The following is a 72089-nucleotide window of genomic DNA, read 5'->3' on the forward strand; positions in this document are numbered from 1 at the left end:
ACGTTACTCACTCGATCAAACCACCTCACACCACACATTGTCCTCAAACATCTCATTTCCAGCACATCCACCCTCCTGCGCACAACTCTATCCATAGCCCATGCCTCGCAACCATACAACATTGTTGGAACCACTATTCCTTCAAACATACCCATTTTTGCTTTCCGAGATAATGTTCTCGACTTCCACACATTCTTCAAGGCTCCCAGAATTTTCGCCCCCTCCCCCACCCTATGATTCACTTCCGCTTCCATGGTTCCATCTGCTGCCAGATCCACTCCCAGATATCTAAAACACTTTACTTCCTCCAGTTTTTCTCCATTCAAACTTACCTCCCAATTGACTTGACCCTCAACCCTACTGTACCTAATAACCTTGCTCTTATTCACATTTACTCTTAACTTTCTTCTTTCACACACTTTACCAAACTCAGTCACCAGCTTCTGCAGTTTCTCACATGAATCAGCCACCAGCGCTGTATCATCAGCGAACAACAACTGACTCACATCCCAAGCTCTCTCATCCACAACAGACTTCATTCTTGCCCCTCTTTCCAAAACTCTTGCATTCATCTCCCTAACAACCCCATCCATAAACAAATTAAACAACCATGGAGACATCACACACCCCTGCTGCAAACCTACATTCACTGAGAACCAATCACTTTCCTCTCTTCCTACACGTACACATGCCTTACATCCTCGATAAAAACTTTTCACTGCTTCTAACAACTTGCCACTCACACCATATATTCTTAATACCTTCCACAGAGCATCTCTATCAACTCTATCATATGCCTTCTCCAGATTCATAAATGCTACATACAAATCCATTTGCTTTTCTAAGTATTTCTCACATACATTCTTCAAAGCAAACACCTGATCCACACATCCTCTACCACTTCTGAAACCACACTGCTCTTCCCCAATCTGATGCTCTGTACATGCCTTCACCCTCTCAATCAATACCCTCCCATATAATTTACCAGGAATACTCAACAAACTTATACCTTACATACATATACTTATGTATATCTCTCTTTTTAAACCAGGTATTCCCAATCACTAGTCCTTTTTCAGCACATAAATCTACAAGCTATTCACTGTTTCCATTTACAACACGGAACACCCCATGTATGCCAATTATTCCCTCAACTGCCCATTACTCACCTTTGCATTCAAGTCACCCATCACTATAACCCGGTCTCGTGCATCAAAACTACTAACACACTCACTCAGCTGCTCCCAAAACACTTGCCTCTCATGATCTTTCTTCTCATGCCCAGGTGCATATGCACCAATAATCACCCATCTCTCTCCATCCACTTTCAGTTTTACCCATATCAGATTACAGTGTACTTTCTTACACTCTATCACATACTCCCACCACTCCTGTTTCAGTAGTGCTACTCCTTCCCTCGCTCTTGTCCTCTGACTAACCCCTGACTTTACTCCCAAGACATTCCCAAACCACTCTTCCCCTTCACCCTTGAGCTTCGTTTCACTCAGAGCCAAAATATCCAGGTTCTTTTCCTCAAGCATACTACCTATCTCTCCTTTTTTCTCATCCTGGTTACATCCACACACATTTAGACATCCCAATCTGAGCCTTTGAGGAGGATGAGCACTCCCTGCATGACTCCTTCTTGTGTTTCCCATTGTAGAAAGTTAAACTACAAGGAGGGGAGGGTTTCTAGCCCCCCCACTCCTGTCCCCATTAGTCACCTTCTACGACACATGACAAGTGCGTGGGAAGTATTCTTTCTCTCCTATCAGGTGTTTGCTTTGAAGAATGTACGTGAGAAATACTTAGAAAAGTAAATGGATTTGGATAAAGCATTATGGATCTGAAGAAGGCATGCAATAGAGTTGATAGAGATGCTCTGTGGAAGGTATTAAGACGATATGTCTGGGAGGCAAGTTGTTAGCAGCAGTGAAAAGTTTTTATTGAGGATGTAAGGCATGTGTACATGTAGGAAGAGAGGAAAGTGGTTGCCTCGCAGTGAATGTTGGTTTGCGGCAGGGATGTGTGATGTTGTTTAATTTGTATATGGATGGGGTTGTTAGGGAGGTGAATGCAAGAGTTTTGGAAAGAGGGGCAAGTATGCAGTCTGTTGTAATGAGAGAGGTTGGGAAGTGAGTCAGTTGTTGTTCGCTGATGATACAATGCTGGTGGCTGATTCAGGTGAAAAACTGCAGAGAGTCAGTTGTTGTTCGCTGATGATACAGCGCTGGTGGCTGATTCGGGTGAAGAACTGCAGAAGCTGGTGACTGAGTTTTGTAAAGTGTGTGAAAGAAGAAAGCTGAGAGTAAATGTGAATAAGAGCAAGGTTATTAGGTACAGTAGGGTTGAGGGACAAGTTAATTGGGAGGTAAGTTTGAATGGAGAAAAACTGGAAGAAGTGAAGTGTTTTAGATGTCTGGGAATGGATTTAGCAGCGGAATTGGAATCATTGGAAGCGGAAGTGACTCATTAGGGTTGGGGGGGGTAGGGAAAATTCTGGGAGCGTTGAACATATGCATGGAAGATGAGAACGCCCCATTATCTTGGGACGCAAAAATGGGTCTGTTTGGAAGGAAATAGTAGTCCTACAATGTTATTATGTTGCGAGGCGTGGGACTTATAGGATCGCAGTTGTGCGGGAGAGTAAGATGTGCTAGAAATGAGGTGTTTTTTAGGGACAATATGTGGTTGTGAGGTGGTATCATCAGTTAAGTAATGAAAAGGTAGAGAGATGTGTGGTAATAAAAAGTGTGGGTCGAGAGAGCAGAAGAGGGTGTTTTGAAATGGTTTGGGCACTTGTGAGGAGAAGTGTGAGGAGAGATTGACCAAGAGGATATATGTGTCGGAGGTGGAGGGAACGAGGAGAGAGGGAGACCAAATTGGAGGTGGATTTGATGGTGTGAAAAAGATTTTGTAGTGTTCGGGGCTGAACATGCAGGAGGGTGAAGGAGGGCAAGAAATAGAGTGATTTGAGTCATGTGGTATACAGGGTTGGACGTGCTTGTCAGTGGATTGTAGCAAGGCATGTGATGCGTCTTGGGTAAAACATGGAAAGCTGTGTAGGTATTGTATATTTGCGTGTGTGGACGGGTTGTATGTTTCAAGTGTATGGGGGGGGGGGGGGGGGTGTTGGGCCTTTTCTTTCGTCTGGTTTCCTTGCGCTCATCGCAAACGCGGGATGACAGCGACCAAAGTATAAAAAAAAAAATAAAAAATAAAATATATGTATATATTATATGTAAATATATAATATATGTTTATATATATATATATGTTTATATTTATGGAAGCGGAAGTGGATCATAGGGTGGGGGAGGGGGCTAAAAATTCTGGGGGCCTTGAAGAATGTGTGGACTGTCGAGGAAACTTATCTCGGAAAAGCAATAATGGGTATGTTTGAAGGAATAGTGGTTCCAACTAATGTTGTCTTATGGTTGCGAGGGTGGGACTTATGGATAGTATGTAGTGCGCAGGAGGAGGATGTGCTGGAAATGAGCTGTTGTTTGAGGACAATGTGTGGTGTGAGGTGGTTTTGCTTCGAGTAGTGAGTATAAATAATAGGGTAAAACCACATTCAACAACACTTCAAAATTTACTCACTCCATCTCCTTCTCACATCACCACTACTTGTTATCACCTCCCCATTAGCCCATTCACTGTGTTGCCCATTTGTTTCTGATGTGTTGGCAAGAATTATTTTATGTTGTATGACTTATGGTGAGGTTGCCTGAGGATTGGTGGAATGCTTGCTAGTGCATTTGTAAAAGGCAAAAGGTGATGAAAGAGAGAGTTCAAATTCTAGAGGTATAAGGTTGTTGAGTATTCCTGGGAATTTATGGGAGGGTTTTGAATTGAGGACGGTGAGGCATGTACAAGAACATCAAATGGGGAAGAGCGTGTGGTAGGTTTCAGAGAAGTGATAGAGGATATATATATATATATATATATTATATATATATATATATATATATATATATAATATATATATATATATATATATATATATTTATTTATATATATATAATATTTTCTTTTTCTTTTAAACTATCGCCATTTCCGCGTTAGCGAGGTAGCATTAAGAACGAGGACTGGGCCTTTGAGGGAATAAACCCTCACCTGGCACAAGTTCTCTGCTTCTTTTGGAAAAAATTTAAAAAAAAAAAAACGAGAGGAGAGGATTCCAGCCCCCCGGCTCCCCTCCCCTTTTAGTGCTTCTACGAAAGCAGGGAATACGTGGGAAGTATTCTTAATCCTCTTATCCAGGGATAAATATATATATTTTTTAAAATTTATATCTATATATTATATTATATATATCTATATACATTCAAACACTAGGACACATGTATACATGTATATATATTTTTATATATATATAGGTCATACATGTATACATGTTATAATATATATATATTATCCCTTGGGGATAGGGGAATTAAGAATACTTCCCACGTATTCCCTGCGTGTCGGTAGAAGGCGATAAAAAGGGGAGGGAGCGGTGGGGCTGAAATCCTCCCCTCTCTTTTTTTTTTTTTTTTTTTTGTCAATTTTCCATAAAGAGGACACAGAGAATGGGCCAGGTGAGGGTATTCCTCCTAAAGGCCCAGTCCTTGTTCCTTAATGCTACCTCGCTAATGCGGGAAAATGGCAATTAGTTTGAAAATATATATATTTTTATTTAATATGAATATTTATATATATATATATATATATATATATATATATATATATATTTATTATCTAATTTTTGATCTATTATTTTTTTTTTTATTATACTTGTCGCTGTCTCCTCCGCCGTTTGCGAGGTTAGCGCGCAAGGAAACGGACGAAAGAAATGGCCAACCCCCCCCATACCAACATGTATATACATACCCGTCCACCACCAGCAAATTATACACACCTTTAACACAGCTTTCCCATGTTTACCCAGACGCTTCAATGCCTGATTCAAATACATGACTGCAGTTCACCCCGGTATACCACATCGCTCCAATTCACTCTATTCCTTGCCCTCTTTCATCATCTCTCTGCAAGTTCAGGCCACGATCACACAAAATCTTTTTCACTCATCTTTCCACTCACAATTTGGTCTCCCTCTTTCTCCTCGTTCCCTCCACCTCCGACACATATATCCTCTTGGTCAATCTTTCCTCAGCTCATTGTCTCCCATGTGCCCAAACCACTTCAAAAACACCCTCTTCTGCTCTCTCAACCACGCTCTTTTTATTTCCACACATCTCTCTTACCCTTACGTTACTCACTCGATCAAACCCCTCACACCACACATTGTCATCAAACATCTCATTTCAGCAAATCCACCCTCCAGCGCACAACTCTATCCATAAGCCCATGCCTCGCAACCATTACAACATTGTTTGGGAACCACTATTCCTTAAAACATACCCATTTTTGCTCTTTTCCGAGATAATGTTCTCGACTTCCACACATTCTTCAAGGCTCCAGAATTTTCGCCCCCTCCCCACCCTATGAATCACTTCCGCTTCCTTGGTCCTCTGCTTGCCAGATCCACTCCCAGATATCTAAAACACTTTACTTCCTCCAAGTTTTTCTCCATTTCCACAACGTTACCTCCCAATTACTTGACCCTCAACCCTATGTACCTATTAACCTTGCTCTTATTCACATTTACTCTTAACTTTCTTCTTTCACACACTTTACCAATCAGTCACCAGCTTCTGCGTTTCTCACATGAATTCAGCCACCAGCGCTGTAATCATCAGCGAACAAACAACTGGACTCACATCCAGGCTCTCTCATCACAAACAGACTTCATTCTTTTACCCCTATTTCCCAAAATCTTGCATTCATCTCCCTAACAACCCCCTCCATAAACAAATTAAACAACATGGAGACATCACACACCCCTGCGGCAAACCTACATTCACTGGAGACCAATCACTTTCCTCTCTTCTACACGTACACATGCTTATCATCGATAAAAACTTTTCACTGCTGTCTAACAACTTGCACTCACCACCATTTATCTTATTACCTTCCACAGAGCAATCTCTTATTCACACTCTTCATATCCTTCTCCAGATTCATAAAAATGCTACATACAAATCCATTTGCTTTTCTAAGTATTTGTTCACTCATACCATTCTTCAATAAGCAAACACCTTGATCCACACATCCTCTACACTTTCTGAAACACACTGTCTTCCCCAATCTGATTGCTCTTGTACATGCCTTCACCCTTCAATCATACCTCCCATATATTTACAGGATATATCAACATAAATACTTTATACCTTAAATACATTATAATTATGTATATCTCTCTTTTTTTAAACCTGGTATTCCCAATACTAGTCCTTTTTCTAGACATAAATAGACTAGCTATTCACTGTTTCCAATATTACAAACACGGGAAACACCCCATGTATGCCAATTATTCTCAACTGGCCCATTACTCACTTTGCATGTCAGTCACCATCACTCTAAACCCGGTCTCGTGCATAAAACTACTAAAACACTCACTCAGCTGCTCCAAAAACACTTGCCTCTTCATGATCTTTCTTCTCATGCCCCGAGGTGCATTGCACCAATAATTCACCCATCTCTCTCCTATCACTTTTCAGTTTTACCCATATCGATTACAGTGTACTTTCTTACACTCTATCACATACTCCCCCCATTCTGTTTCAGTAGTGCTACTCCTTCCCTCGCGCTCTGGTCTCTGGACTAACCCCATTGACTTTACTCCCAAGACATTTCCAAACATCTTCCCCTTAACCCTTGAGCTTCGTTTCACTCAGAGCCAAAATATCTGGTTCTTTTCCTCAAGCATACAACCTATCTCTCCTTATTTTTCTTCATCCTGGTTTACATCACACACATTTAGGACATCCAATCTGAGCATTGAGGAGGATGGAGCACTCCCTGCATGACTCTTCTTGTGTTTCCCATTGTAGAAAGTTAAACTAAAGGAGGGGAGGGTTCTAAGCCCCCCACTCCTGTCCCCATTAGTCACCTTCTACGGGGACACATGACAATGTGCGTGGGAAGTATTCTTTCTCTTCCTATCAGGTGTTTGCTTTGAAGAATGTACGTGAGAAATTACTTAGAAAAGTAAATGGATTTGGGATTAAAGCGCATTATGGTCTGAAGAAGCAATGCAATAGAGTTGATAGAGATGCTTGTGGAAGGTTATTAAGACGTTATGTCTGGGATGGACAAGTTGTTAGCCGCAGTGTAAAGTTTTTTATTGAGGATGTTAAGGCATGTGTTAATGTAGGAAGAGAGGAAAGTGGTATTTGCCTCGCAGTGGAATGTTGGTTTGCGGCAGGGACGTGTGATGTTGCTTTAATTTGTATATGGATGGGGTTGTTGAGGAGGTGAATGTTGGCAAGGTTTGGGAAAAGGAGGGGCAAGTATGCTAGCTGTTTGTAATGGGTGAGAGAGGTTGGAAGTGAAGTCAGTTGTTGTTCGCTGATGATACAATTTTGGTGGCTTAATTCAGGTGAAAATCTGCAGTGATTCAAGTTTATGTTGTTCGCTGATGATACTGCGTGGGTGGCTGATTCGGGTGAGAAAACTGCAGAAGCTGGGGACTGAGTTTGTTAAATGTGTGGAAAGAAGAAAGCTGAGATTAATGTGAATCATGAGCAAGGTTATTAGGTACAGTTGGTTGGAGGGACAAGTTAATTGGGGGGAGGTAAGTTTGAATGGAGGAAAAAACTGGAAGAAGTGAAGTGTTTTAGATGTTGGGAATGGTTTTAGCAGCGGATGGAAATCATTGGAAGCGGAAGTGATCATAGGGTTGGGGAGGGGGTGAAAGTCTGGGAGCGTTTGAATGAAATATGCATGGAAGATGAGAAATTATCTTGGTGAAGCAAAAATGGGTTGTTTGAAGGAATAGTTAGTTCAACAATGTTATATGGTTGCGAGGCGTGGACTATAGTCTGAGTTGTGCGGAGAGTAGATGTGCTTTGAAATGAGGTGTTTTTAGGACAATATGTGGTGTGAGGTTGGTTTCATCAAGTAAGTAATGAAAAGGTAAGAGAGATGTGTGGTAATAAAAAGTGTGTGGTCGTGAGAGCGAAGTGGTGTGTTTTGAAATGGTTTTGGTCACATGGAGAGAATGAGTGAGGAAAGATGACTAAGAGGGGTATATGTGTCCGAGGTGGAGGGAAAGAGGAGAAGTGGGAGACCAAAATTGGCGGTGGAAAGATGGATTGAAAAGATTTTGAGTGATCGGGGCTGATATGCAGGAGAGTGAAAGGTGTTTATGTGCATGAATGGAGTGCATTGGAACGATGTGGTATGACCGAGGTCGATTGCTTGTCAGTGGATTGAACCAGGGCATAAGTGAAGCGACTGGGGGTAAACCATGGTAAGTTCTGTGGGGCCTGGATGTGGAAGGAGCTGTGGCATTGGTGCATTTCTAACATGAAGCTGGAGACTGAGTTCGAACAATGGGGCCTTTTTGTCTTTTCTACCGCTACCTCGCGACCATTGGGGGAGGGGGCTGTCATCTTCTGTGTAGCGGGGGTGGCAACGGGATATGAATAAGGGAGACAGTATGTATTATGTACAGGTGTTATATATGCATATGTCTGGTGTGTTGTGTGTGTGGTGTGTGTGCTGTGTATATATGTATACGTTGAGATGTATAGGTATGTATAGTTGCCATGTGTGGATGTGTTAGTATATACATGTGTATGTGGGTGGGTTAGGCCATTCTTTTGTCTGTTTCCTTGCGCTACTCACTAATGTGGGAGACAACGACAAAGTATAATAATAATGATGATAATGTATGATTATGTGTATCTGTTGATATGTTCATAGCATAAGTTGTAATATGTGCTATATGAGCATTTATGTATACACATATATATATGAGTGGTGGGCCATTCTTTGCCTGTTTTCTGGCGTACCTCGCTGATGCGAGGAAAGGAAAACCGATGAAATAAAATAAATAGATAAATGTGCGTGCATAGGCATTTAGGTATAGGGGAGAAAGAATATTCCCTCGCATTCCTCTTTGGTCGTATAAGGCGACTAAGAGGATGGGGAGCTGGGGGATAGAAACCCTCCCTCTTGTATTTGAACTTTCTAAAAGGGAAACAGAAGAAGTCACGCGGGAGTTGCTCATCCTCTTCAAAGCTCAGATTGGGGTATCTAAATTGTGTGGATTAACCAAGATGAGAAAAAAGGAGAGATACGTAGTATTTTTAAGGAAAGGAACCTGGATGTTTTGGCTTGAATGAAACGAAGCTTAAGGGTAAAGGGAAAGCGTGGTTGGGAATGTTTCTTTCTTGGGAAATAAGGTCAGGGGTCAGTGAGATGCCGAGAGCAAGGGAAGGAGAGTAGCACTACTCCTTGGAACAGGAGTGGTCTTTGGGTATATGTGATAGAGTGTAAGAAGTAAACTATAGCTTGATATGGGTAAAACTGAAAGTGGATGGAGGATAGATGGGTTGATATTGGTGCATATGCCCTGGGCACCTGGTGTGAAGAGCTTGTAGATTCTATGGGCTGAAAAATGACTGGTGATTGGGAATCCCTGGTTTAGAAAGGAATTATATATTAATATATATATATATATAAGTATATGTATGCAGTAGGAGAGATGGTCAGAGAGCTTTAATTTGGATATATGTTAATTGATGGGGAAAAATGCCCCCCCCCACGAAAGAGATACTTTTGGGATTGTTAATGTGCTGAGAGGTGCAAACTGGCGGGATGCCTGTCATTAATCTTGGTGAGGAGGCAAAAGTGAAGATTAGTAGAGGTTTTCAGAAAAGAAGAGAAATGTTGGGTTGAAGAGAGTGGTGAGAGTAAGTGAGCTTGGGAAGGAGACTTGTGTGCAGGGAATAGGGTACAGGATGAGAGGACTGAGTACAGAATGAAAAGGTTGAGAACAAAGACCGTAAGGGGTGTGGGGGAGGAATGGGATGTATTTAGGGAAGCAGTGAAGGCTTGTACAAAAGGATGCTTGTTTGTGGCATGAGAAGCATGGGGAGGGTGGGCAGATTAGGGAACGGGTAGTGAATGATGGGAATGAAGAAGTAAGATTATTACTGAAAGAGGAATAGAGAGAGGCATTTGACGATTTTTGCAGGGAAATAATGCAAATGAGGTGGGAGGTGTATAAAAGAAGGAGGGCGGCAAGGAGGTCAAGAGAAAAGAAAATTTAAAAAAAAAAAAAATTAGTAAAAAAAAATAAAAAATAAAAACCACCCCCCCCCCCCCCCCCCCCCCCCCCCCCCCCCCCCCCACCCCAAAACAATTAAAAAAAAAGTGCAAGAGGTGACAATGAGGGCAAATGAGAGTTGGGGGTGAGATGAGGCATTCATTAAATTTTAGGGACAATAAAAAAGCTTTGTTCTGGAAGTAGTATAATAAAATGCGTAAGACAAGGGAACAAATGGGCAATCAGTGAAGGGGGCTATAGGAAGGTGATAACAAGTAGTGGTGATGTGAGATGAGAAGGGAGATGGAAAGTTGTTAGTTTAAGTGAGTATTTTGACAGGTTTGTTGAATGTGTTTGATGATGGAGTGGCAGATCTTAGGGTGTTTTGGTTCAAATTGGTGTGCCGACGTGGAGGGTTAGGGAAATGATTTGGTAAACAGAGAAGAGGTAGCAAAAGCTTTGCGGAAGATGAAGGCTAGCAAGGCAGCGGGTTTGGATGGTATTGAGTAGAATATATTAAAAAAGGGTGTGGACTGTATTGTTGATGGTTCGGTAAGATTAAGATTACTTAATGTATGTATGATCATGGTGGACGGTGCCTGAAGATTGGCGGATGCATGCATAATACCATTGTACAAAGGCAAAGGTGATATGACAAGAGAGAGTTCAAATTTATAGAGGTATTATAAGTTTGTTGAGTATTCCTGGGATAATTCTATGGAGAGGGTATTGATTGAGACGGGGAGAAGGCATGTACAGAAACATCAGTATGGGGAAGAGCTAGTCGTGGTTGGTTTCAGAAAGTGATAGAGGATATATATTTATATTATAGATATATTTATTTATATATAGTTACTATATATATATTATATATATATATATATATTATATATTATATATATATATTATATATTTTCTTTTTCTTTTAAACTATTCGCCAGTTCCGCGTTAGCGAGGTAGCATTAAGAACAGAGGATGGGCCTTTGAGGGAATTACCCTCACTGCCCAATTCTCTGTTCCTTCTTTGGAAAATTAAAAAAAAACGAGAGGGAGGTTTTCCAGCCCCCCGGCTCCCTCCCCTTTTAGTCGCCTTCTTACGTCTCGCTGGGAATAACGTGGGAAGTTTCTTTAATCTCTATCCCAGGATAACGTATATTTATATATATATATATTTATGTATTATATATATTATATATATATACATACAAAAACTAGGACTGATATACATGTATACTATTATTTATATATACTATAGGACATACATGATATACATGTATATATATTGATATATGCTCCCTGGGCGATTAGGGGATTAAGATATGCCCACGTATTCCCTGCGTGTCGTAGAAGGCGACTAAATGGGGAGGGAGCGGGGGGCTGGAAATCTCTCCCCTCTCTTTTTTTTTTTTTTTTTTTTTGTCAATTTCCCAAAGACGGAAGAGAATTGGGCCAGAGTGTGGGATTCCCCTCAAGGCCCATTTCTATTTTTCTTTAATGCTACTCAGCTAATGCGGGAAAGGGCGAAATAGTTTTTGAAAGAATATTTATATTATATATATAATATTATATTATATATATATATATATATATATATAGTTATATATATATATTATATATATAATATATAATATATATTATTTTTTTTTTTATCTATACTTTGTCGCTGTCTCCGCGTTTGCGAGGTAGCGCAGGAACAGACGACGAAAGAAAAGGGCCAAACTCCCCCCCCATTCACATGTATTATACATACGTCCATTCACTCGCTAATATTACACACCTACACGCTTTCCATGGTTTACCCCAGACGCTCAACATGCCTTGATTTCCAATACAATCGACCAGCACGTCAACCCCGGTATTACCACCTAGATCAATTCACTCTATTCCTTGACCTCCTTTCTCTCCCTACTGCATGTTCAGGCCCCGATCACACAAATTCTTTTCACTCCATCTTTCCACCTCAATTTGGTCCTCCTCTTCTCCTCGGTCCCTCCCACCTCCGACACATATGTCCTCTTGGTCAATCTTTCCTCACTATTTCTTCCATGTGCCCAAACACACTTCAAAAACACCCTTTATGCTCTCTTCAACCACGCTCTTTTTATTTCCTACATATCTCGTCTTACCCGTACGTTTACTCACTCGAGTCAAACCACCTCACCCACCACTCATTGTCCTCAACATGCATTTCCAGCACTTCCACCCTCCTGCGCACAACTCTTTCCATAGACCATGCCTCGCAACCATAAACATTGTTTGACACTATTCCTTCAAAACATACCCATTTTTGCTTTCGTGATATATGTTATCGACTTTCCCACATTCTTCAAGGCTCCAGAATTTTCGCCCCTCACCTTACCCTATGATTCATTCCGCTTCCTATGCGTTCCATCTGGCTGCCTGAGCCACTTCCAGATATATAAAAACACTTTACTTCCTCCAGTTTTTCTCCATTCAAAACTTAACTCAATTGACATTGACCCATCAACCCTACTGTACCTAAATTACCTTGCTCTTATTCAAATGTACTCTTAACTGTCTTCTTTCACACTCTTTACCAAAAACTCAGTCTCCTGCTTCTGCAGTTTCTCCATGAATCAGCCCAGCGCTGTATAATCAGCGAACAACAATGACTCACATCCCAAGCGCTCTCATCCACAACAGACTTCATTCAGGCACCTCTTTCAAAATCTTTGCATTCATTCTCCATAACTACCCCATCCATTAACAAATTAAACAAACCTTGGAGGACATCACAACACCCTTTCTGCAATCCTACATTCACAGAGAACCAATCACGTTCCTCTCCTTCCTACAACGTACAATGCCTTACACCTCGCTAAATAACTTTTTCAATGCTTTAATAACTTGCCCACTCACACCAAATTCTTAATACCTGCCACAGAGCTTTCCTCTTTCAAAACTTATCATATGCCGTCTCCAGGATTTTATAAATGCTCCTTAACAAATCATTTGCTTTTCTAAGTATTTCTCAAAGACATTCTTTCAAAGCAAACACCTGATCCCCACTTCCTCTACCACTTCTGAAACCACCATGCTCTTCCCCAATCAAGATGGCTCTGTACATGCCTTCACCCTCTCAATCAATACGCCCTCCCATTATTTACCAGGAATTACTCAACAAACTTATACCTTACATACATCTACTTATGTTTATCTCTCTTTTTAAACCCAGTATTCCCAATCACTTGTCCTTTTTCAGCACATAAATCTACAAGCTATTCACTGTTTCCATGACAACACGGAACACCCCATGTATGCCAAATTATGCCCTCAAATGCCATTACTCGCCTTTGCATTAAGTCACCCTATCTCGATAACCCGGATCTTAGTGCATCAAAACTACTTAAAACACTCACTCAGCTGCTCCCAAAACACTTGCCTCTCTTGATCTTTCTTCTCTATGCCCAGGTTGATATGCACCAATATTCACCATCTCTCTCCATCCACTTTCAGTTTTACCCATTATCAGATTATCAGTGTATCTTTATTACACTTATCACATACTCCCACCATCCTGTTTCTGTTGTGCTACTCCTTCCCTCCGCCTCTTGTCCTCTGACTTACCCCTGACTTTACTCCCTAAGACATTCCCAAAACACTTCTTCCCCTTCACCCTTGAGCTTCGTTTCAATCAGAGCAAAATATCCTGGTTCTTCTCTCAAGCCATACTACCTATCTCTCCTTTTTTCTCATCCTGGTTACATCCACCACACATTTAGACATCCTATACCTGAGCCTTTGAGGAGGATGAGCCACTCCTCTGCAGTAGGTTCTACCTTCTTGTGTTTCCCATTGTAGAAAGTTAAACTACAGGAGGGGAGGGTTTCTAGCCCCCCCATCCTGTCCCCATTAGTCAACCTTTTACGACACATGACAAGTGCGTGGGAACTATTCTTTCTCTCCTTCAGGTGTTTGCTTTGAAGAATGTACGTGTGAAATACTTAGAAAAGTTAAATGGATTTGGATTAAAGCATTAGGGATCTGAAAGAGGCATGCAATAGAGTTGATAGAGATGCTCTGTGGAAGGTATGTAAGGAGGATATGTTGGGAGGCAAGATTGTTAGCAGCAGTGAAAAGTTTTTTTATTGAGGATGTTAAGGCTATGTGTACATGTAGGAAGAGAGGAAAGTGGTTGCCTCGCAGGAATGTTGGTTTGCGGCAGGGATGTGTGATGTTGTTTAATTTGTTTATGGATGGGGTTGTTAGGGAGGTGAATGCAAGAGTTTTGGATAAGAGGGGCAAGTATGCAGTCTGTTGTAATGAGAGAGGTTGGAAGTGAGTGTTGTTGTTCGCTGATGATTACAATTGCTGGTGGCTGATTCAGGTGAAAAAACTGCAGAAGAGTCAGATGTTGTTCGCTGATGATACAGCGCTGGTGTGATTGGTGATAGACTGCAGAAGCTTGGTGACTGAGCTTTTGTAAAGTGTTTGTGAAAAGAAGAAAGCTGAGGTAAATGTGAATATGAGCAAGGTTATTAGGTACACAGTAGGGTTGAATGGGACAAGTTTATTGGGTGGTAAGTTTTGAATGGAGAAAAATCTGGAAGAAGTGAAGTGTTTTAGTTGGTTGGAATGGAAGATTTAGCAGCGGATGGAAAAATCATGGTAGCGGAAAGTGATCTTAGGGTTGGGAGGGAGGGGGTGAAAATTATGGAGCGTTGAATTATGCATGGGAGATGAGAAACGATATCTTGGGAAGCAAAAAAATGGGTATGTTTGAAGGAATAGTAGTTCCAACAATGTTTATTTTGTTGCGAGGCCGTGGACTATAGATCGAGTTGTGCGGAGCGTAGATGTGCTAGTGAAATGAAGGTGTTTTTTAGGACAATATGTGGTGTGAGGTGGTTTCATCAAGTAAGTAATGAAAAGGTAAGAGAGATGTGTGGTAATAAAAAGTGTGTTGGTCGAGAGAGCAGAAGAGGGGTTTGTTTTGAAATGGTTTTGGTCAATGGAGAGAATGAGTGGGGATAGATTGACAAAGAGGGTATATGTGTCAGAGGTGGACGGGAACGGGAGAAGTGGGACCAAATTGGAGGTGGAAAGAAGGAGGTGAAATGATTTTTTGAGTGATCGGGGCTGAATAGGCAGTAGGTGGAAAGTAAGGTGTGCAAGGAATGGAGTGAATTGGAACGATGTGGTATACCGAGGTTCGGACTTGCTGTCAGTGGATTGAACCAGGGCAAGTGAAGGCGACTGGGGTAAACCAGGGAAAGTTCTTGTGGGGCTGGATGTGGAAAGGGAGCCTGTGGCCATTGGTTGCATTATACATGACATGCTGGAGACTGAGTTCGAACAAATGGGGCCTTTTATTGTCTTTTCCTACCGCTCTCGCGCACATATGGGGGAGGGGGCTTGTCATCTTATGTGGTAGCCGGGGGGTGCAACGGGAGATGAATAAGGGCTGACAGTATGAATGATGTACATGTGTATATATGGCATATGCCTGTGGTGTGTGTTGTGTGTGTGTGTGTGTGTGTGTATTAGGTATACGTTGAGATGTTTAGGTATGTATAAGTGCATGTGTGGATGTGTTCATGTTATACATGTGTATGTGGTGGGGTTAGGCCATTCTTTTGTCTGTTTCCTGGCGCTACCTTCCTAATGTGGGAGACAACGACCAAAGTATAATAATAATGATGTAATGTTGTTTATGTGGTATATGTTGATCAAGTTCATGCATAAGTTTGTATATGTGCACATATGACGATTTGATGTATACACATATATATATGAGTGGATGGGCCATCTTTGCCTGTTTTCTGGCGCTACACTCGCTGATGCGGGAAAACGATTAAATAAAATAATAGATAAATGTGCGTTGCATAGGCATTTATTGTATAGGGGAGAATAAAAGAATTCTGTCCCTCGCATTCCTCTTTGGCCCGTATAAGGCGACTAAAGCAGGATGGGAGCAGGGGGATAGAAAAACCCTCCCCTCCTTGTATTTGAACTTTCTAAAAGGGAAACAGAAAGAAAGTCACGCGGGGAGTGCTCATCCTCTTAAAGGCTCAGATTGGGGTATCTAAATATGTGTGGATATAACCAAGAGAGAAAAAAAGGAGAGATACGTTGTTTTTTTAAGGAAGGAATCCTGGTGTTTTGGCTCTGAATGAAACGAAGCTTAAGGGTAAAGGGAAGCGAGTGGTTGGGGGGAATGTCTTTCTTGGGAATAATGTCAGGGGTCAGTGAGATGACGAGAGCAAGGGAAGGAGTAGCACTACTCCTGGAACAGGAGTGGTGTGGGTATTGTGATAGAGTGTAAGAAAGTAACACCTGTAGATTGCTATGGGTAAAACTGAAGTGGATGGAGAGAGTATGGGTGTTATTGGGTGCATTATGCATTGGGCTCCTGGGTGAAGAAGCTTGTAGATTTATGGCTGAAAAAATGGAATGTGATTGGGGAATCCCTGTTAAAAGGAATATTATATATATATATATTATATATATAAGTATATGTATGCAAGTAGGAGAGATGGTCAGAGAGCTTGATTGGGATTATATGTTAATTGTTGATGCACGAAAGAGATACTTTTGGTGTTAATGTGCGAGAGGTTGCAACTGGGGGATGCTGTCTGATTCATTATTATTGTGGAGGCAAAAGTGAAGTTTTTGAGAGGTTTTCAGAAAAGAAGAGGAACTGTTGCGGGTGAATGAGAGTGGTGAGTGTAAGTTTGAGTTGGGAAAGGAGACTTAGGTGAGGATGGTACAGGAGAGACTGAGTACAGAATGGAAACAAGGTTTGAGAACAAAGACCGTAAGGGGAGTGGTGGGAAGGAAGGGATTGTATTTAGGGAAGCAGTGTTGGCTTGTACAAAAGATGCTGTGGCATGAGAAGCATGGAGAGGTGGGCAGTGTAGAATGGGTAAGTGAGTATGATGGGATGAGAAGTAAGATTATTACTGTAGAGAAGAGAGAGGCATTTTGGACGATTTTTGCAGGGAAATAATGGCAAAAGAGTGGGAGGTGTATAAAAGAAGGATGGCAGGAGTCAGAGGAAGTGAAGAGGTTGACAAAGAGGGCAAATGAGAGAGTTGGGGGTGAGATGTGCATCATTAATTTTAGGGACAATATAAGATGGTTCTGGGGAAGTAGGTAAATAAAATGCGTAAGACAAGGGAACAATGGGAACATCAGTGAAGGGGGCTAATAGGAAGGTGATACAAGTAGTGGTGATGTGAGAAGGAGATGGAAGTGAGTATTTTGAAGGTATGTTGAATGTGTTTGATGATTGGAGTGGCCTAGATCTAGGGTGTTTTGGTCAAAGTGGTTGTGCGACGTGAGAGGGTTAGGGTGAATGATTTGGTAAACAGAAAGAGGTAGCAAAAGCTTTGCGGAAGATGAGGCCTAGCAAGGCAGCCGGTGGTTGGATGGTATTGCATAGAATTTATTAAAAAAGGGTGTGACTGTATTGTTGGATCTCGGATTGGTATGATTTACTTAATGTATGTTATGACTCATGGTGAGGTGCTGAGATTGGCGGAATGCTTGCATAATACCATTGTACCAAAGGCAAAGGGGAAATAGTGGTGGTCTCAAATTTCAGAGGTGTAAGTTTGTTGAGTTTATTCCTGGGAAAATTATATAGCGAGGGTATGATTGAGAGGGTGAAGGCATGTACAGAGCATCAGATTGGGGAAGAGCAGTGTGGTTGGTTTAGAATCAGTGTTAGAGGAAGTATATTTATATATATATATATAATATATATATTATATATATATATATATATATATTATAGATTATATATATATATATATATATATATATATATATATTTTCTTTTTCTTTTAAACTATTCGCCATTTCCCGCGTTAGCGAGGTAGCATTAAGAACAGAGGACTGGGCCTTTGAGGGAATACCCTCACCTGGCCCAATTCTCTGTTCCTTCTTTTGGAAAATTAAAAAAAAAACGAGAGGGGAGGATTTCCAGCCCCCCGCTCCCTCCCCTTTTAGTCGCCTTTTACGACACGCAGGGAATACGTGGGAAGTATTCTTAATCCTCTATCCCAGGGATAATATATATATATATATATATATATATATATATATATATATATATACATACAAAAACTAGGACACATGTATACATGTATATATATATATATATATATATAGGACATACATGTATACATGTATATATATATATATATTATCCCTGGGGATAGGGGATTAAGAATACTTCCCACGTATTCCCTGCGTGTCGTAGAAGGCGACTAAAAGGGGAGGGAGCGGGGGGCTGGAAATCCTCCCCTCTCTTTTTTTTTTTTTTTTTTTTTGTCAATTTTCCAAAAGAAGGAACAGAGAATTGGGCCAGGTGAGGGTATTCCCTCAAAGGCCCAGTCCTCTGTTCTTAATGCTACCTCGCTAATGCGGGAAATGGCGAATAGTTTGAAAGAATATATATATATATATATAATATATATATATATATATATATATATATATATATATATATATATATATATATATATATATATATATATATATTATTTTTTTTTTTATTATACTTTGTCGCTGTCTCCCGCGTTTGCGAGGTAGCGCAAGGAAACAGACGAAAGAAATGGCCCAACCCCCCCCCATACACATGTATATACATACGTCCACACACGCAAATATACACACCTACACAGCTTTCCATGGTTTACCCCAGACGCTTCACATGCCTGATTCAATACACTGACAGCACGTCAACCCCGGTATACCACATCGCTCCAATTCACTCTATTCCTTGCCCTCCTTTCACCCTCCTGCATGTTCAGGCCCCGATCACACAAAATCTTTTTCACTCCATCTTTCCACCTCCAATTTGGTCTCCCTCTTCTCCTCGTTCCCTCCACCTCCGACACATATATCCTCTTGGTCAATCTTTCCTCACTCATTCTCTCCATGTGCCCAAACCACTTCAAAACACCCTCTTCTGCTCTCTCAACCACGCTCTTTTTATTTCCACACATCTCTCTTACCCTTACGTTACTCACTCGATCAAACCACCTCACACCACACATTGTCCTCAAACATCTCATTTCCAGCACATCCACCCTCCTGCGCACAACTCTATCCATAGCCCATGCCTCGCAACCATACAACATTGTTGGAACCACTATTCCTTCAAACATACCCATTTTTGCTTTCCGAGATAATGTTCTCGACTTCCACACATTCTTCAAGGCTCCCAGAATTTTCGCCCCCTCCCCCACCCTATGATTCACTTCCGCTTCCATGGTTCCATCTGCTGCCAGATCCACTCCCAGATATCTAAAACACTTTACTTCCTCCAGTTTTTCTCCATTCAAACTTACCTCCCAATTGACTTGACCCTCAACCCTACTGTACCTAATAACCTTGCTCTTATTCACATTTACTCTTAACTTTCTTCTTTCACACACTTTACCAAACTCAGTCACCAGCTTCTGCAGTTTCTCACATGAATCAGCCACCAGCGCTGTATCATCAGCGAACAACAACTGACTCACATCCCAAGCTCTCTCATCCACAACAGACTTCATTCTTGCCCCTCTTTCCAAAACTCTTGCATTCATCTCCCTAACAACCCCATCCATAAACAAATTAAACAACCATGGAGACATCACACACCCCTGCCGCAAACCTACATTCACTGAGAACCAATCACTTTCCTCTCTTCCTACACGTACACATGCCTTACATCCTCGATAAAAACTTTTCACTGCTTCTAACAACTTGCCACTCACACCATATATTCTTAATACCTTCCACAGAGCATCTCTATCAACTCTATCATATGCCTTCTCCAGATTCATAAATGCTACATACAAATCCATTTGCTTTTCTAAGTATTTCTCACATACATTCTTCAAAGCAAACACCTGATCCACACATCCTCTACCACTTCTGAAACCACACTGCTCTTCCCCAATCTGATGCTCTGTACATGCCTTCACCCTCTCAATCAATACCCTCCCATATAATTTACCAGGAATACTCAACAAACTTATACCTTACATACATATACTTATGTATATCTCTCTTTTTAAACCAGGTATTCCCAATCACTAGTCCTTTTTCAGCACATAAATCTACAAGCTATTCACTGTTTCCATTTACAACACGGAACACCCCATGTATGCCAATTATTCCCTCAACTGCCCATTACTCACCTTTGCATTCAAGTCACCCATCACTATAACCCGGTCTCGTGCATCAAAACTACTAACACACTCACTCAGCTGCTCCCAAAACACTTGCCTCTCATGATCTTTCTTCTCATGCCCAGGTGCATATGCACCAATAATCACCCATCTCTCTCCATCCACTTTCAGTTTTACCCATATCAGATTACAGTGTACTTTCTTACACTCTATCACATACTCCCACCACTCCTGTTTCAGTAGTGCTACTCCTTCCCTCGCTCTTGTCCTCTGACTAACCCCTGACTTTACTCCCAAGACATTCCCAAACCACTCTTCCCCTTCACCCTTGAGCTTCGTTTCACTCAGAGCCAAAATATCCAGGTTCTTTTCCTCAAGCATACTACCTATCTCTCCTTTTTTCTCATCTTGGTTACATCCACACACATTTAGACATCCCAATCTGAGCCTTTGAGGAGGATGAGCACTCCCTGCATGACTCCTTCTTGTGTTTCCCATTGTAGAAAGTTAAACTACAAGGAGGGGAGGGTTTCTAGCCCCCCACTCCTGTCCCCATTAGTCACCTTCTACGACACATGACAAGTGCGTGGGAAGTATTCTTTCTCTCCTATCAGGTGTTTGCTTTGAAGAATGTACGTGAGAAATACTTAGAAAAGTAAATGGATTTGGATGAAGCATTATGGATCTGAAGAAGGCATGCAATAGAGTTGATAGAGATGCTCTGTGGAAGGTATTAAGACGATATGTCTGGGAGGCAAGTTGTTAGCAGCAGTGAAAAGTTTTTATTGAGGATGTAAGGCATGTGTACATGTAGGAAGAGAGGAAAGTGGTTGCCTCGCAGTGAATGTTGGTTTGCGGCAGGGATGTGTGATGTTGTTTAATTTGTATATGGATGGGGTTGTTAGGGAGGTGAATGCAAGAGTTTTGGAAAGAGGGGCAAGTATGCAGTCTGTTGTAATGAGAGAGGTTGGGAAGTGAGTCAGTTGTTGTTCGCTGATGATACAATGCTGGTGGCTGATTCAGGTGAAAAACTGCAGAGAGTCAGTTGTTGTTCGCTGATGATACAGCGCTGGTGGCTGATTCGGGTGAAGAACTGCAGAAGCTGGTGACTGAGTTTTGTAAAGTGTGTGAAAGAAGAAAGCTGAGAGTAAATGTGAATAAGAGCAAGGTTATTAGGTACAGTAGGGTTGAGGGACAAGTTAATTGGGAGGTAAGTTTGAATGGAGAAAAACTGGAAGAAGTGAAGTGTTTTAGATGTCTGGGAATGGATTTAGCAGCGGATGGAATCATGGAAGCGGAAGTGAATCATAGGGTTGGGGAGGGGGTGAAAATTCTGGGAGCGTTGAAATATGCATGGAAGATGAGAACGTTATCTTGGAAGCAAAAATGGGTATGTTTGAAGGAATAGTAGTTCCAACAATGTTATATGGTTGCGAGGCGTGGACTATAGATCGAGTTGTGCGGAGAGTAGATGTGCTAGAAATGAGGTGTTTTTAGGACAATATGTGGTGTGAGGTGGTTTCATCAAGTAAGTAATGAAAAGGTAAGAGAGATGTGTGGTAATAAAAAGTGTGTGGTCGAGAGAGCAGAAGAGGGTGTTTTGAAATGGTTTGGTCACATGGAGAGAATGAGTGAGGAAAGATTGACAAAGAGGGTATATGTGTCAGAGGTGGAGGGAACGAGGAGAAGTGGGAGACCAAATTGGAGGTGGAAAGATGGAGTGAAAAAGATTTTGAGTGATCGGGGCCTGAATATGCAGTAGAGTGAAAGGTGTGCAAGGAATGGAGTGAATTGGAACGATGTGGTATACCGAGGTCGACTTGCTGTCAGTGGATTGAACCAGGGCAAGTGAAGCGACTGGGGTAAACCATGGAAAGTTCTGTGGGGCCTGGATGTGGAAAGGGAGCTGTGGCATTGGTGCATTATACATGACAGCTGGAGACTGAGTTCGAACAAATGGGGCCTTTATTGTCTTTTCCTACCGCTACCTCGCGCACATATGGGGGAGGGGGCTGTCATCTTATGTGTAGCGGGGTGGCAACGGGAATGAATAAGGGCAGACAGTATGAATTATGTACATGTGTATATATGCATATGTCTGTGTGTGTGTGTGTGTGTGTGTGTGTGTGTGTATATATGTATACGTTGAGATGTATAGGTATGTATAAGTGCATGTGTGGATGTGTATGTATATACATGTGTATGTGGGTGGGTTAGGCCATTCTTTTGTCTGTTTCCTTGCGCTACCTCACTAATGTGGGAGACAACGACAAAGTATAATAATAATGATGATAATGTATGTTTATGTGTATATGTTGATATGTTCATGCATAAGTATGTATATGTGCACATATGAGCATTTATGTATACACATATATATATGAGTGGATGGGCCATTCTTTGCCTGTTTTCTGGCGCTACCTCGCTGATGCGGGAAACCGATTAAATAAAATAAATAGATAAATGTGCGTGCATAGGCATTTATGTATAGGGGAGAAAGAATACTTCCCTCGCATTCCTCTTTGGTCGTATAAGGCGACTAAAGAGGATGGGAGCAGGGGGATAGAAACCCTCCCCTCCTTGTATTTGAACTTTCTAAAAGGGGAAACAGAAGAAGTCACGCGGGGAGTGCTCATCCTCTTCAAAGGCTCAGATTGGGGTATCTAAATATGTGTGGATATAACCAAGATGAGAAAAAAGGAGAGATACGTAGTATTTTTAAGGAAAGGAACCTGGATGTTTTGGCTCTGAATGAAACGAAGCTTAAGGGTAAAGGGAAAGAGTGGTTGGGGAATGTCTTTCTTGGGAATAAGGTCAGGGGTCAGTGAGATGACGAGAGCAAGGGAAGGAGTAGCACTACTCCTGGAACAGGAGTGGTGTGGGTATGTGATAGAGTGTAAGAAAGTAAACTGTAGATTGATATGGGTAAAACTGAAAGTGGATGGAGAGAGATGGGTGATTATTGGTGCATATGCACCTGGGCACCTGGGTGAAGAGCTTGTAGATTTATGGGCTGAAAAATGACTGGTGATTGGGAATCCCTGGTTTAGAAAGGAATATATATATATATATATATATATATATAAGTATATGTATGCAAGTAGGAGAGATGGTCAGAGAGCTTTATTGGATTATATGTTAATTGATGGATGCACGAAAGAGATACTTTTGGATGTTAATGTGCTGAGAGGTGCAACTGGAGGGATGCCTGATCATTATCTTGTGGAGGCAAAAGTGAAGATTTGTAGAGGTTTTCAGAAAAGAAGAGAGAATGTTGGGGTGAAGAGAGTGGTGAGAGTAAGTGAGCTTGGGAAGGAGACTTGTGTGAGGAGGTACCAGGAGAGACTGAGTACAGAATGGAAAAAGGTGAGAACAAAGACCGTAAGGGGAGTGGGGGAGGAATGGGATGTATTTAGGGAAGCAGTGATGGCTTGTACAAAAGATGCTTGTGGCATGAGAAGCATGGGAGGTGGGCAGATTAGAAAGGGTAGTGAATGATGGGATGAAGAAGTAAGATTATTACTGAAAGAGAAGAGAGAGGCATTTGGACGATTTTTGCAGGGAAATAATGCAAATGAGTGGGAGGTGTATAAAAGAAGGAGGCAGGAGGTCAAGAGAAAGGTGCAAGAGGTGACAAAGAGGGCAAATGAGAGTTGGGGTGAGAGAGCATCATTAAATTTTAGGGACAATAAAAAGATGTTCTGGAAGTAGGTAAATAAAATGCGTAAGACAAGGGAACAAATGGGAACATCAGTGAAGGGGGCTAATAGGAAGGTGATAACAAGTAGTGGTGATGTGAGAAGGAGATGGAGTGAGTATTTTGAAGGTTTGTTGAATGTGTTTGATGATGGAGTGGCAGATCTAGGGTGTTTTGGTCAAAGTGGTGTGCGACGTGAGAGGGTTAGGGAGAATGATTTGGTAAACAGAGAAGAGGTAGCAAAAGCTTTGCGGAAGATGAAGGCTAGCAAGGCAGCGGGTTTGGATGGTATTGCAGTAGAATTTATTAAAAAAGGGTGTGACTGTATTGTTGACTGGTTGGTAAGATTACTTAATGTATGTATGACTCATGGTGAGGTGCCTGAGGATTGGCGGAATGCTTGCATAATACCATTGTACAAAGGCAAAGGGGATAAAAGTGAGTGCTCAAATTACAGAGGTGTAAGTTTGTTGAGTATTCCTGGGAAATTATATAGGAGGGTATTGATTGAGAGGGTGAAGGCATGTACAGAGCATCAGATTGGGGAAGAGCAGTGTGGTTTCAGAAGTGGTAGAGGATGTGTGGATCAGGTGATTTCCTTGAAGAATGTATGTGAGAAATACTTAAAAAAGCAAATGGATTTGCATGTAGCATTTATGTATCTGGAGAAGGCACATGATAGGTTTGATAGAGATGCTCTGTGGAAGGTATTAAGAATATATGGTGTGGGAGGCAAGTTGTTAGAAGCAGTGAAAAGTTTTTATTGAGGATGTAAGGCATGTGTACGTGTAGGAAGAGAGGAAAGTGATTTGTTCTCAGTGAATGTAGGTTTGCAGCAGGGATGTGTGATGTCTCCATGGTTGTTTAATTTGTTTATGGATGGGATTAAGGCGGTGAATGTAAGAGTTTTTGAAAGAGGGGCAAGTATGCAGTCTGTTGGGGATGAGAGAGGTTGGAAAGTGAGTCAGTTGTTGTTCGCTGATGATACAGTGATGGTGGCTGATTCGGGTAAGAAACTGCAGAAACTGGTGACTGAGTTTGGTACAATGTGTGAAAGAAGAAAGCTGAGAGTAAATGTGAATAAGAGCAAGGTTATTAGGTACAGTAGGGTTGAGGGACAAGTCAATTGGTAGGTAAGTTTGAATGGAGAAAAGCGTGTGGAAGTGAAGTGTTTTAGATATCTGGGAGTGGATTTGGCAGTGAATGAAACCGTGGAAGCGGAAGTGAATCATATGGTGGGGGAGGGGGCGAAAGTTCTGCGAGCGTTGAAGAATGTGTGGAAGTCGAGAACATTATCTTGGAAAGCAAAAATGGGTATTTTTGAAGAAATAGCTGGAAATGAAATGTTTGAGGACAATATGTGTTGTGAGGTTGTTTGATCGAGTAAGAAAGGAAAGGGTAAGAGAGATGTGTGGTAACAAAAAGAGTGCGATTGAGAGAGCAGGAGAGGGTGTTTTGAAATGGTTTGGTCACATGGAGAGAATGAGTGAGAAAAGATTAACAAAGAGGATATATGTGTCAGAGCTGGAGGGAACGAGGAGAAGTGGGAGACCAAATTGGAGGTGGAAAGATGGAGTGAAAAAGATTTTGAGTGATCGGGGCCTGAACATGCAGTAGGGTGAAAGGTGTGCAAGGAATTGAGTGAATTGGAACGATGTGGTATACCAGGGTCGACGTGCTGTCAATGGATTGAACCAGGGCATGTGAAGCATCTTGGAGTGTTGAAGAATGTGTGGAAGTCGAGAACGTTATCTTGGAAAGCAAAAATGGGTATGTATGAAGGAATAGTGGTTCCAACAATGTTATGTGGTTGCGAGGTGTGGGCTATAGATAGAGTCGTGCAGTGGAGGGTGGATGTGCTGGAAATGAGATGTTTGAGGACAATATGTGATGTGAGATGGTTTGATCAAGTAAGTAATGAAAGGGTAAGAGAGATGTGTCGTAATACAAAGAGTGTGGTTGAGAGAGCAGAAGAGGGTGTTTTGAAATGGTTTGGTCACATGGAGAGAATGAGTGAGGAAAGATTGACAAAGAGGTTATATGTGTCAAAGATGGAAGGAACAAGGAGAAGTGGGAGACGAAATTGGAGGTAGAAAGATGGAGTGAAAAAGATTTTGAGTGATCCAGGCCTGAACATGCAGGAGGGTGAAAGGCATGCAAGGAATAGAGTGAATTGTAACGATGTGGTATACTGGGGTTGACATGCTGTCAATGGTTTGGACCAGGGCGTGTGAGGCATCCGGGGTAAACCATGGAAAATTCTGTGGGGTCTGGATGTGGAAAGGGAGCTGTGGTTTCAGTACATTATACATGACAGCTAGAGACTGAGTGTGAGCGAATTTGGCCTTTGTTGTCTTTCCTAGTGCCACCTCGCGCACATGTGGGGGTAGGGGGTTTTCATATCATGTGTGGCAGGGTTGCGACGGGAATGAAGAAGTGCAGACAGCATGAAGTATGTACATGTGCATATATGTATATGTCTGTGTGTGTGTATATATATGTATACGTTGAGATGTATAGGTATGTATATGTGTGTGTGTGGACGTGTATATATATACACTTGTGTATATGGGTGGTTGGGCCATTCTTTCGTCTGTTTCTTTGCGCTACCTCGCTAACGCGGGAGACAGCAAAAAAGTATAATAAAATAGAATAATAAAATAAATGTATATGAGTAGATGGGCCATTCTTCACCTGTTCCCTGGTGCTTCCTCACTTTACACGGGAAACAGAAATTAAGTATAGTAAATAAGTACGTCCCATAAAGCATTTCCCTGGACTCTGTCATACACTTTCTTCCGATCCTAAAACTGCATACAACTTCTTACGTTTTGCTAAATACTTTTCCACAGTCATTTTCACCACAAAAACCTGTTTCACACATCCTCTTCCCTTTCCTAAGACCCTCCATGCTCCTTACTTATTCTTCATTCAGTCACCTCCATCACTGTCAGTCATCACTCTTGCAGACACTTTTCTGGTATATTTAACAGACTTTTTCCCCTGTAATTGCTACACACATCCATAGCACCATTTCCTTTGAATAAAGGAACAATAAAAGCTTTCATGCGATCCTTAGGCACGACCTTCTGTTTCCGTGCCACTTTACATATCAAATGCTTCCAGTCCACAGCACTTTCTCCTCCATACTTTAGCATTTCAGCCGTAATCCCATCCACTCCAGGTTCCTTTCCTATATTCAGTCTCATTATTGCCCTTTTTACTTCCATTCTTGCTATAAGCCTTTGCACTTATATCCTTTTCCTTCCATCCTCCTTACTCGTATCTAAGAACTGCTGCCTCCCCTTTTCCCACATTCATCAGTTTTTCAGAAAACTCTTCCCATCTTCCTTCCATTCCCTCCTTATGATTCAGTGACTCCCCCTCCTTACTTCTCACATTAACTCTTCCACTCTTACATCCACTTTTTTCCAGTGCAATTTCTTATTTTTCCCTGAACTTTTTACTTCATTGCTGTATAATCAGTCAAGCCCTTCACGATTAATAAACTTATTCCCCTTTAATTGTTTACTTATAGCCGTAGCACCTTCTTTGAATAAAGGAACAATAATAGCTTTCCCCCAGTCATCAGGCACAATCTCCTGCTTCCATGCTAAATTACATATCAAATACATCTACTTTGTCACACTTTCTCCTCTGTAATTTAGCATTTCATCTGTAATCTATTCTGCTCAAGGTGCCTTTCCTTCATCAACCTTATTTTTTCATACTATTCGCCATTTCCCGCATCAGCGAGGTAGCATTAAGAACAGAGGACTGGGCCTTTGAGGGAATATCCTCACATGGCCCCCTTCTCTGTTCCTTCTTTTGAAAGAAAAAAAACCCCTTATTATCACCCTTTTTACCTCCCTTTTTGCTATAGGCCCCTGTTCTTTTATCTTTGTCCTTCCATTCCCCATACCCATACATGTAACAACTGCTGTCTCACTTCCACATTCAGTTTTTCAAAATACTCTTTTCATCCTTATTTTACTTCCACCATTTTATTCAAGAACTCCCCTTCCTTACATCTCATCTTTACATACTCACTCTTTCATTCATCTCTTTCTTTTTTCACCTTCCTATACGATTCTTATTTGCCTAAACTTTTCACTTGATTTTCTTCCAAAATCTTCATCTACTCTTTCTTTGCTGTCCTCTGTCAGCTTCTCAATGTTCCACTTACACAAATAATCTTCCCTCCTTTGCTGAAATCCATTGGTAGATTAATTTCCGGCAATCTACCATATGCCTTTCTCTTCTCTTCCACAGCATTGCTAATCTCACCCGTCCACCGTACATTTCCCCTTTTATTCTTGTATCTCACAACTTTGCATCCAACTACTAATTGTAGAACCTATAACTGTCTTTCTCTAAATATTTTAAACACCTCATTCACACATGTCTGCATCCCTACATTTGTTGCACTTTCTAAACTTTGTCACCCTTCTTTCATACTCCTCCTTGCATTCTTTTTGATTTATTTGCTCACTTGCTAACACTTTTACCGTTCCATTTTTCTTTATGCCATACCTTCACTTCTCCATGATCCTCTCCTCCACAAGAACTGCAAAATGAGCAGAATCCCCAAAGAATCCTCTCACAACTTTTATACCAAGTAAAACCTTCTCAACCTTTCATCCACTGCCACACCATCAGTCAAACTCTTTTGTTCTTCTCATCCATCACTTCTCATTCACATTCATCTGCAGATCTTGTGCTGAAAAAAGGTATTTGCAAGGAATATGATTTTTCAGCACAGAGGTTCACAAGATAACTTTAAGTCTCATTTGCTCCAGGCACTCTCCATTTATGAACTATCTCACCAATATTATCTCATTCCTTCTTTGCATACACATACCCATGCATTCCGCATGTTTCCAATCTTTCCTTTCTCCCATCCTATTCATGATCCATTTTATTTTTCCTCCATGATGCCATCCCATCTGCTCAGTGATAGCAGTTGCACTTCCTTCTTTCCATCTTCCCTGATAATTTTCATTTATTCCTATCCATACTGCTCCTCCTCCCACACAATCTCACAACTTGCATTTATCATTTCCATTTTCACTCCATACACTGTGCCCAAGGATATGGGTTTCCTCCAGTCTCCAGCACATCTAAACTATCTCTTGAATTTCTCTGCAAGCTCCCTCTTTTTAATGTCCCATCATCCCATTAACATCCAGAGCTATCATCAGTCTTTCTTTCAAAATCGTCATCTACTATTTCTTTGCTTTCATATATCAGCTTCTTAACATTCTGCTTATGTAACTTATATTCTTTCCTCCTCCTTTGCTGAACTTCCACTGTTACTTTCTTTTCGAGCAATCTGTCATATGCCTTTTTCTTCTCTTCCACAGCATTTCTTATCTCAACTTTCCACCATGCTTTTTTCCCTTTTCATCTTATATCTCACAATCTTGCATACAATTGTAATTGTACATGCTTTTACTGTCTTACTTTAAACATTTTAAACTCTTCATTCACACATGACTGCATCTCCACATAACCTGCACTTTCATCTAAACCTTTTTGCCTCCCTTCCTTCATATTCCTCCCTGAATTCTTTTTGATTTATCTTCTCATTTTTCAACATTTTAACTTTCCATGTTCCTTGCCTCCACATGAACTGCAAATTAGTCAAAATCTCTGAAGAATCTCCTCACAACTCTAGCATCCAGCACATTTCTCAACCTTTCTTCCACTGCCACATAATCAATCAAACCTTTTTGTTTTTGTTTTCATCATTTCTCATCTCCATACATGTGTGGAACAACTGTGTTGAGAAAAAGTGTTCGTAAAGCCTGAAATCTTTCAGCACAGACATCTACAAGACTACTTCCTCTCTCATGTGCTTCATGCACGAGGCTTTCTCTATTCACCAACTATCTCGATAATTTCATCTCATCCCATCTTCACATCCATATCACCCATTGCAACCTCTTCTCTCTCCTTGTCAAACCCATTTATACAGTCATTCAAATTTCTCCAGAAACACTTCATTTCATCCTTACCTTGTTCAGTCTTCTTATTCACAGGCACATATACATATACCAATGCATACTTCACAATTCCAGTCTTTCCTTTCACCCGCACTATTCTTGATCCATGCTCAGTAACCCTCTCCCTTCCTCTCAGTGATGGCACAATTGTACTTCCCTTTTTCCCTCTTCTTGATAATTTTCATTCATTTCTCTCCATATCACTCTTCCTTCTGTACCCTCCCACAACTCGTATTCATCATTTCCATTTTCACTCCATGCACCCTGCCTAGGGTAATGGGTTTCTTTAATCTCTAGCTCATCAAAACTATAACTTTTGAATTTCTTCGCAAGCTCCCCCCTTTTACTTTCCCATCATCCCATTAATATTCAGAGCCATCACCTTCAATCACTCTTCCCTTGTACTACCCAGTAGAACTAGTAGACTTCAGTGCCACTCCATAGCCTTTTAGTATCTCGCCCTTGACTGGCCACTGGCAAAGGGCCACTCCAGTGCAGTGTTTCCCAAAGGCAGTGGGGTTCTCGATTGTCAAAAAAATCAAATATCAGTATGCCTTAAGTGTGTGTCTATTTCAAAGCTTATAGCCTTGATGGAGTTGGGCAATGTCTCCCACTTTAATTCCACCCCTAAGTGTGTTCTATTGAGGTCACCAAAAGAAAGTGGGGTGAGACGTGAATACTATAGAAAAGTAGAGAATCCCCTTGAGGTTTGAATTCTAACTTTTCCCAGCTGTTGATCTCTCTTCTGCAGTAGCATCACCTCCTAACATCATTGGTTATGCTCCTGCCACTTTACTATATAAATTAAGGGATCAGCTCAAGATTTGCCCTCTCCTTCCCTCACTTTTTTCTATCTTGGGCTAGATTAGAGCCCCAACTTAATCTCATCTATCCTAACCTTAGTAAAGAAAAGCGATGTAATGGGGGGGGGGGGGATTTTCTGGTGATCCAACTTAAGGTATATTCTGACTTAAAAGTCACTTCTCCTAACCTTACATTTCCCATTAGCCTTTATCATGGTTTTTTTGGAACCTAACCCTCACAGTGGCAGGTGAGTGCTGTATATATATGCATAGTTACTGATTAAGACATTCATTCATATTCATTATACTTTGTCGCTGTCTCCGGCCTTAGAGAGGTAGCGCAAGGAAACAGACGAAAGAATGGCCCAACCCACCCACATACACATGTATACACATACATGTCCACACACGCACATATACATACCTATACATCTCAACGTATACATATATATATATGTATATACACACACAGACATATGTACATAATTCATACTGTCTGCCTTTATTCATTCCCATCGCCACCCCGCCACACATGAAATAACAACCCCCTTCCCCCGTATGGGCACGAGGTAGCGCTAGGAATGGACAAAAAAGGCCACATTCGTTCACATTCAATCTCTAGCTGCCATGTATAATGCACCAAAACCAGAGCTCCCTTTCCACATCCAGGCCCCACAGAACTTTCCATGGTTAATCCTAGAGGCTTCACATGCCCTGGTTAAATCCATTGACAGCACATCGACCTCAATATACCACATCATTCCAATTCACTCTATTCCTTGCACGCCTTTCATCCCCCTGCATGTTCAGGCCCCGATCACTCAAAATCTTTTTCACTCCATCTTTCCAGCTCCAATTTGGTCTCCCACTTCTCCTCGTTCCCTCCAGCTCTGACACATATATCCTCTTTGTCAATCTTTCCTCACTCATTCTCTTCATGTGACCAAACCATTTCAAAACACCCTCTTCTGCTCTCTCAACCACACTCTTTTTATTACCACACATGTCTCTTACCCTATTATTACTTACTCGATCAAACCACCTCACACCACATATTGTCCTCAAACATCTCATTTCCAGCACATCCACCCTCTTCCACACAACTCTATCTATGGCCCATGCCTCACAACCATATAACATTGTTGGAACCACTACTCCTTCAAACATAACCATTTTTGCTTTCCAAGATAATATTCTTGACTTCCACACATTCTTCAACACTCCCAGAATTTTCGCCCCCTCCCCTACCCTATTATTCACTTCCGCTTCCATAGTTCCATCTGCTGCCAAATCCACTCCCAGATATCTAAAACAATTCACTTCCTCCAGTTTTTCTCCATTCAGACTTACCTCCCAATTGACTTGTCCCTCAACCCTACTGTACCTAATAACTTTGCTCTTATTCACATTTACTCTCAGCTTTCTTCTTTCACACACTTTACCAAACTCAGTTACCAGCTTCTGCAGTTTCTCACACGAATCAGCCACCAGTGCTGTATCATCAGCGAACAACAACTGACTCACTTCCCAAGCTCTCTCATCCTCAACAGACTTCATACTTGCCCCTCTTTGCAAAAGTCTTGCATTCACCTCCCTAACAACCCCATCCATAAACAAATTAAACAACCATGGAGACATCACACACCCCTACTGCAAATCTACATTCACTGAGAACCAATCACTTTCCTCTCTTCCTACACATACACATGCCTTACAATTGTTCCCATTGATTCCCTTGTCTTACGCACATTATTTACCTCCTTCCAAAACATCTTTTTTATTCTCCCTAAAATTTAATGATACTCTCTCACCCCAACTCTCATTTGCCCTCTTTTTCACCTTTTGCACCTTTCTCTTGACCTCCTGCCTCTTTCTTTTATACATCTCCCAGTCATTAGCATTATTTCCTTGCAAAAATCGTCCAAATGCCTCTCTCTTCTCTTTCACTAACAATCTTACTTCTTCATCCCACCACTCACTACCCTTTCTAATCTACCTACCTCCCATGCTTCTCATGCCGCAAGCATCTTTTGCGCAAGCCATCACTGCTTCCCTAAATACATCCCATTCCTCCCCCACTCCCCTTATGTCCTTTGTTCTCACCTTTTTCCATTCTGTACTCATTCTATCCTGATACTTCCTCACACAAGTCTCCTTCCCAAGCTCACTTACTCTCACCACTCTCTTCACCCCAACATTCTCTCTTCTTTTCTGAAAACCTTTACAAATCTTCACTTTCGCCTCCAAAAGATAATGATCAGACATCCCTCTAGTTGCACTTCTCAGCACATTAACATCCAAAAGTCTCTCTTTCACACGCCTATCAATTAACACGTAAACCAATAATGATCTCTGGCCATCTCTCCTACTTACATATGTATACTTATGTATATCTCTCTTTTTAAACCAGGTATTACCTATTACTAGTCCTTTTTCAGCACACAAATCTACAAGCTCTTCACCATTTCCATTTTCAACACTGAACACCCCATGTACACCAATTATTCCCTCAACTTCCACATTACTCACCTTTACATTCAAATCACCCATCACTATAACCCGGTCTCGTGCATCAAAACTACAACACACTCACTCAGCTGCTCCCAGAACACTTGCCTCTCATGATCTTTCCTCTCATGACCAGGTGCATATGCACCAATAATCACCCATCTCTCTCCATCCACTTTCAGTTTTACCCATATCAAATTACAGTTTACTTTCTTACACTCTATCACATACTCCCACCACTCCTGTTTCAGGAGTAGGCTACTCCTTCCCTTGCTCTTGTCCTCTCACTAACCCCTGACTTTCCTCCCAAGACATTCCCAAACCACTCTTCCCCTTTACCCTTGAGCTTCGTTTCACTCAGAGCCAAAACATCCAGGTTCCTTTCCTCAAACATACTACCTATCTCTCCTTTTTTCTCATCTTGGTTACATCCACACACATTTAGACACCCCAATCTGAGCCTTCGAGGAGGATAAGCACTCCCTGCATGACTCCTTCTTAAATAGATTTAAGATTTACTTTATATTCAACAAAAACACTAAAACAAGTGAAATTGTTTCTATTACTGTGAGATCATTTATAACAGTGATTCAATATTCTACATTGCTCTTTTTCAAATGATGATACACATGCACTTTCGTAGGTGATTTAGGGATGTTTGTGACAGGTGATATTTTTTCCAGCTGTGTTATTAGGTTCTTAGTGACATCCGTGGATGGAATGTCATCAGATGGGAATGAAAATGAGGGCATGAAGGTTTAGACTCTGGATGGTGGCATAGCACATCTTTCTGTGTATGGCCACAAAAGTGGCTTGGCACAATGAAAGGATTAAATCCCTCAAACCTGCTCTTGTCAAGGACAACCAGTGATACTTCTGCTTCAAGTCACCTTTTGGATGTACTTCTTCCATCCCCTATCCCTGGTGGTTCCAATGACAGTCCCATGCCTTCACCATCATCCAGTCTTGTCATCTTAATGTGTTCAGTTCTCAAGACAGATGACTCCACCAGGATCACCCCTGAACTCCCAGAAGTGATTTTTGATGATCAATAACCCACCCACTGTCTTGCTGCAGTTGTGAGAAACCTTTGACTGGACCTTCATTCATCCTCGTTTCCATCATTTCAGCATCATCAACAGAACAAGGTAAAATATTTTTTTTCTACTGTGAATGCTACATTTTGTGCAAAATTATGATGTATAGAACAATTGGAAATAGCAGTGAAAGAGGCAAATGAGAAAGTGGTAACAAGTAGTGATGATGTGAGGAGGATATGGATGAGTATTTTAAAGAATTGTTGAATGTGATTGATGATACAATGGCAGATATAATATGTTTGGGTCAGGAAGGTGTGTGAAGTGAGTGTCATGGAATGTGGTTTGGTGAAGGGAGAAGAGGAAGTAAAAGCTTTGTGTCAGGTGAAAAGTTCAAGATGGCTGAAGTGGATGGTACTGCAGTTATATTTCTTAAGAGAGGATGACTGTCTTGTTGCTTGGTTAGTTAGGATTTTCAGTATATGTTTGGATCATTGTCAGTGGCCTGGATTGGCAGAATGCCCGTATAGTAACTTTGTATGAATGCAAGGGGATAAAGGTGAGTGCTCAAACTCCAAAGGCACTGTACAAGTTAGCTGAATGTACCTGGTAAATTGTAAGGGAGATCAGATTTTGAGTGGATGAGGTTCACATATAGAGTGTCAGACTGGAGAGGAGAAATGTGGTTTCAGGAGTGATATAGGATGTGTGGATCGGGTGTTTGCTCTTCAGAATGTGCATGAGAAATACTTAGAGAAACAAGGATTTATATGTAGCATACATGGATTTGGAGAAAGCATATGAGGTGGTTGATAGAGATACCTTGTGGAAGGTCTTGAGAATATATGATGTAGGAGGAAAGCTACTTGTAGCAGTGACTTTTTATCATGTGTGTAGAGTGTGTGTATGAGTAGGAAGAGAGGAGAGTGCATGGTTCCAGGTGAAGGTTGGACTGCAGCAGGGGTGTTTGATGTCACCATAGCTGTGTATTATGCTCATGGTTCGGATGGTGAAGGAGGTAAATGCAAGGGTCTTGGAGACTGGCAGGAATGCAGTCTGTAGAAGATGAAGGGGCCTGGGAAATGAGTCAGTTTTTGTTTGATGATGACACAGCACTGATGGCAGATTTGGGTGCAAAACTGCAGATGAGTAAATGTGAATAAAAGTAAGGATATGAGGTTTTAACAGGGCAGAAGGACAGGATATTTGGGATGTGAGTTTGAATATAGAAAATTTAGAAAAAGTGTAGTATTTCAGGTACTTGGCCACAAATGGAACCATAGAAGTGGAAATGACTCATAGGTTGGATGAGAGGGTGAAAGTTCAAGGACCATTGAGGAATGTGTGGAAAAAGAGTTCATTATTTGGAAAAGTTAAAATGGGTATGTTAGAAGTTATAGTAGTCCCTACAATGTTGTATGGATGTGTGGCATTGGATGTAAATGAGGAGGGTAGAGGTGTTGCAAATGAAATGTTTGATAACAGTATGTAGTGAGGTGGTTTGATCCAGTAAGTAACAGAAGGGTAAAAGAGAGGTATGTTAATAAGAAGAGTTTGGTTTAGCAAGCTGAAGAGAGTGTGCTAAAATGGTTTAGATATATGAAGAGAATGAGTGAGGGTATATGTGTCAGATGTCGAGGAGAAAAGAAGGGAAGACCAAGCTGGAGATGGAAGAATGGCGTGAAAAATATTTCAGGTGTTTTGGGCATGAACTTGCATGAGGGTTGAAGATATGGAATAGTGTGAATTGGAACAGTATAGAATGTGGAGGGGTGGGGGGTGTACTGTCAATTGACTGAACCAAGGCATGTGATGCAGCCAGGGTAAACCATTGAAATGTCTGTAGGGCTTGGCTGTGGATTAGGAGCTGTGATTTTAGTGCTTTGCACATGACAGCTAGAGAATGGATGTGAGCAAATGTGGCATTTCATCGTCTGTTCTTGGTACTATCTTGCTAATGCAGGAAACAGCTGACTCGTGTGAAAAAAGAAAATTACTTGCTTCTAAGCTGCCAGAGATTAGGCCATGTTTATATGCTACATGTTTTGTTTGTTGGAAAGTGTGCTACCGTGTGCTTTGTGGTAGGGGAAAATGGCTTTCATTAGTCAGAGGGAAATAGCAAAGATGGTTGGTAATTAAAGGATATATGTGATAAGCCAAGCATTGTGATTATCAAAATCCTCCTCAATCCTGAGGCTGATATATGTAATCAGTATTGAGAAGTTTTACTGTACTTCAAGATATTTCAGCTTATCACTTCATACTTATATTGTTTTCTTTATTATCTTTTATTTCCTGTAGCTCCTCTTTAAACTTTGTTTGGACACTTCTTTAACACACATATTTAGGAGCTTAGATATCTGTCTCATGCCTCTGAAGTACAGAATACCCCCCTCAAAAGCCTTTAACAGCAAAATCAAGAGACAGGTTCCCACAAGTGTAGAGCTTCCTCTCCATACTGCACAATTAGGTAAAAATAGACAACTACTGTATGGTATTTGCAGCCATAGTGACTTCATGACAAAATCAGAGATGTATGAACAAATAAAACAGACAAACAAATATGAGCAAACGCGGGAGACAGCGACAAAGTATGAAAAAAAAAAAAAAAGTCTGTTAAGCGAATCACACTTCTTTATTTAATTCATATACAGCCTATCTCTAACTTTTGTACATTCCCAGTGTGTTAAAAGTGAGAAATGGACATCCACACTTAGAATTGCCTTTTGAATTTTAAGTTGATGTGAAGTTCATTTGTGAAGTGACTGCAATATTTATTTGGAAATATGTAACCCTTTGGATGTCAAGGAACTTGTGTAATTGCTAGTGGACTTTTGCAAAAGATTTGAAGTACAATAAATTGATGGAAAATGAAATGATAGAATTTTGATGAAAATGAGTGCAAACTAAGTGTTATCATTGGTACATATTGGTCATTTGAATTGAAGGTAGAGTAAATTCCATAGATACCTGAAAAAATGTGTATTGAATTGCTGATAAAAACACAATCCTCATAGATTTTGCAATGTTCAGGAATCTAAAGGTAATAGACGATAGGCATGAAGTGCCATAACAGAAGGAATGGGATTTGTTGTAATGCCATGACAGGGAGCTGCTTATTGTGATGATTAAATTCTATCTATTTATCTATCTATATCTCTGATGCCTGTTTCCTCCAGGAACTCCCATCAAGGGAATAGCCATGGCAAAATAGTTTCCAGTTATCCCTTTCTGTACATGCCTCCCTCGCATACACTATTCTACACACTTTTCAACCATTTCTCTCCACCCATTACTCTTCTCTCTGTTTCCCCTTGTCAGAGGTGGTCTTCCTCTCACACCAACCTCTTCAATTGTACTGTCATTCATTCTGCCTGTAAACTTCCTGTCTTGCATTCATTCCTAATGCCCAAACCACCTCAAAGTATTACGTTTCACCCACTGTACCACTTTACAATTCATTCCCTTTGCATTCTGTTTCATACCACATCTCTCGTACACCCCTTCATTTCTTTCTTCACTCCATCCAGTCATACCACATGCTCCTCTAAAATAGTTTATTTCCACAGCCTGGATTCTTGACCTCTGTGACTCATTCCATGACTATGTTTTGGATGCATAAGTCAGTGTTGAGAGAGTTACATTGTCCCTTGATGTCTCTTCACTTCCATACTTACACCTCTGCCTTTCAGTGTTTTGTTAAGGGTCCCAGTTACTCTTCTATTTTGTTAAGGGCCCCAATCTCTTCTACCCTATACCGCTCTCTCATTTAGCTTTCCTTCCATATCACCAAACTTACCTAAGACAGCTCCCAAATACTTAAAAATTCTCTCACCTCTTCCAGTCTTTCTACCCCCCTCCCTCCATATCTAAAGATACTTTTGTAAACTTTCTACTTTCACTCTATAGGGTTTTGCAAAATCTACACTTTCTCTCTGTTTCCTTTCAAACACCATTACTTTACTTTTACTTGCATTTATCTTCCGTCACTTATGCTCACACACGTCATAAAAGATCCTTACAACCATCTGCAACTTCTCTTTACTGTCAGCAAACAACACACTATCATCCACAAACAGGCTTCCCATTAGCTTCCATACCTCATGGCCACACCCCATCTCAGTGCCCCATTTCCCTTATTTAGCTTGCATCTCTCTTATCACTCCATCCATATATATATATATATATATATATATATATATATATATATATATATATATATATATATATATATATATATATATATATATATATATATATCTTTTCTTTTCTTTTAAACCATTCGCCATTTCCCGCGTTAGCGAGGTAGCATTAAGAACAGAGGACTGGGCCTTTGAGGGAATACCCTCACCTGGCCCAATTCTCTGTTCCTTCTTTTAGAAAAAAAAAAAAAAAAAAAAAAAAAAAACGAGAGGGGAGGATTTCCAGCCCCCCACTCCCTCCCCTTTTAGTCGCCTTCTACGACACGCAGGGAATACGTGGGAAGTATTCTTAATCCCCTATCCCCAGGGGAATATATATATATATATATATATATATATATATATATATATATATATATTTTTTTTTTTCTTTTTTTTTTGCTGTCTCCCGCGTTTGCGAGGTAGCGCAAGGAAACAGACGAAAGAAATGGCCCAACCCACCCCATACACATGTATATACATACGTCCACACACACACAAATATACATACCTACACAGCTTTCCATGGTTTACCCCAGACGCTTCACATGCCTTGATTCAATCCACTGACAGCACGTCAACCCCGGTATACCACATCGCTCCAATTCACTCTATTCCTTGCCCTCCTTTCACCCTCCTGCATGTTCAGGCCCCGATCACACAAAATCTTTTTCACTCCATCTTTCCACCTCCAATTTGGTCTCCCTCTTCTCCTCGTTCCCTCCACCTTCGACACATATATCCTCTTGGTCAATCTTTCCTCACTCATTCTCTCCATGTGACCAAACCATTTCAAAACACCCTCTTCTGCTCTCTCAACCACGCTCTTTTTATTTCCACACATCTCTCTTACCCTTACGTTACTCACTCGATCAAACCACCTCACACCACACATTGTCCTCAAAAATCTCATTTCCAGCACATCCATCCTCCTGCGCACAACTCTATCCATAGTCCACGCCTCGCAACCATACAACATTGTTGGAACCACTATTCCTTCAAACATACCCATTTTTGCTTTCCGAGATAATGTTCTCGACTTCCACACATTCTTCAAGGCCCCCAGAATTTTCGCCCCCTCCCCCACCCTATGATCCACTTCCGCTTCCATGGTTCCATCCGCTGCCAGATCCACTCCCAGATATCTTAAACACTTCACTTCCTCCAGTTTTTCTCCATTCAAACTCACCTCCCAATTGACTTGACCCTCAACCCTACTGTACCTAATAACCTTGCTCTTATTCACATTTACTCTTAACTTTCTTCTTCCACACACTTTACCAAACTCAGTCACCAGCTTCTGCAGTTTCTCACATGAAATAAAATATATGTGGTTTGATTGACTAAGTAATGAAAGGGTAGGAGATATGTGTGGTAATGGGAAGAGTGGTTGAGAGAGCAGAAGTGGCTTTGTTGAAATAATTTGGACTCGTGAGGATGAGTAAGGAGGATTGACAGGGAGGATGTACGTGTCGAGGGTGGGGGGAGCGAGGAGAAGTGGGAGACCGGGTTGGGGGGGGAAAGGTGGGGTGAGGGAGATTTTGAGTTATCGGGGCCTGAACATGCAGGAGGGTGAGGGGCGTGCGGGGGGTGGAGTGAGTTGGAGCGGTGTGGTGTACTGGGGTCGACGTGGTGTCGGTGGGTTGAGCCGGGGCATGTGAAGCGTTTGGGGTGGGCCATGGAGGGTTCTGTGGGGCCTGGATGTGGAAAGGGAGCTGTGGTTTCGGTGCATTGTTGCATGACAGCTGGAGACTGAGTGTGAACGAATGGGGCCTTTGTTGTCTTTTCCTTGCGCTACCTCACGCACATGAGGGGGAGGGGTGTTGTTGTTCCATGTGTGGCGGGGTGGCGATGGGAATGAATGGGGGCAGACAGTGTGAATTGTGTACATGGGTGTATGTGTGTGTGTGTATGTGTGTGTATGCGTTGGGATGTATAGGTATGTATATGTGGTGTGTGTGGACGTGTATGTATATGCATGTGTGTGTGGGTGGGTTGGGCCGTTCTTTCGTCTGTTTCCTTGCGCTGCCTCGCTGGCGCGGGGGACGGCGACGGGGCAAAGTGAATAAATAGATAAATATATATAGGGGAGAAAGAATACTTCCCACGTATTCCCTGCATGTCGTAGAAGGCGACTAAAAGGGAAGGGAGCGGGGGGCTGGAAATCCTCCCCTCTCATTTTTTTTTTTAAATTTTCCAAAAGAAGGAACAGAGAAGGGGGCCATATGAGGATATTCCCTCAAAGGCCCAGTCCTCTGTTCTTAACGCTACCTCGCTAATGCGGGAAATGGCGAATAGTATGAAAAAAAAATATATATATATATATATATATGAAAGCGGAAGCGGAAGTGGATCATAGGGTGAGGGAGGGGGCGAAAATTCTGGGAGCCTTGAAGAATGTGTGGAAGTTGAGAACATTATCTCGAAAAGCAAAAATGGGTATGTTTGAAGGAATAGTGGTTCCAACAATGTTGTATGGTTGCGAGGAATGGGCTATGGATAGAGTTGTGCGCAGGAGGGTGGATGTGCTGGAAATAAGATGTTTGAGGACAATGTGTGGTGTGAGGTAGTTTGATCGAGTAAGTAACGTAAGGGTAAGAGAGATGTGTGGAAATAAAAAAGAGCGTTGTTGAGAGAGCAGAAGAGGATGTTTTGAAATGGTTTGGGCACATGGAGAGAATGAGTGAGGAAAGATTGACCAAGAGGATATATGTGTCGGAGGTGGAGGGAACGAGGAGAAGTGGGAGACCAAATTGGAGGTGGAAAGATGGAGTGAAAAAGATTTTGAGTGATCGGGGCCTGAACATGCAGGAGGGTGAAAGGCGGGCAAGGAATAGAGTGAATTGGATCGATGTGGTATATCTGGGTTGACGTGCTGTCACTGGATTGAATCAGGGCATGTGAAGCGTCTGGGGTAAACCATGGAAAGTTGTGTGGGGCCTGGATGTGGAAAGGGAGCTGTAGTTTCAGGCATTATTGCATGACAGCTAGAGACTGAGTGTGAACGAATGGGGCCTTTGTTGTCTTTTCCTAGTGCTACCTCGCACACATGAGGGGGGAGGGGGATGGTATTCCATGTGTGGCGAGGTGGCGATGGGAATGAATAAAGGCAGACAGTGTGAATTGTGTGCATGGGTATATATGTATGTGTCTGTGTGTGTATATATATATGTGTACATTGAGATGTATAGGTATGTATATTTGCGTGTGTGGACGTGTATGTATATACATGTGTATGGGGGTGGTTTGGGCCATTTCTTTCGTCTGTTTCCTTGCGCTACCTCGCAAACGCGGGAGACAGCGACAAAGCAAATATATATAATATATATATATATATATATATATATATATATATATATATATATATATATATATATATATTTTTTTTTTTTTTTCATACTATTCGCCATTTCCCGCATTAGCGAGGTAGCGTTAAGAACAGAGGACTGGGCCTTTGAGGGAATATCCTCACATGGCCCCCTTCTCTGTTCCTTCTTTTGGAAAAAAAGAAAAAAAAAATGAGAGGGGAGGATTTCCAGCCCCCGCTCCCTTCCCTTTTAGTCGCCTTCTACGACACGCAGGGAATACGTGGGAAGTATTCTTTCTCCCCTATCCCCAGGGATATATATATATATATATATATATATATATATATATATATATATATATATATATATATATATATATATATATATATATATATATATATATCTTTCTACCCCAGGAGTCCTTGCAATCCTTTGAGGCTCATGCAGCACTCAAGAGGCTGGCTATGTCCATCAGTGAAGACCAAGGGTTATACAGCATATGATGTTGTTTGTGCATCTGTGAAGAAAATGCTGGACAACTGAGAGGTGCTCAGTCTTTTATATGGTAGTTTCCTAATGGGAATAAAGAGGCTTTGGATATGTTGAAACAGTGCTGTAGTGTTGCAGTGATGAATGATGTCCAGAGCATACATGGATGGGAAAGTGTGGCTCGTGTTTGTCTGGGGAATGAGGTTTCGATGGGTGGATTACTGGTGAGCTGGAGTTGAAACACAGAGTTGGGAAGTTGGTGTTACTGGACTCCGCCTACATAAGGTTGCACTATGAGTGAAAAGCAATCTTTGGCAAGACTATATCAATGGGAAAAAAGTCTCACTGAAAGACGTTTTACTCAGGAGTCTACATTTCCCTGCAACTGTAAGTAGTGCAGCCTTGATCTGAAGGAGCCCTCAGACAGGTCCTGGGTAACACTAGGACTGTCTCAGAAATAGGTTTAGGGGTAATTATAAATAAAATAAATAAACTAATTCATCTAAACACACACATGCACCCTCCACCATCAAATATGACACATAAAGATACCTGGTCACATATACATTACTCAATGATATGTCTGAATAACCAATCTCACCTATAATATCTGATGACATGTCAAGATAACGAGTCACATCCATAACCCAGTGAAAAATCTGGGTAACCTATTAAACCTACAATAGTTGCTGACATTTCAGGATAACCAAATGCACCAATCGTATCTTCTGACATATCTTCTGACATATATATATATATATATATATATATATATATATATATATATGTGTGGAAGTCGAGAACATTATCTCGGAAAGCAAAAATGGGTATGTTTGAGGGAATAGTGGTTCCAACAATGTTGTATGGTTGCGAGGCGTGGGCTATGGATAGAGATGTGCGCAGGAGGATGGATGTGCTGGAAATGAGATGTTTGAGGACAATGTGTGGTGTGAGGTGGTTTGATCGAGTAAGTAACGTAAGGGTAAGAGAGATGTGTGGAAATAAAAAGAGCGTGGTTGAGAGAGCAGAAGAGGGTGTTTTGAAATGGTTTGGGCACATGGAGAGAATGAGTGAGGAGAGATTAACCAAGAGGATATATGTGTCGGAGGTGGAGGGAACGAGGAGAAGAGGGAGACCAAATTGGAGGTGGAAAGATGGAGTGAAAAAGATTTTGTGTGATCGGGGCCTGAACATGCAGGAGGGTGAAAGGAGGGCAAGAAATAGAGTGAATTGGAGTCATGTGGTATACAGGGGTTGACGTGCTGTCAGTGGATTGAAGCAAGGCGTGTGAAGCGTCTGGGGTAAACCATGGAAAGCTGTGTAGGTATGTATATTTGCGTGTGTGGACGTGTGTATGTACATGTGTATGGGGGGGGGGGGGTTGGGCCATTTCTTTCGTCTGTTTCCTTGCGCTACCTCGCAAACGCGGGAGACAGCGACAAAGTATAAAAAAAAAAAAAAAAAATATATATATATATATATATATATATATATATTTTTTTTTTTTTTTTTTTTTTGCTTTGTTGTGTGTGTGTGTATATTATCCCTAGGGATAGGGGAGAAAGAATACTTCCCACGCATTCCTCACGTGTCGTAGAGGGCGACTAGAGAGGACGGGAGCGGGGGGCCAGAAATCCTCCCCTCCTTGTATTTTAACTTTCTAAAATGGGAAACAGAAATCATTAACAATTGACAAATATAGAAATTGTCATGTTGAAAACAGATTCAGTCAGCATGATGCAATATGACAGGCTTAGCCTAACCCAAGGGTCAGCCAGCTTGATGCAGTATGACAGACGTAGCCTTGCCCAAGAATCTGCCTTGCATTTCCTCCTTTCTCTTATGGCTGATGTGATAAGTCATACATGCTTTTCTAAAATCACTGTAAAATGCATTCTAAATGGATTCTGTAGTCTTGTTTAATGACTATACTTCATTAGAGACACTGCCCAGACCACTAAGAATGACAAAGTTCACATATGAATAATTGACTTAAAAGGTATTTGTTTAAATGTCAAACTTTGAAATTTCATACTCAAAAGATGATGTTGTAATGGTTAGTTCAGTGGTAGAATTAAATTTTCGTATTATGATGTCAGAAATTTTTCAAGGAATTTTCAAAGGAATACAATGCTATTATGCTGTAATGCTTTTTCATCAGCATTGTTTAATTGATTGTTCAGCTTTTAAATTTTTTGTCATGAGCTAATTTGGCATATTGTACTACATAGTCTTCTGCAGCTTCTTAATCAGAAATTTTTTTATCTTGCTCACTCAACATCTGTATGCCATGACATCTTAAACCTTAACTAGTTAATGTTCGTTAAAGAATATTTACAAAATTTTTCTGTTTTCAGTTCATCATGGAACATCTTGGCCTTCCCAATCAACATTATCCCAGAGATAGCCACCCCCTCACTCCAATGCTGCTGAATCCACTTTAATAGAACTAGGTCTTCATCTTTGCTTGATGCAAAGTTTTATAATAAAGTTACTCTTACACTTAGTCATATCATTGTTTCCAAATACTTATATATTTTTTTCCTGTTTCTTGAGATCATAAATTGTTGAAAAACTAACAGCATGGTTATGACTAGGCTTCTTCTTGGCAGTGTTTCTGAAGTAGCTGCAATAATTGAACTTCCATTGTAGTTTAGAGCAAATTGTATTTACATTTTGCATCATGAGAACTTTATGGGCTACTTGTTGGTCTTTTTGAAGACATTGTAATTGCATATGAGGGTCAGAACGATGAAAAAATAGTAACATTTCTCTGAATGGTTTAATACGTTTTGTAACACTGGAGTACCAAAACTTCATGTTTTGAGAAATGTTTCTAAGTTATTAGCTCAGATTTCATCAATGAAAAATAGTCATTTTTCTAGTAAAACCAAGTTTTTGATTCCCAGATTTGTAAAAGTGCACCTATGTATAAAATGTTTTGCAAATCAATTTTTTTTTTTATCTTACCCCTCAGTTTTCAGTCTCCATAACCTAATTTACTGTTGGGTAATAAAAACTGAGGGATATGATAGTCCTGTGCAGGCATTTCAGTAATCAGAATTCGCTATGATTATGAATCTTGAGTGGTAATCTCTCAAAACTATGTACAGTGAGTGACAGGTTAAAGTTGTACTTTACCTGTAACCAAACTTAAAACAATATAGTCAACCCTAACCTAACCAGATCTGATCAGAACATATTCATTTGCCTCACCACCCAAGTGTAATTCATCACATCTGGAACCCAGCCTGAGTACTTAGTGTAATTGACCCATCCCCTTAACCATGTGTTTCTCACTCAGCTAATCCACATTTCTCCTTACTAAGGGTTCCCTTGGCCTCAATGCGGCTGTCCATGACATAAGGTAGCATGTCAGAACCTGCTGCACAATCCTGGGTATTATACATCCTTTCATGGCCATCATCAAGTTGCCAACACTGATTCCAGTCAGAAATCCACAATGTCCTCACAGCCTAGAATTTTCCATGTAATCACAACAATCTATGACTCTCTATGTACCATATACAACCTAATTCCATAACTCAACCACATAGCTGCTTAGATAATGACAAAATTTCCACCATACGTAATGGACGTGTTGATGTTACAGTTGCCATTCAAGTGCCTAAGGCTACCAACCTGCCTTAGGCTCCCCTCCACCATGCCACAGGCCTACCAACCTCAACTAGCTACAGTCTGTTTGTGCGCAGGGCCCCTGAAACTTTGTCTGTGCCTCATGCACACACTCATCACAAACAACGGGCTTGGAATCCTTCCTCAACCTGATCTGCAACTCTCCTGGAGCACCTAAGAGGAATTAAATCCACATCCTCCCCATTTCTCTCTTCCTGCTTCTCTCCACACTGATCTTCCCTGTTCTGGATGGTGTCCCTACTGTCCCTGGATTCTATGGGGGTTCCTACTTTATATCTTCTCATTCTAACATATCATCACCAATCACTCCTTCATTCATCCCCGATTGACTGTTGCCACCACTCCCAAACCTCTGCAAAACCTCAGCCATATCAGGCATCTCCATTGCTACTTCTGCTTCCATCTATTCCCTATCCTGTTGCTCCTTCCTGTCTGTCTGCTCTTCTAAGTCAGATTCTTCTGTTCCCATCCATGGACACAAATTACTATGAAGCATCACTCTATCTGGTCCCCATTCCTTCTTTGGTCTCACATGATAAACTCCACTGCTGTTATCCATTACCTTTACCAATACCCATACCTTCTCACTGTGCTTACTTAGGCACAGTCTTATTTCTTCTCACCACATGATGCTTCTTTATCAGTACCCACTGTCCCACTTGCAACAGCACCACTTTGCCTTGTTCATTCTGTTTTCTGTGATTTCCCACCAGGTACCACTGTATATTTTCTTTAGCCACTCTCCAAGTAGTCTGATGTATCTTTTTTTTATCCACTGACAATGGATTTTAGTAGCCTCTTCAGAACCTATGATGAATCTGTGCCAGGGCAGATGAGGTTCCACTCCAAACACTAGATAATTATGGAACAAAAATCTTATAACCTTGTGTGGTATACTATGGCATTCAAACTTGACAAATACCCCAGGCTCCTTCTCCCTTTGCTTCTTGCCTAGTTTAGGTAGCATCCCATGCTGCAGTTGAATCATTCGCAGGTACCATTGGTGGTAGGACATAGTTCTAGTCTTGTTAGTGAGGTAGTATTTGCACATTGCCCACACCAACTGACCCTCAGAACTCCAACCTTGGTCACTATGCAACTTCTCTGGACAGCCAAACCAAGTAAAGATTTCTTCCACCAAAATCTTTGCAACTGCCGGAGCTTTCCGGTTCTTGGTTGGGAAAACCAAAGCAGTTTGCTAAACACATCAGTCACAATTTAACACATTCTCCTTCCCATCTATTGAAGGATCTAATAATGTGAGATCAATGGCTACCACCTTCCATGGCTTACTATCCTCTATTGTCCCCAGCCTCGTCTTAGGTCATACATTTCCTTTTTGGCCATAGCGCAACTCTCACACTGAGCAACATAAGTCTTGACATGCTTGTTTAATCCTGGCTATATCCTGTAGTAGAGCTATAGTCCTAACACTGCCTGATGGCCCCATTGTTCATGTGCTGCTCATAGAACTTCCTTTCGCTTGCCTACCAGCAACACTGGTTTCCAGTTGCTGTGAACACCTGGAAATCCCCTCCTATAAATCCTAAGTTGCCTCAACTCAGCTGGTTGCAGTGGGATTTTCACATCCCCGCTACTGAGCTTCCCAGTCACCTGCATCCACAGCGTGCTTAACATGGGGCATGATTTCTGGGCATCTGCTCTAAACTCACATTTTCCTGACCAGTTCAGATCACCCAACCACCTACTTTTCATTGCACCCAACTTGGCAGATTTAAGTCAATGGTTTGTTATCCATTAGCACAACAAACTGTCCTCAAGCCAAATAGTTTTTAAACTGCTCCAACACTGCCCACTTTAAAGCCAACAGTTCTAGCTTCCAGAGCTATGATTACTCATATTCTGCTCAAATAACCTCAACCCTCTACTCACACATGCTACTGCATACAATTATACCTCTTGCTCTTTAGAGAAAACAGCCTCTGGTCCTTCAAAAGTTGCATCTACTATGAAATGCTTTGTGTAATCAGCACTCTTTAGTATGGGGGTCTGAGTCATTCTCTCCTTCATATGTACAAAAGCCTGAGCCTGTGCTCTTCCCCAGTATTTGGTCATAACTGCTGTTGACTGGCCACTCATCATCATCATCATCATGAGAGTAGGCAGTAGAGATGCAAACCCTGTCATAAACCTCCTGTACAACGAGCACATACACTTGTGTGACATCTTTCATAGTACAGGTAACATACTATGCCATTCCTGAGTAGCTCAGATCTTCTCTGTGTCAGTGCAGATTCCCTCTTTTGACATTCAAGACCCAAGATATTTGACCTAATGTTTCAAAATATGACTTTTGGAGGGTTTCAACTTCAACCCATGTTTCTTCAGTAACTTCAACCAAAGCTCCACTATATCTCATGTGATCCTCAGTATTCCAACCAATGCCTAACAAATCATCGAGTGAGAAAAATGTGATCACTTAACACATACTCCCTAAATCCCTAGATTGTAGCAGTACTTGGTCATTAAAATAAGGCATTTCACAAACTGATAATGTCCAAACGGCATCACAAAGGCAGTTTCAAGATGATCCTATTCCCACACATATATTCGGTGGTACTCTGCAGCCAGATCAAAGGACTCTCATTCAGCTTCCTGTAATCCACACATATTGCTCCATCTTCCTTCTATTACTCTATATCTCTGATGCCTGTTCTTACTGGAAACTCCCATCAAGGGGTGGCCATGGCTAAAGAGTCTCCAGTTATCCCTGTCCTTATATGCCTTCTTCACATACACCAGTCCACACATTCTTCCTCTGCTTCTCTCTCTCTCTCCAGTATTCCTCCATCCTATTTGCCCATGTCACAGGTGGTCTCTCACTCACACCAACCCCTTTTATTGTACTATCATACACTCTCCTTGTAAATTCCCAGTCTTGTATTCTTTCCACATGCCCAAACTACCTTAAAGTTTTATATTTCACTCATTCTACCACTCCGCAGTTCACTCCCTTTGTATTCCTTTCCATACCACATCTCTCATACACTCTTTCATTTCTTTCTTCATTCCATCTAGTCACACCACATTCTCTTCTCAAATAGCTGATTTCCACAGCCTGGATTCCTGACCTCTGTGCCTCATTCCACATCCATGTTGTGGCTGTATAGGTCGGGGTTGGGAGGACAATGCTGTCCCTTAATCCTCTCTTCACTTCCATACTTACACTTCTACCCTTCATTATTCTATTAAGAGGCCCAATGTCTCCTCTACCTTTGACTGGTCTCTCCCTTATCTCCCTTATCTCTCTTTCATATCACCACACTTACCCAAGACAGCTCCCAGATACTTAAATTTCCTCACTTCTTCCAGTCTTTTTCCCCCAATATCCACAGCACAATTTAGTACACTTTCATCTTTCACTCTATATGGTTTTACAAAATCTTTATTTTCACTCTATTTTGTTTCAAACACCATTACTTTACTTTTATTGGCATTTACCTTCAATCTCCTCTGCTTACATCCTAAAATAAACTTACAACCTTCTGCTATTCCTCTTCACTCTCTGCAAACAATACAGTATCATCCACAAACAGGCTTGCCACTAGCCACCATATATCTCCACCACACTCCATCTTTGCACCCCATTTCTCTAGTTTTGCTTTCATCTCTCTTATCACTCCATCCTTATATATATATTTATTAAGAAGACATGGTGACATCACACAGCCCTGCCTCACACCTATATGTATCCCAAAACTTTTGCTCAGCTCTCTATGTACTCTTACACACAAACTTGCTCCTATATAGAAGGCTTTCACACCATCCAACAGTTGTCCCCCACTACCATATATCCTTAGCACATCCTAAAAAGCATATGCTTTGTCATATGCTTTCTCCAGATCCATAAAAGTTCGATACAACTTCTTACCTGAAGCTAAATACTTTTCCATGGTCATCTTTACTACAAAAATCTGATCAACACATCCCCTACCTTTCCTAAAACCCACTTATTTTGTATTCAGTCACTTCCATCGCTCTGTCAATCAATATTCTTGCATGCACTTTTCCTGTTATACTTAACAGACTTATATATATATTTTCTATTTTGTTTTATTATACTTTGTCGCTGTCTCCCACGTTAGCAAGGTAGCGCAAGGAGACAAAGAAATGGCCCAACCCCCCACATACACTTATATACACATAAACGCCCACACACGCACATATACATACCTATACATTTCAATGTATACATACATATACATACACAGCCATATACATATATACACATGTACATATTCATACTTGCCTCCATCCATTCCCCGCTACCCTGCCGCACATGAAGTGGCAACCCCTCCCCCCGCGTGCTCGTGAGGTATTGCTAGGAAAAGGCAACAAAGGCCACATTCGTTCGCACTAAGTCTCTAGCTGTCATGTGTAATGCACCAGAACCACAGCTCCCTTTCCACAGTCAGGCTCCACAAAACTTTCCATGGTTTACCCCAGATGCTTCACCTGCCCTGGTTCAATCCATTAACAGCACGTCCACCCCGGTATACCACGTCATTCCAATTCACTCTATTCCTTGCAAGCCTTTCACACTTCTGTATGTTCAGGCCCTGATCGCTCAAAATCTTTTTCACTCCATCCTTCCACCTCCAATTTTGTCTCCCACTTCTCCTCGTTCCCTCCACCTCTGACACACATATCCTCTTGGTCGATCTTTCCTCACTCGTTCTCTCCATATGACCAAACCATTTCAATACACCCTCTTCTGCTCTCTCAGCCACACTCTTTTTATTAACACACACCTCTCTTACCCTTTTATTACTTACTCAATCAAACCACCTCACAGCACATATTGTCCTCAAACATCTCATTTCCAGCACATCCACCCTCCTCCGCACAACCCTGTCTATAGCCAACGCCTCGCAACCATATAACATTGTTGGAACCACTGTTCCTTCAAACACCCATTTTTGCTCTCCGATATAACGTTCTCGCCTTCCATACATTCTTCAACATTCCCAGAAGCTTCGCTCCCTTCCCCACCCTATGACTCACTTCCACTTCCACTGTTCCATCTGCTGCTAAATCCACTCCCAGATATCTAAAACACTTCACTTCCTCCAGCTTTTCTCCATTTAAACTTACCTCCCAATTAACTTGTCCCTCAACCCTACTGAACCTAATAACCTTGCTCTTTTCACATTTACTTTCAGCTTTCTTCTTACACACACTTTACCATACTCAGTCACCAGCTTCTGCAGTTTCTCACCCGAATCAGCCACCAGCGCTGTATCATCAGCGAATAACAACTGACTTACTTCCCAAGCCCTCTCATCCACAACAGACTGCATACTTGCCCCTCTCTCCAAAACTCTTGCATTCACCTCCCTAACAACCCTATCCATAAACAAATTAAACAACCATGGAGACATCATGCACCCCTGCCGCAAACCGACATTCATTGGGAACCAATCACTTTTTCCTCTTCCTACTCGTACACATGCCTTACATCCTTGATAAAAACTTTTCACTCCTTTTAGCAACTTCCTTCCCACACCATATACTTTTAATACCTTTCTCAAAGCATCTCTATCAACTCTATCACATGCCCTCTCCAGATCCATAAATGCTACATAATAATCCATTTGTTTTTCTAAGTATTTCTCACATACATTCTTCAAAGCAAACACCTGATCCACACATCCTCTACCACTTCTGAAACCACATCTGCTCTTCCCCAATCTGATGCTCTGTACATGCCTTCACCCTCTCAATCAATACCCTCCCATATGATTTCCCAGGAATACTGAGTAAACTTATACCTCTGTTATTTGAACACTCACCTTTATCCCCTTTGCCTTTGTACAATGGCACTATGCATGCATTCCGCCAATCCTTAGGCACTTCACCATGAACCATACGTACATTGAATATCCTTACCAACCAATCAACAACACAGTCACCCCCTTTTTTTTTAATAAATTCCACTTCAGTACCATCCAAACCCGCCGCCTTGCCAGCTTTCACCTTCCGTAAAGCTTCCACCACCTCTTCTCTGTTTACCAAAGTATTCTCTCTGGCCCACCTCACTTCGCACACCACCTCAACCAAAACACCCTATATCTCCCACTCTGTCATCAAACACATTCAACAAACCTTCAAAATACTCACTCCATCTCCTCACATCACCACTACTTGTTATCACCTCCCCATTAGCCCCCTTCACCAATGTTCCCATTTGTTCTCTTGTCTTACGCACTTTATTTACCTCCTCCCTAAACATCTTTTTATTCTCTCTAAAATTTAATGATACTCTCTCACCTTAACTCTCACTTGCCCTCTTTTTTACCTCTTGCACCTTTCTCTTGACCTCCTGCCTCTTTCTTTTATACATCTCCCAATTATTCGCACTGCTTCCCTGCAAAACTTGTCCAATTGCCTCTCTCTTCTCTTTCACTAACAATCTTACTTCTTCATTTCACCACTCACTATCCTTTCTAATCTGCCCACCTACCACGCTTCTCATGCCACAAGCATCTTTTGTGCAAACCATCATTGCTTCCCTAAATACATCCCTTTCCTCCCCCACTCCCATTACATCATTTGCTCTCACTATTTTCCATTCTGCAATCAATTTCTCCTGGTACTTCCTCACACAAGTCTCCTTCCCAAGCTCACTTACTCTCAGCACTCACTTCACCCAACATTCTCTCTTCTTTTCTGAAAATCTCTACACATCTTCACCTTCGCCTTCACAAAATGATGATCAGACATCCCTCTAGTTGCCCCTCTCAGCACATTTACATCCAAAAGTCTCTCTTTCACGCGCCTATCGATTAACATGTAATACAATAACGCTCTCTGGCCATCTCCCCTACTTACATACGTTTACTTATGTATATCTCTCTTTTTAAACCAGGTATTCCCAATCACCAGTCCTTTTTCAGCACACAAATCTACAAGCTCTTCACCATTTCCATTTACAACACTGAACACCCCAGGCACACCAATTATACCCTCAACTGCCACATTACTCACCTTTGCATTTAAGTCACCCATCTTTTTAACCCTATAACCCAGTCTCGTGCATCAAAACTACTAACACACTCACTCAGCTGCTCCCAAACACTTGCCTCTCATGTTCTTTCTTCTCATGACCAGGTGCATATGCACCAATAATCACCCATCTCTCTCCATCCACTTTCAGTTTTACCCATATCAATCTAGTGTTTACTTTCTTACACTTTATCACACAATCCCTCAACTCCTACTTTAGGAGTAGTGCTACTCCTTCATTTGCTCTTGTCCTCTCACCAACCCCTGACTTTACTCCCAAGACATTCCCAAACCACTCTTCCATTTCCACTTGAGCTTTGTTTCACTCAGAGCCAAAACATCCAGGTTCCTTTCCACAAACATACTACCTATCTCTCCTTTTTCTCATCTTGGTTACATCCACACACATTTAGACACCCCAATGTGAGCCTTCGAGGAGGATGAACACTCCCCGCTTGACTCCTTCTTGTGTTTCACCTTTTAGAAAGTTAAAATACAAAGAGGAGAGGGTTTCCAGCCCCCCCGCTCCTGTCCCCTTTAGTCTCCATCTACGACACACCGGGAATGCATGGAAAATATTCTTTCTCCCCCATCCCCAGGGATAGGGAAGAAACAGAGTTATTCCCCAATAATTGTAACATACATCCTTTGCACCTTTTTCTTTGAATAAAGGAACAATATATAGGTTGAGCTTTTTTAATCCAGCACCTTTGGGACTTGGCCATTGCTGGACCACAGAAAATGCTGAAAAACAGGAATTGACCCCTTTGGGAACCCCCTATGTAAATATATGCCCAACCCCTAGTCTTGCCAGCTCATTCTTCATACATATTGCTGTGTTATCAAAGGTAGAGCAAAACTTAAAACAGGAAACAATTCAACCTTTAATGCTTCCAAATAAGGTTGTTATTGTCACTTCAGAAGTAGCCCCACATGGAGACTCCTCAATATTGATCTTGGGCAAGGGTTTTTCATGGCATATGATGCCAATATAGGGCAGATTTCTCAGCATTGTTCTGGGGCTAAGTATTCTGCTGCCACTAACTGTACAAATTCATCCTCAAACTTTGTCGCAGTTTTGTGACGAATGACCATAGGTTGGTAGTTGGCTTTAGTTGACTCTTGTTACTAGTGTTGTTTGAGTGTTATCATCAAGGCAGTCAGCCTGTCCTGCTGTGTCAGGTCCAGCCATGCAGCCAGCTGGTATACTCTCTGTCGTCCTTTACATATTGTTGTTGGTTGTTTAATAGAGAATTGGAGTTTTTATCAGTTCTTGTGATACAACCTTACACTACAAACTTCCGTGTTAGTACTATGCTTTTCACTGCTTACACCTTGTACTGAAATTCCATGTTTCCTCTTAAACTTGTATAACCCTCCTTACAAATATTCACAGTTGTAGTCTAGCTTTAGTTCTCTGTGAAAAGCTTTGGCCTGGTCGATAAGCATCTCCCCTGAAATGTTTACACCTTCATTACGTGGGAGCTTAAACAACTTTATAAGTGCATAGTCTAATTCTGTACTCCTGCCACCTTTCAAAGTTTTACAAAACTTTAAACTTTTCTGGCTCTCATTTTCATCAAAAAACTAAATTTAAGAAATTACCAGGACTGTTAATTAGCTCGGCTGCAGTGTAAAGAGATTTTGGCTCCTTAACACTGTTAATAGAGCTGCCCTGGTGGCAGATCACAGATTCAACACATGCTGGATCATGGGATTCACCTGACCACAGAGCTCTGGATTAGAGAGGTACAACGTGTAAGAGCTTTCACTCAGGCACAACCTTCTCTTTCCATGCTAAATTATTTATAAGATGGATCTCCTCTATCGCACTTTCTCCTCCATACTTCAGCATTTCAGCTGTAATCCCATCCACTGTAGGTGCCTTCCCTACCTTAGACCTCATCTTTCAGCTCCATCTTTCTTCCTCACCAATAGTTAGGTGCAGCATATAGGCTCTGCTGTACCACTCCTTCTTCCCATAATGCCTTTATGATTGCTTTCATCTCAAGCCTACTGCTGGGAGGAATATGGATCTCAAGCTCCACCCTGGCAGCATAGTCCAAATCCATCTCAGTCACTGCAGAAGACACACTCCTATACTGATGTAGTAATTGATTATATATATTATTTATATCTATATTTATTTAGGAGAGACTGTGTACAGAATGGAAAAAAGTGAGAACAATGGAAGTAAGGGGAGTGGGGGAGGAATGGGATGTATTTAGGGAATCAGTGATGGATTGCGCAAAAGATGCTTGTGGCATGAGAAGAGTGGGAGGTGGGCTGTTTAGAAAGGGTAGTGAGTGGTGGGATGAAGAAGTAAGAGTATTAGTGAAAGAGAAGAGAGAGGCATTTGGACGATTTTTGCAGGGAAAAAATGCAATTGAGTGGGAGAAGTATAAAAGAAAGAGACAGGAGGTCAAGAGAAAGGTGCAAGAGGTGAAAAAGAGGGCAAATGAGAGTTGGGGTGAGAGACTATCAGTAAATTTTAGGGAGAATAAAAAGATGTTCTGGAAGGAGGTAAATAGGGTGCGTAAGACAAGGGAGCAAATGGGAACTTCAGTGAAGGGCGTAAATGGGGAGGTGATAACAAGTAGCGGTGATGTGAGAAGGAGGTGGAATGAGTATTTTGAAGGTTTGTTGAATGTGTCTGATGACAGAGTGGCAGATATAGGGTGTTTTGGTCGAGGTGGTGTGCAAAGTGAGAGGGTTAGGGAAAATGATTTGGTAAACAGAGAAGAGGTAGTAAAAGCTTTGCGGAAGATGAAAGCCGGCAAGGCAGCAGGTTTGGATGGTATTGCAGTGGAATTTATTAAAAAAGGGGGTGACTGTATTGTTGACTGGTTGGTAAGGTTATTTAATGTATGTATGACTCATGGTGAGGTGCCTGAGGATTGGCGGAATGCGTGCATAGTGCCATTGTACAAAGGCAAAGGGGATAAGAGTGAGTGCTCAAATTACAGAGGTATAAGTTTGTTGAGTATTCCTGGTAAATTATATGGGAGGGTATTGATTGAGAGGGTGAAGGCATGTACAGAGCATCAGATTGGGGAAGAGCAGTGCGGTTTCAGAAGTGGTAGAGGATGTGTGGATCAGGTGTTTGCTTTGAAGAATGTATGTGAGAAATACTTAGAAAAGCAAATGGATTTGTATGTAGCATTTATGGATCTGGAGAAGGCATATGATAGAGTTGATAGGGATGCTCTGTGGAAGGTATTAAGAATATATGGTGTGGGAGGCAAGTTGTTAGAAGCAGTGAAAAGTTTTTATCGAGGATGTAAGGCATGTGTACGTGTAGGAAGAGAGGAAAGTGATTGGTTCTCAGTGAATGTAGGTTTGCGGCAGGGGTGTGTGATGTCTCCATGGTTGTTTAATTTGTTTATGGATGGGGTTGTAAGGGAGGTAAATGCAAGAGTCCTGGAAAGAGGGGCAAGTATGAAGTCTGTTGGTGATGAGAGAGCTTGGGAAGTGAGTCAGTTGTTGTTCGCTGATGATACAGCGCTGGTGGCTGATTCATGTGAGAAACTGCAGAAGCTGGTGACTGAGTTTGGTAAAGTGTGTGGAAGAAGAAAGTTGAGAGTAAATGTGAATAAGAGCAAGGTTATTAGGTACAGTAGGGGTGAGGGTCAAGTCAATTGGGAGGTGAGTTTGAATGGAGAAAAACTGGAGGAAGTGAAGTGTTTTAGATATCTGGGAGTGGATCTGTCAGCGGATGGAACCATGGAAGCGGAAGTGGATCATAGGGTGGGGGAGGGGGCGAAAATTTTGGGAGCCTTGAAAAATGTGTGGAAGTCGAGAACATTATCTCGGAAAGCAAAAATGGGTATGTTTGAGGGAATAGTGGTTCCAACAATGTTGTATGGTTGCGAGGCGTGGGCTATGGATAGAGATGTGCGTAGGAGGATGGATGTGCTGGAAATGAGATGTTTGAGGACAATGTGTGGTGTGAGGTGGTTTGATCGAGTAAGTAACGTAAGGGTAAGAGAGATGTGTGGAAATAAAAAGAGCGTGGTTGAGAGAGCAGAAGAGGGTGTTTTGAAATGGTTTGGGCACATGGAGAGAATGAGTGAGGAGAGATTAACCAAGAGGATATATGTGTCGGAGGTGGAGGGAACGAGGAGAAGAGGGAGACCAAATTGGAGGTGGAAAGATGGAGTGAAAAAGATTTTGTGTGATCGGGGCCTGAACATGCAGGAGGGTGAAAGGAGGGCAAGAAATAGAGTGAATTGGAGTCATGTGGTATACAGGGGTTGACGTGCTGTCAGTGGATTGAAGCAAGGCGTGTGAAGCGTCTGGGGTAAACCATGGAAAGCTGTGTAGGTATGTATATTTGCGTGTGTGGACGTGTGTATGTACATGTGTATGGGGGGGGGGTTGGGCCATTTCTTTCGTCTGTTTCCTTGCGCTACCTCACAAACGCGGGAGACAGCGACAAAGTATAAAAAAAAAAAAAAAAAAAATTTATTTATCTATTATACTTAACCGCTGTCTCCTGCGTCAGTAATTTAGCGCAAGGAAACAGATGAAGAATAGCCCAACCTACTCACATACATATGTATATACATAAATGCCCACACATGCACATATACATACATACATACACAGACATACATATATATACACATGTACATATCCATACTTCCTGCCTTCGTCCATTTCCATTGCCACCCCACCACACACGAAAATAGCATCACCCCCCCTCCCCCAGCTATGTAGCACCAGAAACAGACAACAAAGGCCACATTCATTCACACTCAGTCTCTAGCTGTCACGTATAATGCATCGAAACCACAAAACTTTCCATGGTTTACCCCAGACGCTTCACATGCCCTGGTTCAATCCATTGACAGTACATCAACCCCGTTGCACGCCTTTCACTTTCCTGTATGTTCAGGCCCCGATCTCTCAAAATCTTTTCCCCTCCATCCTTCAACCTTGAATTTGGTCTCCCATTTCTGGTTCCCTCCTCCTCTGACACTTATATCCTCTTGGTCAATCTTTCCTCACTCATTCTGTCCATGTGACCAAACCATTTCAATACACCCTTTTCTGCTTTCTCAACCACACTCTTTTTATTACCACACATCTCTCTTACCCTTTCATTACTTACTGGATCACCCGATGTTACGCCACATATTGTCCTCAAACATCTCATTTCCACCCTCCTCCAGACAACCCTATCTATAGCCCATGCCTTGCAACCATATAACATTGTTCGAACCACTATTCCTTCAAACATACCCATTTTTGCTTTCCGAGGTAACGTTCTGGCCTTCCACACATTCTTCAACGTTCCCAGAACCTTCGCTCACTCCCCCACCCTGTGACTCACTTCTACTTCCATGGTTCCATCTGCTGCTAAATCCACTCCCAGATATCTAAAACACTTCACTTCCTCCAGTTTTCCCTACTCAAACTTACCTCCCAATTAACTTTTCCCTCAACCCTACTGTACCTAATAACCTTGCTCTTATTCACATTTACTCACAACTTTCTTCTTTCACACACTTTACCAAACTGAGTCACCAGCTTCTGCAGTTTCTCACCCGAATCAGCCACCAGCACTGTATCATCAGCGAACAACAAATGGCTCACTTCCCAAGCCCTCTCATCCACAACAGACGGCTTATTTGCCCCTCTCTCCAAAACTCTTGCATTCATCTCCCTAACCACCCCATCCGTAAACAAATTAAATGACCATGGAGATATCACGCGCCCCTGCTGCAGACCAACATTCACTGAGAACCAATCACTTTCCTCTCTTCCTACTCATACACATGCCTTACATCCTTGGTAAAAACTTTTCATTCCTAGCAACTTGCCTCCCACACCATACATTCTTAATACCTTCCACAGAGCATCTCTATCAACTCTATCATATGCCTTCTCCAGATTCATAAATGCTACATACAAATCCATCTGTCTTTCTAAGTATTTCTCACATACATTCTTCAAAGCAAACACCTGATCCACACATCTTCTACCACTTCTGAAACCACTCTGCTCTTCCCCAATCTGATGCTCTGTACATGCCTTTACCCTCTCAGTCAATACCCTCCCATATAATTTCCCAGGAATACTCAACAATCTTATGCTTCTGTAATTTGAACACTCACCTTTATCCCCTTTTCCTTTTTACAATGGCACTATGCATGCATTCTGCCAATCCTCAGGCACTTCATCATGAACCATACATACACTAAATATCCTCACCAACCAGTCAACAACACAGTCATCCCTTTTTTTAATAAATTCCACAGCAATACCATCTAAACATGCCGCCTTGCTGGCTTTCATCTTCTGCAAAGCTTTCGCCACCTTTTCTCTGTTTAACAAACCATTCTTCCTGACCCTCTCACCTTGCACACCATCTCGACCAAAACACCCTATATCTGCCACTCTTATCATCAAACCTTCAAAATTCTCACTCCACCTCCTTCTCACTTCATCACTACTTGTTATTACATCCCCATTTGCTCCCTTCACCGATGTTCCCATTTGTTCTCTTGTCTTACGCACTTTATTTATCTCCTTCCAAAACATCTTTTTATTCTCCCTAAGATTTAATGATACTCTCTCACCCCAACTCTCTTTTCCCTTTTTTCATCTCTTGCACCTTTCTCTTGACCTCTAGCCACTTTTGTTTTCGCATCTCCCAGTCATTTCCACTACTTCCCTCCAAAAATTGTCCAAATGCCTCTCTCTCCTCTTTCACTTACAGCCTTTCTTCTTCATCCTACCATTCACTACCCTTTCTAATCTGCCCACCTCCCACCTTTTTCATGCCACATGCATTTTTTGTGCAATCCTTCACTGCTTCCCTAAATATATCCCATTCCTCCATCACTCCCCTTACGTCATTTACTCTCACCCTTTTCCACTCTGCAGTCAATTTCTCCTGGTACTTCCTCACCCAAGTCTTCTTCCAAGTTCACTTACTCTCTACTCTCTTTTCCCCAACATTCTCTCGTCTTTTCTGAAAACCTCTTCAAATCTTCACCTTCGCCTCCACAAGATCTGACATCCCTCCAGCTGCCCCTCTCAGCACATTAACATCCAAAAGTCTCTCTTTCACGCACCTATCAATTAACACGTAATCAAATAACGCTCTCTGGCCATCTCTCTTACTTACATACATATACTTATGTATATCTCTCTTTTTAAACCAGGTATTCCCAATCACCAGTCCTTCTCAACACACAAATCTACAAGCTCTTCACCATTTCCATTTACAACACTGAACACCCCAGGCACACTAATTATACCCTCAACTGCCACATTACTCACCATTGCATTCAAATTACCCGTCACTATAACCCAGTGTCGTGCATCAAAGCTAACACACTTGCTCAGCTGCTCCCACTTCTCCCACTACTATTCCTTCAAACATACCCACTTTTGCTTTCCGAGATAATGTTCTCGACTTCCACACATTTTTCAACGCTCCCAGAACTTTCGCCCCCTCCTCCACCCTATGATTCACTTCCGCTTCCATGGTTCCATCCGCTGCCAAATCCACTCCCAGATATCTAAAAGACTTCACTTCCTCCAGTTTTTCTCCATTCAAACTTACCTCCCAATTGACTTGTCCCTTAACCATGCTGTACCTAATAACCTTGCTCTTATTCACATGTACTCTCAGCTTTCTTCTTTCACACACTTTACCAAACTCAGTCACCAGCTTCTGCAGTTTCTCACATGAATCATCCACCAGCAATGTATCATCAGCGAACAACAACTGACTCACTTCCCAAGCTCTCTCATCCACAACAGACTGCATACTTGCCCCCCTTTCCAAAACTCTTGCATTCACCTCCCTAACAAACACATCCATAAACAAATTAAACAACCATGGAGACATCGCACACCCCTGCCGCAAACCTACATTCACTGAGAACCAATCACTTTCATCTCTTCCTGCACGTACACATGCCTTACATCCTCGATAAAAACTTTTCACTGCTTCTAACAACTTGCCTCCCACACCACATATTCTTAATACCTTCCACAGAGCATCTCTATCAACTCTATCACATGCCTTCTCCAGATCCATAAATGCTACATACAAATCCATTTGCTTTTCCAATTATTTCTGACATACATTCTTCAAAGCAAATACCTGATCCACACATCCTCTACCACTTCTGAAACCACACTGCTCTTACCCAATCTGATGTTCTGTACATGCTTTCACCCTCTCAATCAATACCCTCCCATATAATTTACCAGGAAAGTAAACAAACTTATGCCTCCGTAATTTGAGCACTCACTTTTACCCCCTTTGCCTTTGTACAATGGCACTGTGGAAGCATTCTACCAATCCTCAGGCACCTCACCATGAGTCATACATAAATTAAATAACCTTACCAACCAGTCAACAATACAGTCACCCCCTTTCTTAATATATTCCATTGCAATACCATCCAAACCCGCTGCCTTGCCAGCTTTCATCTTCCGTAAAGCTTTTACTACCTCTTCTCTGTTTACCAAATCATTCTCCCTAACCCTCTCACTTTGCACACCACCTCGACCAAAACACCCTATATCTGCCACTCTATCTCACTCCATCTCCTTTTCACACCACCACTACTTGTTATCACCTCCCCATTAGCCCCCTTCACTGAAGTTCCCATTTGTTCCCTTGTCTTACGCACTTTATTTACCTCCCTCCAAAACATTCTTTTATTCTCCCTAATATTTAATGATACTCTCTCACTCCCACTCTCATTTGCCCTCTTTTTCACCTCTTGCACCATTCTCTTGACCTCCTGTCTCTTTCTTTTATACATCTCCCACTCATTTGCATTATTTCCCAGCAAAAATCGTCCAAATCCCTCCCTCTTCTCTTTCGCTAATAATTTTACTTTTTCATCCCACCACTCACTACCCTTTCTAATCTGCCCACCTCCCACGCTTCTCATGCCACAAGCATCTTTTGCCCAAGCCATCACTGCTTCCCTAAATACATCACATTCCTCCCCCACTCCCCTTATGTCCTTTGTTCTCAACTTTTTCCATTTTGTACTCAGTCTCTCCTGGTACTTCCTCACACAAGTCTCCTTCCCAAGCTCACTTACTCTCAGCACTCTTTTCACCTCAACCTTCTCACTTCTTTTCTGAAAACCTTTACAAATCTTCACCTTCGCCTCCACAAGATAATGATCAGACATCCCTCCAGTTACACCTCTCAGCACATTAACATCCAAAAGTCTCTCTTTCGTGTGCATATCAATTAACACGTAATCAAATAACGCTCTCTGGCCATCTATCCTACTTACATATGTATACTTATGTATATCTCTCTTTTTAAACCAGGTATTCTTAATCACCAGTCCTTTTTCAGCACATAAATCTACAAGCTCTTCACCATTTCCATTTACAACACTGAACACCCCATGTACACCAATTATTCCCTCAACCGCCACATTACTCACCTTTGCATTCAAATCACCCATCACTATAACCCGGTCTTGTGCATCAAAACTACTAACACACTCACTCAGCTGCTCCCAAAACAGTTGCCTCTCATGATCTTTCTTCTCATGCCCAGGTGCATATGCACCAATAATCACCCATCTCTCTCCATCCACTTTCAGTTTTACCCATATCAATCTAGAATTTACTTTCTTACACTCTATCACATGCTCCCACCACTCCTGTTTCAGTAGTGCTACTTCTTCCCTTGCTCTTGTCCTCTCACTAACCCCTGACTTTACTTCCAAGACATTCCCAAACCACTCTTCCCCTTTACCTTTGAGCTTTGTTTCACTCAGAGCCAAACATCCACGTTCCTTTCCTCAAACATACTACATATCTCTACTTTTTTCTCATCCTGGTTACATCCACACACATTTAGACACCCCAATGTGAGCCTTCGAGGAGGATGAGCACTCCTCACATAACTTTTTCTGTTTCCCCTTTTAGAAAGTTCATATAAAAGGAGGGGAGGATTTCCAGCCCCCTGTTCCAGGCTCCCATAGTTGCCTTCTACGTCACGAGAGGACGGCATGGGAACTATTCTTTCTCTCCTGTCCTTAGGGATATATATATATATATATATATATTATTATTTTTTTATTATACTTTGTCGCCGTCTCCCGCGTCTGCGAGGTAGCGCAAGGAAACAGACGAAAGAAATGGCCCAACCCCCCCCCATACACATGCATATACACACGTCCACACACGCAAATAATACATACCTACACAGCTTTCCATGGTTTACCCCAGACGCTTCACATGCCTTGATTCAATCCACTGACAGCACGTCAACCCCGGTATACCACATCGCTCCAATTCACTCTATTCCTTGCCCTCCTTTCACCCTCCTGCATGTTCAGGCCCCGATCACACAAAATCTTTTTCACTCCATCTTTCCACCTCCAATTTGGTCTCCCTCTTCTCCTCGTTCCCTCCACCTCCGACACATATATCCTCTTGGTCAATCTTTCCTCACTCATTCTCTCCATGTGCCCAAACCACTTCAAAACACCCTCTTCTGCTCTCTCAACCACGCTCTTTCTATTTCCACACATCTCTCTTACCCTTACGTTACTCACTCGATCAAACCACCTCACACCACACATTGTCCTCAAACATCTCATTTCCAGCACATCCATCCTCCTGCGCACAACTCTATCCATAGCCCACGCCTCGCAACCATACAACATTGTTGGAACCACTATTCCTTCAAACATACCCATTTTTGCTTTCCGAGATAATGTTCTTGACTTCCACACATTCTTCAAGGCCCCCAGAATTTTCGCCCCCTCCCCCACCCTATGATCCACATCCGCTTCCATGGTTCCATCCGCTGCCAGATCCACTCCCAGATATCTAAAACACTTCACTTCCTCCAGTTTTTCTCCATTCAAACTCACCTCCCAATTGACTTGACCCTCAACCCTACTGTACCTAATAACCTTGCTCTTATTCACATTTACTCTTAACTTTCTTCTTCCACACACTTTACCAAACTCAGTCACCAGCTTCTGCAGTTTCTCACATGAATCAGCCACCAGCACTGTATCATCAGCGAACAACAACTGACTCACTTCCCAAGCTCTCTCATCCCCAACAGACTTCATACTTGCCCCTCTTTCCAAAACTCTTGCATTTACCTCCCTAACAACCCCATCCATAAACAAATTAAACAACCATGGAGACATCACACACCCCTGCCGCAAACCTACATTCACTGAGAACCAATCACTTTCCTTCTTATATATATATATATATATATATATATATATATATATATATATATATATATATTTTTTTTTTTTTCTTCCTTTGTCGCTGTCTCCCACGTTTGCGAGGTAGCGCAAGGAAACAGACGAAAGAAATGGCCCAACCCACCCCCATACACATGTATATACATACGTCCACACACGCAAATATACATACCTACACAGCTTTCCATGGTTTAACCCAGACGCTTCACATGCCCTGATTCAATCCACTGGCAGCACGTCAACCCCGATATACCACATCGATCCAATTCACTTTATTCCTTGCCCGCCTTTCACCCTCCTGCATGTTCAGGCCCCGATCACTCAAAATCTTTTTCACTCCATCTTTCCACCTCCAATTTGGTCTCCCACTTTTCCTCGTTCCCTCCACCTCCGACACATATATCCTCTTGGTCAATCTTTCCTCACTCATTCTCTCCATGTGCCCAAACCATTTCAAAACACCCTCTTCTGCTCTCTCAACCACGCTGTTTTTATTTCCACACATCTCTCTCACCCTTACATTACTTACTCGATTAAACCACCTCACACCACACATTGTCCTCAAACATCTCATTTCCAGCACATCCATCCTCCTGCGCACAACTCTATCCATAGCCCACGCCTCGCAACCATACAACATTGTTGGAACCACTATTCCTTCAAACATACCCATTTTTGCTTTCCGAGATAATGTTCTTGACTTCCACACATTCTTCAAGGCCCCCAGAATTTTCGCCCCCTCCCCCACCCTATGATCCACATCCGCTTCCATGGTTCCATCCGCTGCCAGATCCACTCCCAGATATCTAAAACACTTCACTTCCTCCAGTTTTTCTCCATTCAAACTCACCTCCCAATTGACTTGACCCTCAACCCTACTGTACCTAATAACCTTGCTCTTATTCACATTTACTCTTAACTTTCTTCTTCCACACACTTTACCAAACTCAGTCACCAGCTTCTGCAGTTTCTCACATGAATAAGCCACCAGCGCTGTATCATCAGCGAACAACAACTGACTCACTTCCCAAGCTCTCTCATCCCCAACAGACTTCATACTTGCCCCTCTTTCCAAAACTCTTGCATTTACCTCCCTAACAACCCCATCCATAAACAAATTAAACAACCATGGAGACATCACACACCCCTGCCGCAAACCTACATTCACTGAGAACCAATCACTTTCCTCTCTTATATATATATATATATATATATATATATATATATATATATATATATATATATATATATATATATATATATTTTTTTTTTCTTCCTTTGTCGCTGTCTCCCACGTTTGCGAGGTAGTGCAAGGAAACAGACGAAAGAAATGGCCCAACCCACCCCCATACACATGTATATACATACGTCCACACACGCAAATATACATACCTACACAGCTTTCCATGGTTTAACCCAGACGCTTCACATGCCCTGATTCAATCCACTGGCAGCACGTCAACCCCGATATACCACATCGATCCAATTCACTCTATTCCTTGCCCTCCTTTCACCCTCCTGCATGTTCAGGCCCCGATCACTCAAAATCTTTTTCACTCCATCTTTCCACCTCCAATTTGGTCTCCCACTTTTCCTCGTTCCCTCCACCTCCGACACATATATCCTCTTGGTCAATCTTTCCTCACTCATTCTCTCCATGTGCCCAAACCATTTCAAAACACCCTCTTCTGCTCTCTCAACCACGCTCTTTTTATTTCCACACATCTCTCTCACCCTTACATTACTTACTCGATCAAACCACCTCACACCACACATTGTCCTCAAACATCTCATTTCCAACACATCCACCCTCCTGTGCACAACTCTATCCATAGCCCACGCCTCGCAACCATACAGCATTGTTGGAACCACTATTCCTTCAAACATACCCATTTTTGCTTTCCGAGATAATGTTCTTGACTTCCACACATTCTTCAGGACTCCCAGGATTTTCGCCCCCTCCCCCACCCTATGATTCACTTCCGCTTCCATGGTTCCATCCACTGCCAGATCCACTCCCAGATATCTAAAACACTGTACTTCCTCCAGTTTTTCTCCATTCAAACTTACCTCCAAATTGACTTGACCCTCAACCCTACTGTACCTAATAACCTTGCTCTTATTCACATTTACTCTTAACTTTCTTCTTTCACACACTTTACCAAACTCAGTCACCAGCTTCTGCAGCTTCTCACATGAATCAGCCACCAGCGCTGTATCATCAGCGAACAACAACTGACTCACTTCCCAAGCTCTCTCATTCACAACAGACTTCATACTTGCCCCTCTTTCCAAAACTCTTGCATTCACCTCCCTAACAACCCCATCCATAAACAAATTAAACAACCATGGAGACATCACACACCCCTGCCGCAAACCTACATTCACTGAGAACCAATTCCTTTCCTTTCTTCCTACACGTACACATGCCTTACATCCTCGATAAAAACTTTTCATTGCTTCTAACAACTTGCCTCCCACACCATATAGTCTTAATACCTTCCACAGAGCATCTCTATCAACTCTATCATATGCCTTCTCCAGATCCATAAATGCTACATACAAATCCATTTGCTTTTCTAAGTATTTTTCACATACATTCTTCAAAGCAAACACCTGATCCACACATCCTCTACCACTTCCCAAACCACACTGCTCTTCCCCAATCTGATGCTCTGTACATGCCTTCACCCTCTCAGTCAATACCCTATATTTTTTTTTTTTTTGCCGCAGTCTCCCGCGTTTGCGAGGTAGCGCAAGGAAACAGACGAAAGAAATGGCCCAACCCACCCCCATACACATGTATATACATACGTCCACACATGCAAATGTACATACCTACACAGCTTTCCATGGTTTACCCCAGACGCTTCATATGCCCTGATTCAATCCACTGACAGCACGTCAACCCCGGTATACCACATCGATCCAATTCACTCTATTCCTTGCCCTCCTTTCACCCTCCCGCATGTTCAGGCCCCAATCACACAAAATGTTTTTCACTCGATCTTTCCACCTCCAATTTGGTCTCCCACTTCTCCTCGTTCCCTCCACCTCCGAGACATATATCCTCTTGGTCAATCTTTCCTCACTCATTCTCTCCATGTGCCCAAACCATTTCAAAACACCCTCTTCTGCTCTCTCAACCACGCTCTTTTTATTTCCACACATCTCTCTTACCCTTACGTTACTTACTCGATCAAACCACCTCACACCACACATTGTCCTCAAACATCTCATTTCCAGACATCCATCCTCCTGCGCACAACTCTATCCATAGCCCACGCCTCGCAACCATACAACATTGTTGGAACCACTATTCCTTCAAACATTCTCATTTTTGCTTTCCGAGATAATGTTCTCGACTTCCACACATTCTTCAAGGCTCCCAGAATTTTCGCCCCCTCCCCCACCCTATGATCCACTTCCGCTTCCATGGTTCCATCCACTGCCAGATCCACTCCCAGATATCTAAAACACTTTACTTCCTCCAGTTTTTCTCCATTCAAACTTACCTCCCAATTGACTTGACCCTCAACCCTACTGTACCTAATTACCTTGCTCTTATTCACATTTACTCTTAACTTTCTTCTTTCACACATTTTACCAAACTTAGTCACCAGCTTCTGCAGCTTCTCACATGAATCAGCCACCAGCGCTGTATCATCAGCGAACAACAACTGACTCACTTCCCAAGCTCTCTCATTCACAACAGACTTCATACTTGCCCCTCTTTCCAAAACTCTTGCATTCACCTCCCTAACAACCCCATCCATAAACAAATCAAACAACCATGGAGACATCACACACCCCTGCCGCAAACCTACATTCACTGAGAACCAATCACTTTCCTCTCTTCCTACACGTACACATGCCTTACATCCTCGATAAAAACTTTTCACTGCTTCTAACAACTTGCCTCCCACACCATATAGTCTTAATACCTTCCACAGAGCATCTCTATCAACTCTATCATATGCCTTCTCCAGATCCATAAATGCTACATACAAATCCATTTGCTTTTCTAAGTATTTTTCACATACATTCTTCAAAGCAAACACCTGATCCACACATCCTCTACCACTTCTGAAACCACACTGCTCTTCCCCAATCTGATGCTCTGTACATGCCTTCACCCTCTCAATCAATACCCTATATTTTTTTTTTTTTTTTGCTGCTGTCTCCCGCGTTTGCGAGGTAGCGCAAGGAAACAGACGAAAGAAATGGCCCAACCCACCCCCATACACATGTATATACATGCGTCCACACACGCAAATGTACATACCTACACAGCTTTCCATGGTTTACCCCAGACGCTTCATATGCCCTGATTCAATCCACTGACAGCACGTCAACCCCGGTATACCACATCGATCCAATTCACTCTATTCCTTGCCCTCCTTTCACCCTCCTGCATGTTCAGGCCCCGATCACTCAAAATCTTTTTCACTCGATCTTTCCACCTCCAATTTGGTCTCCCACTTTTCCTCGTTCCCTCCACCTCCGACACATATATCCTCTTGGTCAATCTTTCCTCACTCATTCTCTCCATGTGCCCAAACCATTTCAAAACACCCTCTTCTGCTCTCTCAACCACGCTCTTTTTATTTCCACACATGTCTCTCACCCTTACATTACTTACTCGATCAAACCACCTCACACCACACATTGTCCTCAAACATCTCATTTCCAACACATCCACCCTCCTCTGCACAACTCTATCCATAGCCCATGCCTCACAACCATACAGCATTGTTGGAACCACTATTCCTTCAAACATACCCATTTTTGCTTTCCGAGATAATGTTCTCGACTTCCACACATTCTTCAAGGCTCCCAGAATTTTCGCCCCCTCCCCCACCCTATGATCCACTTCCGCTTCCATGGTTCCATCCGCTGCCAGATCCACTCCCAGATATCTAAAACACTTTACTTCCTCCAGTTTTTCTCCATTCAAACTTACCTCCCAATTGACTTGACCCTCAACCCTACTGTACCTAATTACCTTGCTCTTATTCACATTTACTCTTAACTTTCTTCTTTCACACACTTTACCAAACTCAGTCACCAGCTTCTGCAGTTTCTCATATGAATCAGCCACCAGCGCTGTATCATCAGCGAACAACAACTGACTCACTTCCCAAGCTCTCTCATCCCCAACAGACTTCATACTTGCCCCTCTTTCCAAAACTCTTGCATTCACCTCCCTAACAACCCCATCCATAAACAAATCAAACAACCATGGAGACATCACACACCCCTGCCGCAAACCTACATTCACTGAGAACCAATCACTTTCCTCTCTTCCTACACATACACATGCCTTACATCCTCGATAAAAACTTTTCACTGCTTCTAACAACTTGCCTCCCACACCATATAGTCTTAATACCTTCCACAGAGCATCTCTATCAACTCTATCATATGCCTTCTCCAGATCCATAAATGCTACATACAATTCCATTTGCTTTTCTAAGTATTTCTCACATACATTCTTCAAAGCAAACACCTGATCCACACATCCTCTACCACTTCTGAAACCACACTGCTCTTCCCCAATCTGATGCTCTGTACATGCCTTCACCCTCTCAATCAATACCCTATATTTTTTTTTTTTTTTTTTGCTGCTGTCTCCCGCGTTTGTGAGGTAGCGCAAGGAAACAGACGAAAGAAATGGCCCAACCCACCCCCATACACATGTATATACATACGTCCACACACGCAAATGTACATACCTACACAGCTTTCCATGTTTTACCCCAGACGCTTCATATGCCCTGATTCAATCCACTGACAGCACGTCAACCCCGGTATACCACATCGATCCAATTCACTCTATTCCTTGCCCTCCTTTCACCCTCCTGCATTTTCAGGCCCCGATCACTCAAAATCTTTTTCACTCCATCTTTCCACCTCCAATTTGGTCTCCCACTTTTCCTCTTTCCCTCCACCTCCGACACATATATCCTCTTGGTCAATCTTTCCTCACTCATTCTCTCCATGTGCCCAAACCATTTCAAAACACCCTCTTCTGCTCTCTCAACCACGCTCTTTTTATTTCCACACATCTCTCTCACCCTTACGTTACTTACTCGATCAAACCACCTCACACCACACATTGTCCTCAAACATCTCATTTCCAGCACATCCACCCTCCTGCGCACAACTCTATCCATAGCCCACGCCTCGCAACCATACAGCATTGTTGGAACCACTATTCCTTCAAACATACCCATTTTTGCTTTCCGAGATAATGTTCTTGACTTCCACACATTCTTCAGTACTCCCAGGATTTTTGCCCCCTCCCCCACCCTATGATTCACTTCCGCTTCCATGGTTCCATCCGCTGCCAGATCCACTCCCAGATATCTAAAACACTTTACTTCCTCCAGTTTTTCTCCATTCAAACTTACCTCCCAATTGACTTGACCCTCAACCCTACTGTACCTAATTACCTTGCTCTTATTCACATTTACTCTTAACTTTCTTCTTTCACACATTTTACCAAACTTAGTCACCAGCTTCTGCAGCTTCTCACATGAATCAGCCACCAGCGCTGTATCATCAGCGAACAACAACTGACTCACTTCCCAAGCTCTCTCATTCACAACAGACTTCATACTTGCCCCTCTTTCCAAAACTCTTGCATTCACCTCCCTAACAACCCCATCCATAAACAAATCAAACAACCATGGAGACATCACACACCCCTGCCGCAAACCTACATTCACTGAGAACCAATCACTTTCCTCTCTTCCTACACGTACACATGCCTTACATCCTCGATAAAAACTTTTCACTGCTTCTAACAACTTGCCTCCCACACCATATAGTCTTAATACCTTCCACAGAGCATCTCTATCAACTCTATCATATGCCTTCTCCAGATCCATAAATGCTACATACAAATCCATTTGCTTTTCTAAGTATTTTCACATACATTCTTCAAAGCAAACACCTGATCCACACATCCTCTACCACTTCTGAAACCACACTGCTCTTCCCCAATCTGATGCTCTGTACATGCCTTCACCCTCTCAATCAATACCCTATATTTTTTTTTTTTTTTGCCGCTGTCTCCCGCGTTTGCGAGGTAGCGCAAGGAAACAGACGAAAGAAATGGCCCAACCCACCCCCATACACATGTATATACATACGTCCACACACACTAATGTACATACCTACACAGCTTTCCATGGTTTACCCCAGACGCTTCATATGCCCTGATTCAATCCACTGACAGCACGTCAACCCCGGTATACCACATCGATCCAATTCACTCTATTCCTTGCCCTCCTTTCACCCTCCTGCATGTTCAGGCCCCAATCACACAAAATGTTTTTCACTCGATCTTTCCACCTCCAATTTGGTCTCCCACTTCTCCTCGTTCCCTCCACCTCCGACACATATATCCTCTTGGTCAATCTTTCCTCACTCATTCTCTCCATGTGCCCAAACCATTTCAAAACACCCTCTTCTGCTCTCTCAACCACGCTCTTTTTATTTCCACACATCTCTCTTACCCTTACGTTACTTACTCGATCAAACCACCTCACACCACACATTGTCCTCAAACATCTCATTTCCAGCACATCCATCCTCCTGCGCACAACTCTATCCATAGCCCAGGCCTCGCAACCATACAACATTGTTGGAACCACTATTCCTTCAAACATACCCATTTTTGCTTTCCGAGATAATGTTCTCGACTTCCACACATTCTTCAAGGCTCCCAGAATTTTCGCCCCCTCCCCCACCCTATGATCCACTTCCGCTTCCATGGTTCCATCCGCTGCCAGATCCACTCCCAGATATCTAAAACACTTTACTTCCT

At 41.9% G+C, this 72089-nt stretch overlaps 1 long non-coding RNA gene across 1 annotated transcript; it reads left to right on the top strand.

The window, feature by feature from the left end:
* Positions 1-23725: 23725 nt before the first annotated feature.
* LOC139764705 (uncharacterized) lies at positions 23726-44840 on the top strand. Its single transcript, XR_011716449.1, has 2 exons — positions 23726-34471; positions 44696-44840. It is a non-coding gene; the product is annotated as an uncharacterized lncRNA (long non-coding RNA).
* Positions 44841-72089: the final 27249 nt, after the last annotated feature.

This window comes from Panulirus ornatus, chromosome 50 (assembly GCF_036320965.1).
Source record: "Panulirus ornatus isolate Po-2019 chromosome 50, ASM3632096v1, whole genome shotgun sequence".
In the NCBI taxonomy this organism is placed as follows: domain Eukaryota; kingdom Metazoa; phylum Arthropoda; class Malacostraca; order Decapoda; family Palinuridae; genus Panulirus; species Panulirus ornatus.